General features: G+C 41.3%; 3 protein-coding genes and 1 long non-coding RNA gene across 10 annotated transcripts in view; 3 read left to right on the top strand and 1 right to left on the bottom strand.

Annotated features, from left to right (window-relative positions):
• xirp1 (xin actin binding repeat containing 1) overlaps positions 1–8,531 on the top strand; it is a 23,819-nt gene extending 15,288 nt beyond the window's left edge. For 3 of the 4 annotated variants that reach the window (XM_079647730.1, XM_079647731.1, XM_079647732.1), the window contains 4 exons: positions 2,037–2,188; positions 2,341–2,382; positions 3,505–7,965; positions 8,393–8,531. In XM_079647730.1, the coding sequence (XP_079503856.1) occupies positions 2,037–2,188; positions 2,341–2,382; positions 3,505–7,965; positions 8,393–8,395 (4,658 nt within the window). In that variant the 3' untranslated portion in view covers positions 8,396–8,531. Of the gene's footprint in view, positions 209–2,036; positions 2,189–2,340; positions 2,383–3,504; positions 7,966–8,392 lie in introns of all 4 variants that reach the window. The other variant, XM_079647733.1, reaches the window with a different exon arrangement.
• A 6,762-nt stretch (positions 8,532–15,293) lies between these two features.
• LOC307019504 (solute carrier family 22 member 13-like) lies at positions 15,294–20,441 on the bottom strand. Of its 4 annotated transcripts, none has more exons than XM_079650473.1 (8): positions 20,039–20,441; positions 19,580–19,748; positions 19,378–19,498; positions 18,826–18,920; positions 17,081–17,295; positions 16,880–16,988; positions 16,500–16,706; positions 15,294–16,394 (listed from the first exon to the last, which is right to left on the bottom strand). In XM_079650473.1, exons 2-8 carry the CDS (start codon positions 19,681–19,683, stop codon positions 16,337–16,339), a joined length of 909 nt encoding a protein of 302 aa, XP_079506599.1. In that variant the 5' UTR covers positions 19,684–19,748; positions 20,039–20,441; the 3' UTR covers positions 15,294–16,336. The 4 variants fall into 4 exon arrangements, with proteins under 4 accessions (XP_079506599.1, XP_079506597.1, XP_079506598.1 ...); XM_079650471.1 differs by having other exon boundaries at positions 15,295–16,394; positions 19,999–20,441; XM_079650472.1 differs by having other exon boundaries at positions 15,295–16,394; positions 19,580–20,441.
• A 15,765-nt stretch (positions 20,442–36,206) lies between these two features.
• On the top strand, positions 36,207–41,757 carry LOC307019505 (uncharacterized protein). Its single transcript, XM_079650475.1, has 6 exons — positions 36,207–36,290; positions 36,991–37,062; positions 37,490–37,971; positions 38,506–38,581; positions 38,987–39,115; positions 39,199–41,757. The coding sequence occupies exons 3-6, from the start codon at positions 37,524–37,526 to the stop codon at positions 39,581–39,583; spliced, it is 1,038 nt and encodes a 345-aa protein (XP_079506601.1). The 5' UTR covers positions 36,207–36,290; positions 36,991–37,062; positions 37,490–37,523; the 3' UTR covers positions 39,584–41,757.
• Positions 41,758–66,391: 24,634 nt separating this feature from the next.
• On the top strand, positions 66,392–68,829 carry LOC307019322. The gene is made up of 3 exons (XR_013802632.1): positions 66,392–67,918; positions 68,194–68,241; positions 68,473–68,829. It is a non-coding gene; the product is annotated as an uncharacterized lncRNA (long non-coding RNA).
• The last annotated feature ends 3,260 nt before the right edge of the window (positions 68,830–72,089 follow it).

The raw sequence follows: 72,089 nt of genomic DNA, 5'->3' as shown, positions 1-72,089 counted from the left end.
CCAAAATAGCCCAAGTCTTTCAGTGGGGCAGTGGTCTCTGATAAAAATCAGCTGTCACCTAGACCACAGGACTAGAAAGAGTTTGGTCAGAGTGAAGCGACAAGCAGAGAGGAGACCGGCTGTATCACATTTAACAGGGCCTTAAGAGTTATCCAGCACACCCAGAGATACAGGGAAGAGACAGAGAACCACGCTGGATAGTATTTTAGTGAGTATCATGAGTATTGACTTGATTGAAACTGAGTGATTGTGTTGCTAATGTGAAATATACTGTATAATAGTGACGGAGAAAGCTTTGTTCTTTCGGATGTTGTTGGTCCGGGGAAAAAATATGGAGTGTGATGGATGATCTTTATGTTTTTTCAGTTCATTCACAAGATTAAGTTTAAATTGAATATTGTGTGTTGATGATAAGTCACTGAGAAACATTTACTTTTAACTGATTCACTAAAAGGGTAAAACCTTAGAATTAATTACAGAGTTACCAAATTTGATTTTAAAAACGCCTTTGGCAGCCTGAATACTTATTGTTTATGTTGATTTCCTTATAAGTGATATCAGAGCTAAATAAGGTCACAGATTGGTGTACTGTAAGTGCATTGCTGGCATCTTCATTTAGTCTTGAGTGGCTATAAATCTTCAGCCCTTTATCCTTAGAAATGCATGGAATGGGAGGTCAGACAACAGGAACTTGCAGTTGTCAGCTTTCCTTCTTTCTATCATCAGTCAGGGTGAACTATAAAACGAGAAGCAGCATATCTGCCATAAAAGCAATAAGGAAATTCAATATAATGTTGTATTATCAGGTGTAACACACCTGATAGCACGATGTGCTGTGTGGGGCCCTCCCTTATGAGCCGCCTTTTGGCACGCAGGTTTTCATTACAGTCTGTGAATGTGGCTACAATCGCCAACAGCTGACGGTGGTGAAGGTGGTGGAAGTGAAGAACAAATAGCAACTGCATTTCACCACCATTTGTACAGCTGCCAGCGGCCCAAAACACCCCCTACATTGCTGTGCCGCTAATAGCTCCTCTTCATTCCTGGAGAATCAGATCAAAGAGATGTCAGGTTGGGAATCACAGAGAAAGGTGTTGGACGTCAAAGAATTCACTTTGATTGGTAACAACTGGATGTTGTATTTTTGGCAGATATTGATGCCAGTGTATGAGTAATGATAAGTTGACCTCTCAGCTGATTGGGTTAGGACTTCAACTGGGCACGCATGGCGCTCATTCTGTCTGCTCACCCATCTATGAAAATAGTTTAAGTCCGGACTTGTGAGAGGCGCCAGCTTGCAGTTCCATCCTTTTGTCCTGTTGGGGCTTAGCGTTTGAAAAGGGGAGGTGTGTTCAAATCTGAACATTAGTCACAGCCGGATGGCCTGAGCAGCACTCTGGGCTGACCTCTGGTCATATTGTTTGCAGTGCTGTTGTTGTTGAAATACTTTCTGAATTCAACATACCTACCATATTCTTTACCGCAGAGTAAAACAACCAGGTGAACTAACACATATCAAGCTGAGGTATTTTCCATGTTTTTCATGGGGTCAGGCAGGCACATTCCTTTGGTCAGGTTTTGATGGTTTGATGGCAGAGAGCTCACACAAACAATGTGAAAACAATCCGTGTCACCCCAGCTGAGCTAGCAGTTGCTGTTTTGGCAGGCAGCAGGCTGGCTGTGTGGGCCTATTTGTCATGTCACCTATGGGTTCAAAATCTTCGTAAAAGCATTTGTTTGTTACAATGTCATATTTAACTCATAAGTCCGCCAAGCTACTCAAAATCACTGGATGCTGTTTACTGTTTGCCACAAGTTAACAGTGAGTTGTAACAGTGATAAGAAAGCTCCCTCCATAACTAAAAATACACCCACACATTGTTATCATTAAACTTGTCGCTGGCACTATACACACTTCACACTTTTTCTGGAAAACGTGTCAACACATCTAAACAAGCAGGACAGATACTTTCCCAAGGTTATTTTTACTTAACATGGTATCTTATATTTTAATTATTGGTTTATTTATTTTGCAGATGATAAATATAGTCCATCACTGACTAAAGGAGAGACGCCAACAAGACAAAGCAGACACAGGATATCGACTTCCTCCTCGGTGAGAGACAGATCAGCTCTCTATCTGTCAAGAGCAGCAGCTATCGACTCCACAGGAGGCTCAGCACAGCCAGTGAGTTCCTGAAATGCCTCTCATTCCTCCCCACACACGGAGGTCAAGGGCTTCAATGGAGAATAACCACTATGCTCAGCTCCAAGAAAGCACATGTACATGAACTAACTCATATCATGCTGATCAAAAATACTTTTTTTTCTGTTCAATAGGAAATTGTCAGTACTTCAGGAACAAGTGCTAAAAACAGCAAGGTACTGTATAGTTCACTCACCTTTCTCTACTGCAGTGCTGCTAATATGTGTGCTGTGAAAATGACTCTTATTTTTCTTGAAAATAACCAAAACACAGTTATCCTTTGATTAACATTCAACAACTTAAGAAGCAACATGAAAATATCATATAATGGCATGAGTTAGGAAAAAGCCATTCAATACAACTTAGCTGCTTTTTGTTCAATAAAAATGTATTTCCCCTTAAAAACAGACAATGACAAGTAATGTATTTCTGGTTTTTCTAACTTTTGTTAACACCAATAGCAGACCAACATTAGTATTTATATTTTTTGGATTTCTTCTAAAACTAAATATTCAAAATCTCAACGTGCTACACAAATAAGTGTGAACATTCAATCTTGATAAATTACTATGGAAGAAAACCGTAGTAAAATACCGAAATAATAATTACCATTTTTGGACAGTAACACATTTTCTAATGTTTCCATACTCCAACTCACTGGATTAAAAATAAAACAATAAAACAATACGATTAATTCCCACACAGAATATGAACATTCTTAAAGCTGCTGCTCATGTTGAAAAACCCACAAGTATCTATAACCCAACTCCAAGTGCACCCTATAGCTCATAGTTTGGGTTTTGAAGACCCGATTTACTATTTTGATTCAGTTGCACTCTTCTCGCCAGTGTTATTTTTTTTCGGCAGCCGACGGCACATTTCTGCAAAAAAGCTCTAAAAGCCTCTAAAATACTCTAAAAGAGTATCTGTTTCGCACAGAACAAACAAAATGAGCAACCAGCTAATGAATATGGTGGAGCATTTAGTGGCTAAAATAAATATTATTCACGAATGATATTCGTCAAGGCAGACATTTAGTTACTAATGTAACTTAGTGCCCTTACGGTATAGACTGGGTGCCTGTGTGATGTCCGCTTACTAACAGCTATGAAGTGTTGAAGCCTGGTGTGACAGAGGATGGTTTGCTGTGAAACACATCAAGCGAGCAAGACAAAGGTAAAGTATGGCTTCACTTTGTTAAAATGCATGTCATTCTCATATTTGCACATATCTTACATAATAATCTGTTTGATTACTGAAACCTGACCATTTTACTCCCATCTGTCCGTCATTTAAAGATGGCCGAACCAGCCAGGAAAATCACAGTTTCCCAATCAGCTCATGATGAAGACAACCTGCCTCTACCACCACCTCCTCCCGTACCACCTAGACCCGTTGACTATGAAGGGCCTTCCGCCTTCAGTAATCTCCCTCCGCCTCCACCCAAAGAAAGCTTTTCCTCGATCCAACAACAACGGCAGAAGAGTGAGCTAAAGAGGCTCTTCAAACACATACACCCAGACCTAAGGGCAAGTCTTGATGACGTAGACGATGATGAGATAATGAAGGCAGTGCAGCAAGAAAACACTCAAGCAGCGGATGCAGCTTATCAATGTGAAGTGCAGTCCATGAGGTGGATCTTTGAGAACTGGACTCTGGACAATATTGGGGATCATCCTCATGAAACCAAGAAGCTAATGGATGATGAGGAGTTAACAGGTGGAAACGTCAGGGGCACCTCCTCCATGTTTGAGCACATTGACAGCACCCAACAAATGTCTACTAAAAGACAGACTTCTGTCAGAGGCGATGTTAGAACATCAACGTGGCTGTTTGAGTCCCAATCCTTAGATTCTCTAAATAAATTAAAAAGAGAAGAAGGTGAACTGGTCGAAGCAGTGCTAAAAGATTCAATCCAGCCAGGAGACGTGACAGGGGCACGGCTGCTTTTTGAGTCTAAACCATTGAGTACCCTGGGACGCTGCAACTCCATAGAAGACTATAGCTTCCTAAAATTGAGATCTGAGCTTCAGGAGCAAAAAGGAGATGTCCAGAAGACTGTCAAACTCTTCCAGGCAGAACCTTGCTGTGCCATCAAAGACAACAGAGGCAATATCCATGAGATTAAATCCATCTGCAGGGAGGAGATCAACAGCAGCAACATCAGCACTGCCCGCTGGCTTTTTGAAACCCAGCCATTGGGCCTCATTAATAAGGGAACTGATGGGGTTAAAATAATTCGGGGTATATCTCTGGAAGAGGGGAATCGAGGAGGAGTTGATCAGAAGAGGTGGATGTTTGAAACTCAGTCATTTGACACAATACAAGAGGTCATTGGAGAAGACATGTTTGAAGGAACGGTTGATGAAAGCACAGGAGAGGCCGATGTCCTAAACAAGAGAAAGCTCTTTGAGATGCAGCCCTTGGCAGCGCTGAAAGGAGATTCTGAAGAAAAGCCTTTGGAAAAAGAAGAAATTATTGCAGGTGATGTCAAGACTTCTATGTGGCTGTTTGAAACTCAACCCATGGAGACCCTTAATGATAGCTACGAAGTTGGCCGTTTGAAGAAAGTTATTCTTTCAGCTGAAGAACAAGGTGAAGTCAAAGGCAAAAAACAGATGTTTGAGAGATGTAGTACTCAAAAGAACACCCAATCCAAGGAACAAGAGATTGAAAAGGGTGATGTGAAGGGATTCAAAAATCTTTTTGAAACAATTCCTCTGAGCAAAATTGCTCATTCTGATGAAGAAATAATTGAGGAGGAAAAGTCTATTGCAGCAGGAAACGTAAAAGATAACAAAGCAATGTTGGAGACAACTCCTTTGTATGCAATAAAGGACAGCTCTGGAAACCTCCATACAGTCACAACAGTAAGCAGAGAAGAATTAATCAAAGGGAAGGTCCAAAACTATAAATGGATGTTTGAGACCAAGCCTTTAGACAAGCTTGCAGAGGGAAAAGGAAATGTAGAGGTGATAAAAGGCATCACCAGACAGGAAGATATGATGGCCGATGTCAATATGGCGAAGTGGCTTTTTGAAACCCAAACAATAGATGGGATCCATTCTAAGTTCAACCAGAAAGAGCAGGATGCATCTGTAGAAGAGGAACCTCGAAAAGGTGATGTCAAGAAATGTACTTGGTTATTTGAGACCCAACCAATGGACATTTTGTATGACAAATCTGAACAAGTAAATGCTAAAGAAGCCATTGACAAAACCAACGTCAAGTCCATTACTTGGCTTTTTGAATCACAGCCTCTAGAAAGCATTAAAGATGGCGAAGAGTACAACTTGAAACTATGCAACACCATAAAGGATTCTGTTCAATCTGAAGTTGGTGTTCAAACAGTCAAACATGTGTTTGAAACTGAACCGTTGGATAGCATTAGAAAGGATGCAAATTCTGAGCACAATGAGAGACGTGTCAGCCAGGTCAACTTTCAGTCTGGAGATGTCTCACGAGTCAAAGAACTGTTTGAATCCCAGTCCATTGATGAAATAGGATCAGTAATGGTGACATCGAATGAACAGAACCAAGATGAACACCTCAAAAAAGGTTCTGTACACAAATGTACTTGGATGTTTGAAAACTGTCCAATGAACCAGATGAATGAGGACAATGAGGATGGAACAATCCGGAGAGTCAGCACTGTAGAAGGTGGGGATGTACAGAACAAAAGGTTTATATTTGAAACCTCCTCACTGGACAAAATCCACAACCAACCCCTTGAACTGATGTCCGACTCTGTGGAAGAGCCTCCAAGCAATGTTGATGTGAAGTCAAGCACCATGCTGTTTGAGTCCCTGCCACTGTATGCGATCAGGGACAAAGAAGGCCAGTTTCATGAAGTAACAACTGTGAAAAAAGAGGAGGTAATGAGTGGTGATGTAAGAGGAGCAAGGTGGATGTTTGAGACAAAACCCCTTGACGCTATCAAGGCAGAGAAGGAGGTTTACGTGATCCGAGCTGTTACACAAGAAGATGTCAAGAAAGGAGATGTCAAATCCGCAAGATGGAAGTTTGAGACACAACCTTTGGACTCACTTACCAGCCGAGATGAGCCCTCTGTGAGGGTTATTGAAGACTTTGGGAGCAATAATGTGCAGCTAAATAAACAGATATTTGAATCTGAGGAGTCATGCCAGAAGTTCACGCGAATGGTTAGTGTCACTGACGTCCAGCAGGGCGATGTCAGAACCTCCACCTGGCTCTTTGAGAATCAAACCATTGACAGTCTGAAAGGAGAACTTCAGGAGCAAGGTCCAGTACAAGCAGTACACAGGGAAGACAGTCAGAAAGGGGATGTTAAACGCTGCACGTGGCTGTTTGAATCACAGCCACTGGACAAGATCAAGGAGCCTGAGGATACTTCAGTGCAAGGTACTGAGGAGGAAATGCCAAAATCTGATGTGAAGTGCACAACCTGGCTCTTCGAGACAACTCCACTGGACAAAATCACTGCCAACAGTATTGCTGACACCCTGTCCTATCTTTACCAAATGACTTTTGTTCATTCAAGTGGCATCATAATAGAAGCAAATGAAAGCAGAAATGTTAACATGGCAAAATATCAGCTTGAAAGCAATAAAGGTGTGCAAATCCAGAAAGAAGAGGTTGTTGGTGGTAACATCAGGAACATCATGTCACAGCTTCTGCTCAAACCAACTCTGAAGCCCCAAGTTAGTCTTCTTAGAGAAGTGGAGAAGGGTAAAGTGAACACCACAGTCGTAGAACTTCCAGTCTACCACTCATCCACAACTATCAACCTCGAGAGGGATACAAGAATACAAAACATTGTCCAGATGATCGATGAATTCCTTTCCGAAGATAAGGATTTAAAAAATGGAATCATCATGCAAGAGACTGCAGGGGGGCAAGCAGAGATGTCAGTTTATTCACTCATCTGCAATTCTGAAACCAAAACTGAGAGTCACGTTATTGAGAAGGGAGACGTTAGGTCTACGATCGGAAATCTATTAGCTACGGCCAATAGTCAGAGGACTGCAGTGTCGTGTAGGGTGGATGAAAATGAAAAGGGAAATGTCAATCTGTACAAAAGTTGCATTGAAAAAGGAAATCTGAACTATCTGAAAAGTCTTCACACTGAGGCAATAGGAGATGAAGTTGATCACTGCCATCTGTCTGAGGAGCCCCTTGAAATAGTTCAGGGGGATGTAAAGGAAGCAATGAGAAACCTCTGTCAACAAAAAGAGCAGGTGGAGCGAACCATTTCTGATGTTTTGCCAGGGGATGTAAAGAACACCAAAAAAGTGTTTTTGAGGGAGTGCCCTCTTGGTGTTGAAAACTACCATCCAAAAGAAGAAATAATCGCTGGGGATATCTTATCAGCAAAGCAACAACTTGCTTTGATGCAACATGCCGTGGTGGAAAAAGAGGACATTGTGGCTGGCGACATCAAGGCAACAATGCAGTCATTAGAACGTGCAAAGAAACAGAGCATGTGTGTGGAGCGGGAGATTGTTAAACCTGGAACTATCTATGACATGAACTTGTCAGGTCCTGAAATAGAAGGAAGTCAAGCCCAAAAAGAAGTTATTCTAGCCGGAGATGTGAAAGCAGCCAAAAAGTCTCTTGAGTTCGCTAAGCAGCAAAGCCTGCATCTGGAGCGTGAAGTCGTTGTCCCTGGAAAAATATACAACCTGAATGTCACAGCACAAGAGGAAAGCTCCTCCACAGTGATGCAATCTGCATGTTCGTCTACCTCCAGAAGCCAGCAAACCAAGACTTATCCAAAGGTCAGTGTTGAGAAAGATCAGGAAAGCCATGTTTCCTTTGAGGCTTTTCAACAAAGTGCAGATATAATCAGTAAATGTGCACCAGAATCACTGCCACCTTTTGTAGGTTGTGAGCCTAATGTTCAGACAACAGAAAATGAGACAGAAGAAGTCAGAGGAGATGTGAGGGCAGCTATTAGGTCTCTGCAGTGTGCAGCAACAGAGCAGAAGCTCCTAGATAAAGAAGATATTGTAAGAGGTAATGTCCAATTGGCTCTGCAATCTCTTGAGAAGTCTAGTGTAAATGTATCCAAAGGAGACTATAAAGCTGCAATGATATACAGGAATTCAGGAAAGGCTTGTTCAGGGAGGAGCAAGACTGTTCACCAGCAGTGTGTTGTGGTGTCTGTGCCTCCATCTGACACAAAACTGTCTCCTTCAATTTCAGTAACCTGTGAAGGAAAACCATCGCTAACAACACAGAATTCAACGACCCACCCTGTAGCAAATGGAAACTCTAGATCCTCCAGCTCTGTGTGTGAAGCTCCATCTCCACTCCCTCAAAAGACAAGTGAGAAACTGCAGGAGCAGAAGCCAGCTTTACCACCAAAGCCACAATGGATCAAATCTGTAGTTGTAGAAGATGAGAATATTTTAGCTGCTCCCAACGTCCCTTGCACCATTACAGACAACATAGAACGCGCAGACATCTTTCCAAAACCAAAGAAAAGCTTTCCCAAGCCTTGTCCAGATAAACTTTCGGAAAACATAACACATGGCCAAACCAGTAAAGAGGCCTTACATGAAACATCGCACCAAAACTGTATTGAAGCATTCCATGACTCAAATAAAGCGCAAGAAAGTCTACCAACCCACTCAAAGGTTCAGGAAAATAAGAAGCAAAAGAAAATACTTACTGGAAGCAAATCAGAAGGCCTCGTCATGAGGTTGAACAGCACTGAAATGGAGATGGACAGAAATGTAATACAGAAAATCAATGCAGCTGAGGAGATACAAATGTGCATGAAGAATTATGCAGAAGAAGGTAAACATGAAATGAACATGAGCTTGCAGGCTGCTCTACATAACTTCGAAAGAAAAAAGAGTGAGACTCAAGAGAATAGAGTCCCTTTGTTGTCCAAGAGGGTAAGAGTGATAAATGATAGTGATAGTGACCATAAGCAAACCAACAATACCTCAGCTCAGCAACACCAATCACATCCCAAAGATGAACGCAACACTGATGACGCACAGCACGTACAGCAAAACGAAAAGCCACACAAAATTGAAGATAAAGTTGTTTTAAGACAAAAGAAAGGAAGAGAGACAGACGACCAAAGAAGACAAAGGCTTTCTGTCCACAAGGAAGAGATCATGAAGGGAAATGAGAAAGCGGCCAGTGAAATCTTTGAAAATTTGAGGAAACGAGAGGAACTCAAAGGAATCCTTTCTCAAGTGCAAGAGATGGAGGGAGAGACGTTATATGAGACTGTCCCTGTGTGGATGGTTACTCAAGGTGGAAATGCAAAGCAAAGTAAAACTGGAGAAAAGAAGGTTGAAGTAGAGACACAGGATGATGATCTCGAAAGCATCTCCTCAGTTGAGACAGCATTTGAAGATCTGGAAAAGGCAAGCAAGGAAATAATGAATCTGAAGGAAGAAACATTAGCAAAACTTCTTGACATTGAAGAGACCATTAAAAAAGCTTTGTACTCCGTTTCCAACCTGAAATCTGAGGCTGACATCGCAGGGTTGTCGGGACTATTTGATGAATCTTTAAAAACTGAGCAAAGCTTTCAACCCGCCAACAACATCAGGAAGATCAGCATTGGCTCAAGCAAGGTCAAATCAAGTCAAATCAAAGAGGCATCTGCGGGGAATATGCAAACTTATTCGGACTCAAATCGTTCCAAACAAGAAGTGCGCAGACAAGTCCACAACAGGCCACTCATCAGACAGTCCTCATCCCAGTCTTCCCCATCATTCATCTCAATTCACTCAGCTGCCAGAAAGCCTGTCGAACAACCAAAGCCACCCATGTCAACATTTAAACCAAAGGGTGATTCTGAAAGTTGTCATGACGCAAATAGCGACCGTGGACATGAGTTTGCTTTACCGTTAAAAAATGGTCACAGCCCGGCACAACGCAAGGTCAGTGTGCTCGAGGTGAAAACTGTTCCAGAGCAACCCGCAGGAATAGTTGGTACAAAGACAGTCAGTGAAACATACGAAGAGACCGATGGCTTTGGCAATGTATTTGTTTCTTCTGTGACTTCCACATTTGTCACCAAACAGTCTGAAAGCAAACCATCGGCACTGTTTGAAGTAGTGGGGAATCCAACAAAATGCGAAGTCATGACATCCCCATTAATTCGAAGATCTGCTCGCCCTTTTGAAGAGAAAGTGTTGAGCACTGCCAACAATGAAGGGACTGTGTTTGTAACATTTAGCCAACCAAAAGACAACTTCTAATTAGGACAAGAAGAGTTTCCTGAATTTAATTTTAGGAAAGCATTTGATTCATTTGTGTATTTATTACAATTTCTGAAAAGGTTTTGTCGGTCATAAAATTGATATTATTAAATTATGGAAATGTTGACATTTAATACAAATTTGTTTTATAGATGTTATACTGTAACCACATGATAAAGTGTTAAGTTCTTGTATTGAAGCTAAGCATAGTTGATGCTGTATATTCTGTTGTGTAAATTGTCAAATAAAAACAATTTTAAGAGATGTGATTGTGAAAATGACTGGTCTCTAATTATTGTTCTTTAAAACTCAAAGTTTATTAGATATAGAAAATCATCATATCACAAAATGTTTACTTCCTTATACATCTTAATGACGCTAGCTTTAGAAATAATTAAGTTTACTTAAAAGAAAAGTTCAAAATGTTGGGAAATACACTTTGCTTTTTGGCAGAGTTAGAAAATAAGATTCATACTGCCCTCATATTTCGCCGCTTAACAACAAATATGTTTAAACGACAATAAATCATTACAATAGAAGGAAAGGCTTTAATGAAATGTTTTACATACCTTGAACTGAATTTGTTTTATCACCATAGTTCGGGTCACCTGCCAAGGATACATGCTCTGCCTGTTTGACACCTGTCTATCCAATGGAAAAAATGGTGGCCAATAAACTTATCCTACACAACAACTGTTTCTGCTGTAAACACTGTAAGAAGAAGCTCAGGTGAGAGATTTAAAAGGACTCAAATTAAAAAAGACATTCACCACAATCAATAATATAAATCACTAGAATGTAAATTCTAATGTTAATGAAAAAACACATTTTAAGAGGATTTAGAAATGACATTTTGATTATTGCAAATCTCCAATGAATTGAAATAATTCACAGCTGATTAACAGATATGATGAATAACAAATCATGACAAATAAAACAATATCTAAATTAAAGTTTAGTTTTATATTAAAAATGCTTTGTTTTACTTTATTGCAGCATCCACAACTATTCTTCTCTTTATGGGGAGTTCTACTGCATTGCTCACTACCAACAGCTTTTTAGAAGATCAGGAAATTATGATGAGGGATTTGGGCATAAGCAACACAAAGACCGCTGGCTTCAGAAAAATAAAGAAATAGAAGAGACAGACAATCGGCCCACTCCCAAAATAAATAAAAACAGTTCAAACACGTCCAATGACTCCAGAGAATCCACTGATAGTGTGAGAAGGTCTGCAAGAGACATAGGATGTAACAGCAGTGCTGACGTTAATGGCAAACTGAAAAGAAGCTGGCCACCAGAGAAGAAGAGACCCGTAGTTAATCCAGCACAGTTATCATATGTAAAAAATAAGACATCTGACATTGGCAAAGCACTTACTTCAGAGCATCAGAAAAGTGACAACAGCCAATTAAAGATCAACCATGGTGGGGAAATACATGACAAAGTAAAGGCACTGTCAAGTTCCATCATTTCGGGAGTCAAGGAACGATCTAAAACAACCGGTCATAACTCAGCTGAGAAGTTTCCTCCAGGGGAAACAAAATCCAGGAGTGATCAAACCAATGACAGCATCTCTCAGAGAGTGCTCAACTTTTCTTCACCCCACAAAGAAAAGGGTAGCACTGTGACAAACATGAAAACTGCACAGAAAAATGTGGCACTGACCCCCAAAACAAACTTCAATACAACGTCTTCCAGACCAGATGCTTATCCAAATAAAGCTAAGAAGTCTGTACGGTTTGCTTCAAATGTTGATGTTGCTCAGTATGACATGTCCTTGCAACTGACCACTGGAGACAAATGTGAAGGCCATAGTATGCATCTTCCAGACCAAACAGAACAGAACAAAGTGGATGAATATGAGGATATCCAAGATGTAGGGGATAATAATAACTTACATCATTTGTCATTTGAGTTGAGCAAAGAACAGAGCCACAGTGAGGTGTACTTTGAAAGCCATGAATATAACAGCCATGGAATAACACAGAGTACATCAAACCAAGAGCCTGATGTTAAAGTGGAGAGCAGTGAAGAGATCCCAGAGACTGATACAACTATTTTGAATGGAGTTGTAGACAAGGTTGAGGAACCACTTGACTCTCAGAGTTTCACTGACACTTTTAATTCAGTTCAAGAAGTTTTGAAACACAAAGAACCATCTGAGATGTGCCAAGTCAATCCAGAAAACCCATGTGATTCAGAAAGTCCAATGACTCTGCAAAGCCCAGCAGGACTTATGAGTGGACAGGAGGCCAGCCTTAAGGGGAATACAGAACAAATTCAAAAGATGGAGTCAGGCAATGACCAAGAAACTGGAAGTATTCCAAAGACGCCTGTTGCAAGAACACATTCTCTGAAAGGTTTTTCAAAACAGACTGAAAAGACTAAATTGAGACTGGGATCCTGGTCGAAAGGAAAGAGTCCTATGTCAAAGCTCTTCACCTCAGGTGGAAGTGACAAAACAAACAAAGTTGAACCAAAAGAGGCCAAAAAAACAGATGTCAAACCTAGTGGTGGACTCTTAGGAAGACTTTTTCAGTCATCCTCTGAGAAAGCTGAGGATCCCACAAAATTAGCTGTGCGAAATGAAAGAAATGACAAAACTACTGATGATGACAAAAAGAGAGAGGAGTTAAGGGAAGTCCTTACAGAGGAAAAGCAAAAGGAGGGCGACATGTCTGAAGAACCACTTCAAGAACAAGAGCCTGGAGATCTTTTGAAGGAAAGGTCAGATTTTCCCGAGCAAAACACAACGGAGAGTAACCTAAATGAGGCTGGAAGCAAATCAATAGAGCCGTCGACTTCAACAAGTGAAACAGTAGAGGACCTAACAGCTCCAGAGCAAACGAATGATCAGGAATTACATTTACAAAGCATGTTTGTAACCTACCCTGAAACTGAGTCTAAAGCTCTCCATCATACAGTAGAATCAGTAAGCCTAGCATCGGAGGAGTCAATCAAACAGTCATTACCAGGGGAAAAAGGTGATGGTCCATTCAATGATGACTTTTTTGGGGACAGTATCAGTTCAGCACCGGTTGATGCATTGGTAATTCTGGTAAATACTGAGGAATCTGTTCAAAGATCAAATGAACTGCTAGACGAAGGCGTAAGAGACCTCTGCGATGGAGTGATCCTTGATCTCAACCAGGAACTTTCGACCGATTCCCCTAATCTTTTTGATCACGTCAACATCACCAGTAATGCCTTTGTATCTTCTTTGAGTGACACAGCTTTGCCGGAAGTTGCTCCCACTGATACTTTCAGCCTGCTTGACAATCACCCAATACTGCCTCAGAATGACCTGATCCTTGGCCTTACAGATCCAGCACCTGTGAACCAAGAAGAGGATCAAAGTCATTTCCCTACAAACAGCCAGAGAGATGATCAGGACGCAGACTTTGACATGTTCAGTTCAAACAACGCTCTGTTCACTCAGCCACCTACTGTTAATGTGCCTCATCAAGGAGGAGCGGATAGTTCTTCAAACCAACCGACTGCCTTTCCAGATGACATATTTGGAAGCAGTGATGTGTTGACATTGCTGCCATCCACCCCAGCTACTTCTAACTCACTTTACGATTGGTTTGGTTCAGATTCAGCTTCTGTCACCCCTCCTTCAGCTCCTACAGGTCTTTTTGCTGATGACATCTTCGCATCAGAACCAAAGCTGCTGGCAGTGTCTGAGCCCAGTGATGTGAATTTATTTGTGGACAGTCTCTTAGACAACAGCAGCACTGAGCAAACAGCAGAAAGCACTGTCACAAATAGTAACTGGATGGATGATTTGCTCGGGTAAAGCGTGAATGCGTTACATGATGTAACACACAAAGTTGGAATGTGTAATAAATTAATGTATGTACACTTTTTGATTGCATGCATATGATAACCACACAAAACAGCTTATATTGGGTTTGTTTACAATTTAATTTAGACATTTGTATCAAAGTAGATATGCAACATACATGTAATTGTTAATACAGTATGTGTCTTTACACTACAGCTGCCAATTCAATATATTTTATGACATGGATATGATTAATTTTTTCCAAAGTTAACTTTCAAGGAAACAAAGGATGTACATTTTGCTGAATAAATATATTTCAAATGAATGAATAGTTTATAAAATAAAGTTAGTAAAGAAGTATAAATTGATAGGAAAATGTCTGTATACACTCAAGAAAGTCAAACTGAAATGCTGTGTTCTGAATGTATCTTTAAATGATTCATCCGTAATAAAATTCTCCAACTCCAAGGGTGTTTGGTTTGTTGACCTCTTGAACAGCATGTCATAGTTCATAATAAACTCCTTGGCAACATTTCTTTTATGAGGCTTTAAAAGCAGTAATTCTTTGCTTTTTGGAAAATATGCTTGCATTCTAGCAGTTAGTTGGCACTCCAAACGGTGGTGTTTGTGCTGTCAAAGTAAATGGACCAATCATAGTATTTTTGTATAAGTTTCCATAAGCTAAACTTAAAATATGTTGATTGTGAACTGTGTTAGAAGGGATTGTACGATGAATCCGTACGATCAATGTAAATCATTTACCACTCTATCTACATAACTTTCTTTCAAATGGGTGACACACGTTGCCTTACTCTGCCTAAAGGTAACACGTTCCAAGCACCAGCACTTTATAAATGTAACTTTTTAACACATTATAGAATTGTAGATTTTACCAGCAATTTTACTTGATATCTGCACTGGAGAAAATAGTATTTTTAAGATTAAACAAACAAGATAAAAAATGTGAATAAGCAATATTTAGAGGGTGCTGTTACCTTTTGATATTCAGCATATATTGCATCACTTTTTATAGATTATTCTTGGCAGGATATACGCTATATCTTTAACCTATTCATTTCCTTCAAATAACAAGGAAAAAATGATATTGCATTTATTTTGTACAATTGTCGCTCACACCACAAACAATATATTTTTTAATCTGTAATTTTAATGAGAAGGCACTGTGACGTTTAATAAAAGATGATTGTGATGTTTGATCTTATGATCAAATGTGTAAAATACCGTAGAAATGAATGTAATTGTAACCTTTCACAATGTTTATATGTAAAGTTTAGACTCCAAATAAAAAATAAGCATGTTCTAAATACCCCCAGTTTTTAGAGATGTGGGTATGAGGAAAAAGAGAGAGGGTTTTATTTTCTGACACTTTGTCGAGTTCCCTGACACACCGGGGACACATATTTATGTATAAAAGACATCAAAAAGTGCTCTTTTTGCATGATAGGTCCCCTTTAATGTCGGTTATATGAGTTTGTGTAAGCTAAAACAGCTTAGAAACAATGTACATGAATATTGTAGCCTAACTGCACAATAAGAACCACTCTAAAGTACACTCTAAAACAAACAAACATTTGGGGGACATATGTTTCTGTGAAATCATTGGTGTAACTAATGTGTTTGAATTGAAACACAAAGACATCGTAAAGCTTATGAATGAATTATTTGATGTACTGAGTGAAACATATGTGAAAAATAAAGAAACAAGCATTTTCCAAATAAATGCTATTCTTTTGAGCACTAAAACATCTTGAACTGTCTCTAAAGAGGTTAATCAAATGAGGCTTAAGCTCACAAAGGTTAACCAACACCAAAAAACACTTTAAATAAATGAACAATCATTCAATCCTCGCAGCTTAATTTAAAGGGTTTTCAACAAAGGCAACATGTTTCAATGATTGCAAAAAGTGACTTGATAATACCTTTTTCTCAAACAACAAGACAGATTGACCTTTTTAAGAAATTACAGTTCTTTCAATATTTCAATATCACAATACATTTTTCCAGTTACATCTTGAAATGAATATGTTTTCATACCATCCCTTGACTAGTAAGTAATGAGAGGTTTAGTTTTTAGAGAAAATGTGAAATGCTTTTAAAGAACGCACAGGTCTACATCTTTGTTGATTCTTGATTGAGACTGGAGGATGTTCTTCTGGAAGTAACATTTCTGAAAGAAGCAGGACAGATATAGATGCATGACTATGAGTTATCCGCGGTAAAATTAGGAAACGTAACAGATATCATCTTGTCTAATACCGATGGAACATATTACCTATTGTTCTCGACCTCATCGGCTGAATCAGGAAGTTCTTTATTCCTGGTCTCAGGGAGCAGGAAGCCGAGCGCTCCAGCGACCAGCGTAAAGCTGCTAAAGACAGCAGGGGGTATGGACCAGTGGAACACGGCCAACATGTTGAGCAGTGGAGCCATCATCCCTCCTGCTCTTGCTGACATGGCTCCTAAAGCTGTTGCTGTTTGTCTGAAAGAGGGGTGGGAGTTATAACAGTAATATACTTCCCAATCAAATGAACAGATCAATTGATTTCCCTCAGGTTCACAAAGTTATTATTCCATATTTACCTGTTTCTTTACCCTGGTCTAGAAAGTTTGCACACAAAAACAAAAGGCTAAATATAAACTTTGAACACCTACCTAACAGATGTTGGAAACAACTCCTGCAAATAAACGGTACATACAGCACCAGCCCAGATCATAAAGAAACGAGATGCGACAGATAAAGATGTAACAGCAATGGGATATCCTGAAAACATAAACAAAAAACGGTTAAAGACAGATAATAAGGACAAACAGTATGATACCATAATTTGGCTAACTAAACTAATTGGTTTATACCTTGAGGAACAGCCAGGATAAACATGCTGGATATTCCTCCAATCACAAATGTTGATACGAGTGAAATTCTTCGCCCAAAAACCTCCATTAGCCACATGGAGAGTATATTAGCTGCCACTTCAAAGGCACCAAACATAAGCTGTGTCAAGAAGACGTTGGAGCCAATGTTTCCCATGTCGAAGTACAGGGAGAACAAGGTTAGGTTCAATGAAAAACTTAAAAACAAGAAGAAAACAGATCATGCATTATTAAACATTCATAACAAGCACATTCATTTTTTAACAGTTGCTTCTTCATTCAAGATTAATGATTTGTTCTGCAGCATTAATAGAGTAGGGCAGTGATGACGGTTTTTTGTCTGTTGACAAAAAGCAATGACATTTTACAAATGTTCACATTGCTTACACTTTTTGTTCAGCAAGATAATCTCCACATATTAACACAACTTTTGTGCTTTTTGAAGTGTAACAGCAATCACTAGAAGTAAAAAGCTGCCGTTGTAAACAAACTACATAGCAGTCGAATGTCTGTAACACCACTGCTGAGCTTAAAGATCTACTATCATGCTATGTTTAGGCCTATATTATGTGTATCAAATATATACAAATATATTTAAAAAATATAGTGTTATGCTCAAAATACCAAACAGATCATGCATTTTAGAAATCCCTCATATCCTTCATCCATGTTAGAGATTAGAATGGCTGATTCTCTGCTGGCCCCGCCCCCTTCTGAGTATGCAGGCACACAGTGAATTCTGTGACGAGCTGTCTGCTCTACCAAGATACAGCTAAATGCTGCCGTGATTAAACACCACATCATGTTCCAAACAACTTCAAGGATTATTTATTGCGGGTTTACTACAAGGTGAGTTCCCTTTTTTATTTCCTGCTTTTTCTACACATACTCTCTCCAGTAGCCTACAGGTTAGCTCTGAGTGTTAGTGATGCTTGCTAATGTAAACATAACCATATCACGCTAAAAACACGTCGCGCATTGTTTCTGATAGCGACGTTTCTGATAGGGCCGTGGGTGTAAAGCCAGCCCACATTTCAGATATTACGTCATATCGGACGCAAATCTGGATCAGCTCCGTTGTTCCCCCGTTTTTAGAGATGTGGGTGCAGAGGAAAAGAGAGAGGGTTTTATTTCCTGCCACTTTGTGAGTTCCCTGACACACCTGGGACACATATTTATGTATAAAAGACATAAAAAAAGTGCATTTAGCATGATAGGACACCTTTAAGGCGGACTCATTTGTCTCTTGTGAGCAATGACCATTTGTATGACTCATAGAACCTTTGGATGTACATGATTTGGAAAAATATTATTACTATTTTATGTTGCACAAATAAACATGAATATCTCTGATGCTTGTGTTAACCACAGATCTTCATCTAACCAAACACACGCTAAAAAGCCATTGATTTCGAGATAAGGGAACAAAAGTATTGGTAAAATGCTAACTCATTTCTGGGTTTTAGGACTGCACCACTCCATTTATATTGTAATATTTATATTTTAACATGAACAATTCCAATAATGTCCAATGTAATTTATTTTATTGGAAAATTACATAAATATTAGGTTATAGCCGTTTTTCTTTTCTTTTTTAGTTATAATAAAGAACTGTCATAATTTGAATATTTCGTATTTGGTCCATTGAAGACTTTATTAAGTACCATATACAGTCTATGTTAAGTACATAGTAAATAAATAAAAGATTAAATGAAATTTGAACTTACTATCCCCATGCTACAATGAAGAAATATCTGGTCAGTTGAGGTGATCTGAAAATAGTTGTGATGCCTCCTTTGTTCTCAGGGTCTTTTATTGCAATCTATGGCAGAAATATTATTTACGTAACTCTGAAACTGTTACCTACACACAAGCTATTTACATTTACATATCAGGTCATTAATATTTCACTGAAAACAGGTCTGCTAAAAGCTTTACCTACATTTTCGCAATAGGTATTTCGGTATTATTCTTTTGTTATAAGAAAAATATTATGACTTTCAAAGACTAATTTGTATTAATATTAATAATATGAATAAGTTAATGATTAAATATTGTAATTAATAAGAAAGGAATTTAATAATGAATAATATCAAATAAATCAATCAATATAAAGTAAAAAGTAGGAACTACATTTCATTAATTGGCATGAATAAACAATGAACTGTAAGCTCATTTAATTTGTACTCAAAGTGTATGTCTTTATGTGTGAAATAGGAAAATTATCATTTACATTAATACTATTGCGTTAGAATTGCAGACTCTTTAATTTTCAATACCTTTTCCAACAGAGAGTCTGAAACTGCGCGTTTGTTGATGGCTGCTGCCTTGATAATCAGCTGTTTAGCCTCCTCTGTCCTTCCTCTGCTTAACAACCACCTGGCTGACTCTGGTATAAACCTCAAAGAAACAAGGAAAGTGCCAGTTAAATAGTGTACATCGTATACAAATAAAACAATGAAAGGTTATACAAATGCTCACCATATGTAGATAACAACGACTGCAAAATTAGCTGCTGTAATAAATTGAGCCAGTCTCCAGTGACGTATGGCGTAGATTACACCAGCCAGGGCGCACTGTCCCATTGCAGCAAAAAGCTGTGTTACACATGCTCCCCATGATCTTTTGGATGCCCCAATCCACTCAGTTGCTGCAATTAGGAAAATAAAAAATTGTCATACTACCATTTAAAAAGGCCCATCCTGTTAAACTTCTGGCATTGCAATGTTCATCTGGCTGAAAACGCAACCTGACATTAATACGAGACCCCTTTGAATATGCAGCCGATGGCTACATTGATTTGAAGCTAGCACAATTCTGGGCAGAAAGCCACACTGAAAGAGCCTGTGACACGAGTTTCCCCCATCATCCAAACCCATCAATTTGAGTAAATATTGTACCCCTAAAAAACGTTGCTGAACTGATTTTGGATATTTGTACTTTGATAACCATTAATCTGCCCTTCAATGTTGACAATTTTCTAGATCTTCTCGGGGATTCTTCAAGTCCCGCCAAATTATGTGTGACGTCATTGCGGGCACAGCGCTCCAGCTGCACCGTTCAGGATCCCAGCATCTGCATGTAAACGCACGATGGGGCACACAGCAGCAAGCTCAGACAGCGATGACAGTTTAATTTTGAACGTGTCTGAGAGCTCATATGAGGCTGAAGGATCGGTTTATTTTGTATCTGTTAGAAGTTTAGGAATTAGGTGCGTCAATATGGGCGATCATACGGTCATGTAGCCAGTGGTGGACTGGGACTAAAAATCAGCCCGGGACTCTCGACCGGCCCACTTCGGTACCACTAGTAAATTGTCAACGGGGGGAGTGGGGGATGTGCTAGTGAGTTATCCGACCGGCCCACTTCGGTACCGGCCCATCGGGATTCGTCCCGATGGCCAGTCCGCCACTGCACCCAGCCCAGCCCACGTAAACTGTCAACGGGGGAAGCCTCGCTGCGGGGAAACGGTGGACGGACCTAGTGTCCCGATCGGAGTGGGAATAATAATAATAATACGTGCATTTTATCCATTAATTTCCCCAACATTGTGGTAAAAAAAAAACACACGTTTAATCCATGTTGGTGTACTACTACAACCAGTGGTGTAGTGGGGATGTTTTTACTGGGTGGACGGGGTGGTGGGTGGACGGGAGACACTATGGACGCGCTCGTGAACTGTCAACGGGGCGGGGGGGGGGGGCTTGGGTACCTCTGTGTCGCCTGTCAGCGCAATTTACATTATGCCGTTTAGACAATATAATAATAAAGGGCGGTGCCGGCTGTCAGCGAACCGATCCGGCCTTTCTGCGCGACTATCACTCAAATGCGGGACATAGTCTCAATGTGTGGGACACGGGACAAATAATAAAAATGCTGTGTGTGCAGTCCCGCACATTGCGGGACACCTGGTCACCCTACACACACAGTTCTGCCCCTCACACACACACGCTTCAAATCAAGTTGCATAAATGCTTGAGCTACGTTTTTATTATAATTACTGTGAAATCTGCCTATTATGTTTTCGTCATTATTACAACAAACACACACTTGCAACTGATAACACTGGCAATGATTTTAGATGTATTAGACTATTAAAAAAAGAAATCATGCTTCAAATAAGTGGGGGTACGGCGTACCCCCGCGTCCAACGCCCACTACACCACTGACTGCAACTACAAAAAGCTAAGGTTTTTTTTCTCATCAGGAAATGCAGACCGGCTCAAACAAAAGATTTTTAAATCATCATCCTCACGATAATTTAATGTATCATATGTTCGCCGAATTGACATGAAAGCACTAATAAATGTAGTTTCATCCACTTGAGTTTACAACTACAAAAATAATCGATTTGTTTTTATATCACATCCGACGGGAGGAAATTCAGCAGCTCTCACTACCGATTTTTAATCCTAATTTAATCATCATCTTCACCACGATCATTTATGTTTATGTTCGCCGAATTGACATGAAAGCACTGACATATATGAATATACTGTAGTCAACTTCATTAAAACGTTATTAACGTGCCTAAACTCAGTAATTCACCATTTTTACGCATGACAACACACTTTGTCCTTGTTTGGCTCTCTCACCGCACAGTGAAGCGTTCCCGCATTGACGTCACTTCCGGCTTCCCCCAAAACCTCAAAACGAGTCGAAGGAATTTTCCCGCGATGTTCGAAATTATTGATATTTATCGGAACGGTATCGCTTCTTTTTTTTTTAAACTGACGGTTCGAGATTACTAGTAGCCCACTATTTCATTGCACAACAGTTGTTGGGTTCGTGTCACAGGCTTTTTAAGTAAAAAGTCAGACTAATAGTCCATGTAGAAAAAGTCCTTGTGGGTTGCAGGGTTAAGTAAATCATTATACTATGTTTTTTACATACAATGTAACCCCACAAACGTATGCAACCTACATTGTCAATGGTAATGCTAATGCACTGTTACTGATGTAAGCCGGACATGCTTACGCTGATAGCTTCACAGAAGACAAACCATGTTAATTCCTGTAACTTTTGTGTTTGAAGGTAGACTTAGAAGGTAGTACAGTTGGTATTTCGTCCTTATCGTAAATATGTATGAACTCAGTAGGCTATACATACACAGCACAGTACAGTTGACTCGATATCCTCCATTTCCAACTCCAATAAAGAAATGGCACCCTAAATACAAGTAAATATTGGGGCAAAGTGTTGAGGCTCCAACAAATATCAACAACATAACTGTTAAAATTTGAGTTGCTCGTTTGCGTCCAAACCTGCAAAGGAAAAGATGAATATGAGGATAGAAAGTAAATCCTCTTTATGTACTGTAAAGAACAGTCAGCACACATTTTATCATTTATCATAGAGCAGAAATACAATGCTTTTCTGTATGAAATACTTACGATTCAGCAAAAGGTCCAAATATGAGGCAACCAAAAATAAGGCCGGCCATGAACACTGCTTGTATCAATATCAAGTTTGCTCTGTCACAAACTAGATCAAACTGTTAAAAAGAAATACATAAATGTTTTTAGATAAAATGTCTCATGAAGTTAATTTGTTATTTCCGCTTTAAAGGTCACCTATTATGCAAAAGGCACTTTTTGATGTCTTTTATACATAAATAAGTGTCAGAAAATACAACCTTCTCCTTTTCCTCTTTACCCACATCTATAAAAACGGGGTTACAACGGAGCTGATCCTGATTTGCTGCGGTCTTGAAGTCATTACTAAAATGTGGGCAGGCTTTACATTGAACTCCTGGCAACGTTCCACCCACGTCCCTATCGTCCCCATACAATCGCTAGCTGAATCCCCTCCCGCAGCTATGTACGACCAACAGCAAAAAATATGTGAGGTTATTATATACAAACACTGCATTTGCACTTTTTCACAAAACGAAAACCACACCATTGGGAAAGCTTAATGTTTTGTTTAATACAAAAAAACAGGGAAAGGCTTGAAAAACACTGAGAGTTGAGACTCAGGGTGCAGGGTGAGGGTCTCAGTGCAGGTATTCAGGCTCCAATGAATCCCCCTCTGGTTCTTGTGCTGAAAGAGGGAGTAACGGACAGGAGAAAGGGTTATACACACCTATATAGCACACCTATTGGATGGGAAATTGCCTTGGGGAGATAAGGTGTGGTCTTTGTTCCCAACTGAAGTTATGGAACTTTATTATTTGTGAGTTTAACAAAGTATGACAAATGGCATCAGTAACAGATGTGATATGAATTTCTATAAAGTTGTCTCACATTCTTGGTCATATTTTATATACAGTATGTAATGAGTATAACATGTCCAGTAAGTATAAAGTGTTTCCTAATACTGTGTATTCAACCACTATGGTATAGTATGGTATTATGGTATGGTATCCTAGCTTAATCTGTTATCTGTAAACATTCCCTAAATCTACTAATTTAGGGATAATCCACTGACATCCTTTAATACACATGTTAATTTGAATCAGATGTACTGATAATATCCGCAATATAAATCTTTAAACTTCTTCTTACCTTTAAAAGTCCGTCACGAACGGGCTATTATGCTGCAACTCTACAGCTCTGTTAGCCTTGGCGCTAACTTCCGGGGAACGATTGAGAGGCTCCACGATCCGCCATTGCTGTAAAAAAGTGGTCCATTGGAGTGGACGGAGATGACATAACTCTCAGTCTATATGGCGCTGATAACCTCATATGTTTTTAACTTAGGATCATACCTGTGTTTAGTCTAGAAAAAGGTAAATGTGTGCATTTTATTATAAAGTTGTGTATATTTACAGACTGTTGCAAAAACTAAGAAGCTTATAAACATCAGGCTTAAAACTAAAAGAGCTTTGAAACACAATGAAAGATGTTCGGAGTTTTTTTTGAGTTATTCATTTAAACTTTTTGTCTAAGAGATTCTGATTTGAAACCGTTGTTACATACAGTTACGGCATTTCCCGTTTCTGCCGGAGATATATATATCTATATCTAGATATAGATATAGAGATATATATATATAGATAGATAGATAGATAGAGATATAGATAGATATATAGATAGATAGAGATATATAGATAGAGATATATAGATAGATAGATATATATATATATAGAGCCAGATAGATAGATAGATACATAGATAGATATAGATATATATAGATATATATCTATATATATATATACAATGACAAAACAGAACACTCACCGCAGAACTAGTCATGGAACAAGACGAACCGAAAACCCAGAACTTAAATACACACAAGACTAATCACACAACAAGACACAGGTGAGGAGGGAGGAGAAAACACAGGGGCCCAGGTGAACATAATCAGACAATTACCCAAAGGAAAACATGACATGGAAAACAGCAAAAACACCCAAACCTACAAAACTATAAACGTGACATAACATGAGAATTGTGACATGATTAGGAGAATGGGGGGAATTCGAAAGAATTATGAGTTGCCAGTTTTGAGCAGAGGGGACAAAATGGCTGTCACAAACTTAGGAAAGGCGGAACTTCTAGCTCAAACATTTAGGAAAGTTCATAGTTCAGATAACCTTACAGAGGAAGCCAGGCAGTGCAGAAATAATACACTCATGGAAAACCCGAGAATATTGGATAAAGTAGAAGTGTTAGGGGATCAGTTGGACCTGCATTTTAGTAGGTTTGAGTTGAGAAGAGCAATTATTAGTGCTCGTCAAACCACTCCTGGGAAAGATGGTGTTTGTTACAAAATGTTGGAACACATGACAGATAACACTCTAGTCATTGTGTTAAGGTTGTTTAATAGGGTGTGGGATTCTGGCCAACTTCCTTCAGTGTGGAAACGAGCGATAATAGTGCCCATCCTAAAGCCAAGGAAAGACCCTTCAGATCCATCTAGCTACAGGCCTATTGCCATGACATCTCATGTATGCAAAATCATGGAAAGAATGGTTACAGAAAGGTTAACATATATCTTAGACAGTAAAGCTCTGTTGTCCCCATGTCAAAGTGGGTTCCGTAGGGGTCGGAATACAATGGATTCTATATTGTGCTGAGAATCAGACATCAGGAAAGCACAGACCAACAAGGAAGTAGTGATTGCAGTCTTCTTTGATATTGAAAAGGCTTATGACATGCTCTGGAAGGAAGGACTACTAATCAAGTTAAAATCATTGGGAATTGGTGGTAAAGCATATAATTGGGTTATGAATTTTTACTGGACAGAAAAATACAAGTAAGAGTAGGTGCAGAATATTCAAGTGTTTATGCTGTGGAAAATGGTACTCCGCAAGGTAGTGTGTGTAGTCCGTTGCTGTTCAATATAATGATACATGACATTTTTAATCAAGTTAATCCAAGTATGGGAAAATCTTTGTATGCAGAGGATGGGGCTTTGTGGGCAAAAGGCCGCAATGTAGCACATGTTGGAAAGAAAATACAAGCTGCAATAGTTGAAGTGGAGAAATGGAAAAATAAATGGGGATTCAAACTGTCAGTAGCTAAGACGCAGGTCATTTGTTTTACAAAACGGCATAACATTGCTCCGATATCGTTAAAATTGTATGAGCAACCTCTTGAACAGGTTAATACAATAAGATTTCTTGGTGTTTGGTTTGACAGAAAGCGAACATGGAGCAATCATATAGGAAAAGTTCAAAATGAATGTAAAAAAGTCAACAATGTACTTCGGTGTTTGGCGGGACAGGAGTGGGGAGCAAGTAGTAGGTCATCACTTCTGAATATATATTGGGCACTGTTGACAGAGTCACATGTATAGCAATAAACTGATCATGACGACGAGGTATTCTTTAGCCTTAACTGGCGTGGTTTATTTTCATATGTGCATTGCACCACTTGACCTGCTCTCCATGAGAGCTAGAGAGAGAGAGATAGAAGGGGAGGGAACAATCCCTTATATCTGATATCTGACGTCAGCTACAATAGCTGCGCCTTCTTACGCCTATAGCGCCCTCTTACTGTGGAACAGTTATAGTGCAGTTACATGCAGACATATTAATACTTACACTTAACACTCCCACTTATGAATGACGTGTATACTGTACAACTTTTCCAAGAAAAATAACAATTCAAAACATCAAAAGAACATGGCAGTCAATATTACATAGTAGGCAATATTTTACACACCGAACATGACCCCTGCACATTTTTTCCATTTCAGTTTGGAGACAGGCTTGGTTATAGCGTCTGCAACCATGTCATCTGTAGGACAGTAAACCAGTGTCATCTTTCCTTCTCTGATGACAGATCTAATGAAGTGATATTCAATTAGACATGTATGAAGCATCTCGTTCCAATTTCGCCCAGACTGTTTCAGGCCGTAAATGGATTTTTCTAGCTTGCACACTAGCTTCTCTCCTTTCTTCTCGTAACCTTCAGGTTGTTCCATATGTCCCTATCAATGGGTGCGTGCAGGTAGGCTGTCTTCATATCCATCTGGTGTAAAATCAAGTCGTCTTCGGCTGCCTTCTGCATAACTACTCGTACACTGGTCAGATTAGCTGTAGGGGAGAATGTCTCACCGTAGTCTATTCCTTCCCTCTGACTGTAGCCTTTGGCTACAAACCTGGCCTTGTACCTGTCGTGCCCTTCAATACCCTCCTTGATTGAGTACACCCACTTGCCTCCCACTGTCTGTCTACCCTCGGGTAATTTTGTTAGAGTAAAAGTATGATTGTCCTCCAGGGACCTCATCTCCTCATCCATCGCTCTCTCCCATTTTCCTGATTCAGGGGATATCATGGCCTCTTTAAAGGTCTTAGGTACACCACTCACTACTCTGTAGCAGTAATCTATGCTGGTAAGTGTACTGTCATCCTCGTCACTTTCTCTCTGGGCATAGTCTTTCAGATACTTTGGGGGTTTATGTTCCCGGGGGGGATATCTCCCACTGCATGAGGCACGTCTCGTCACCCTAGGGTGCTTCTCGCCATCATCCTCCGTTAGCTGTTGACCGTCTGTCTGCATGTCTGTGCTCAGTACACTAGGCTGTGTCGTCTCTCTTTTCTCACACCCTACTCTGGAGTCCAGCTCTGGCTCCTGTGTCTGTGTCTGTGTCTCGTTCTCACATGTTGTCTTTGTGACAAACTTTACTAACCTGTGCTTTTGCACTTTCCCCTAACCGGGATAATAGACTAGAAAAGCGGGGCTGCCCTTGTCATGCCCTACAAAAAGTCCTTTCTCACACCTGGACTCGAGTTTTCCTCTGTCCTGTTGGTAAGCATAACACACTGACCCAAACTTGTGCATCCTGGCTAGATCACACCTTTTTCCTGTCAGTGCTGTATATGGGGTGGTGCCCGTGTGCTTGTTAAAACACCGATTTCTGGCGTAAGCTGCTTCTTGGACTGCATAATGCCATAGACTCTTAGGTAAGTTACCGTCTATTAGCTTACACCCAGTACTTGAATTGGGCCGGTACTCACCGGTACGCAGTACCGGCACTTCTGATTTTTACCCATGTGGTACCGGCACTTCTTACTGAGTACCGGCAAGGTGCCGGTACTCAGTAAAATGCCGGTACTCAGCCGCCGGCAATATACGTATATATTGTAAACGCAACGCAACGCAAATGTGGGTCTGACTCTGCCTCACAGAGGGTGACTGGCTGTCTACATGACGTGGCCTGCCGACATTGCCACTTTCATACAGATCATACTAATGCCCTCGATTGGTCTCTGTGTGTCATTCAAGCTCGGGAGGGTGTGTATTGGTGTATGTGTGGCGCGAGCGAGCGAGAAAGCGCGCGCACCGGTTACGTGTATTGTTGTTAGCATCTGGTGCTAGCTAGCTGCGCTAACGGATATAAGGAGCTGTTTCAACAACAAGGTGGAGGGATTGTCCTTTGCTGTCAGACTGAGAGGCTGATAACTACAGCTCTGGTGAGGTAAATTACTCTCTGAGTCTTTAGATAGTTAACTTAGTTTAAGTTATCTCAGTGGGTCTCAAACGGTTCGGTCACCATTTATGTAAACACATTATTTCCATTTGAGGGGCTAGTGATTAGTAAAATATGCATGAATAATACAACAAAATGTTAACTAGGTGAAAAAAGGTAAGATAAACTTGTTGAGAGACAAAACTAGTCTTTGCTGTTGCCTCAAAGAGGAGCAGGGGGGAGAGGAGGGAGACAGGAGAGGCCGATTCAGGAGCCCAGACACACTCACAACTATAAATGAACCAAAAACAAATAAATAAACAAGTTTCAATGTTTTTTCATATTGGATATTGTATGTTATTGGTTATAGCCATGTACTTAAGATTTTATGATTATTTAAATGTATACATTTTTGTTTCATATGGGTGTAGTCTCTTTATTTCCCCCTCAAAATGCACCAGATTGATGCATTTAACTCCAACATTCAAAAACAAATCTTACCGGGGGAGCATGCCCCCGGACCCCCCTATAGGATTTGAATCCCGTCCCCACTGTTCCCAAATAGATTTGCAATTTTTTTTAAATAGTAACCCATCTCAATATGTTTCTTTTTGGGTAGTAGATTTAAACTAGAGGGCTATCACTTTGTGCAGCAACGCTATTGACAAATAAATCCAGCAAAATGGCACAAAAAACTGGTAGTGGCCTCAGGGACGAGGAGTCATTTAACCAGCCAGTAGGAGTCAAGCTTTACTTTCTTTTATATCCATAAAGAAAAAGTAAATCTGTTTACAGTTGTTTCATTATGGATGTTGAGAGGTATCCATATATCTCTTCATTTTGCTCTCAAAGTGCACCAGATTGATGCATCTAACTTCAATATTTAAAAAAAAAAATGTTGCACCCTGAGTCATTTTGTTTAAGTATAGTGAGCCTTTCTAAAATATACAGTAAAGAGAAAAACCCACCAGCATTATAGGATATACTATGACTTTGTGCCAAATACTTGTTGCTGATTTAGAGTACTGGCACCTTTTTTATTCCAATTCAAGCACTGCTTACACCTAGCCATTTCGAAAAGAGTGCGCCCTTCCCTCTCAGCTATCCCGTTCTGGTGCGGGGAGTAAGGACAGGACGTTTCGTGTCTGATCTTGTTCCCTCTCAGCAGTGACTGAAACTCTCTATTTGTAAACTCTGTTCCGTTGTCGGACCTCAGGCATTTTACGCTGCCATACGGAGCTACATCTGCAAGGAATTTCTCTGTGGCCTGAAGTGCGTCACTCTTTGCTTTGAGAAAGTAAACAAACACTGCCCCTGTACACACATCTGTGAAAGACTGCATATATTTAAAGCCACCTATGGACTCATTAGTTACTGGATCGGCTAGATCTGTGTTAACTAGCTCAAGTGGTGTCTTTACTTTTTCTGTGGGACCTCTGTTCCTTGTTTGAGTGAACTTTCCCTTTATACACACATCACATTCTTTGTTAGGTCTATGCTTTTCACCGTTAATGTGCATGCCTACAGTTACCGCCTGCAGCTTCAGTATATCCTCGTAATTACAATGACCCATGATCTCATGCCATGTCTCAATATCATGAGTGACATTACACACACAGGGGCGCCGTAAGGCGGTGAAAAGTTAGGACGATTCTAAGGGCCCGTGACTGACGGGGCCCCCAAAATGTTTAGAACATTAAGAAAAAAAAATGTAAGTAACCTTTCATCAATCCTCAATAATTGACATTAATAGAACGTTATATTGATAAAGTACTCACTAAACTTATGATTAATTTAACTTATTTTCTTCCAAAAGTTAATTATCCAAAGCCTCTCTACACCCCCTTCTATTTACATGTAATGGTTTGGTCCTGCCTCCAAACGCGGTGCAGCACCGGCACTTGTAGAGAGTGAAAACATGTGAGGAGGGATGCTAGTACTTAGCCTACACTTGTGTTGTACCATGTCTCAACGACTCAAAAAGTCAGGCTCTAAGAAAAGAAGAGAAAGGAGAGAAAGACAAGAGAGAGGGACTAAAGGGCGACAGTATGTCACCCAGTTTTTAACAAGAAAAGGTGTGGTCCATGAGTGGTGGAAATTATTCTGTTAGCTAATGTTTTGTTTTTACTAAGCTGACATTAAGTAGACTACTGTTAATATATTTACAGAAAATTCAGAGGTTTTTCATTTCACTGATCTTTTAGCTGACATTTAAAGGTAGGGTAGGTAATTCACTTCAGAAACACTTTTTGTTATATTTCATGAGATGCTCTTAACATCCCGATAGCAATGAATATATTAAATGCTTTGAAAATAAATACATACAAACATTTCATCTGTGGAAGCCTTGGCGCTGTAAAAAGCACGACCAATCATCTGAGCCGGCCCGGCTAAAATAATTGGATGGCCTACCTGCCTTTCAGCCTTCCAACTGTGCACAAACTTATATCGTGCCCTCATTGGTCATGTGCGCGTTTGTGTGTCTTGGAGGAGTGTCTCTGTAAGGAAGTCTGAAGGAAGGGGCAGATTTTTTTTAGTTGTGTACTTTCAGATTCTAGCGCACTCGAGCTGGTTTTTTCCATTCTTACCTCCTTACCTTTAATAAATGCAGGCACATTTTTAGCGCCTATTCATACTAAATCAGTTATCCCTCCCAGGTGCCAGGACCAACAGATCCATCTCTAAGCTCAGCAGCCCTGTCCCCCCATAATGCTGAACCGGAACCAGCTTTTCTCCCAACTGAAGGAGGTGAGCAGCATTGTGTTGAATGACATGCCACTTAACATATTTGAAGGGAGACTGGAAGACAATATATATATATATATATATATATATATATATATATATATATATATATATATCAAAATAAAAAGCTAACATCTAATTTTAATTATACATTTCAAACACAGTATTTTCCCACATAGCCAATGATCTATATAAAACAAAAAACTGCTTTTAGTCTATTTGGATGATGGACAGTTTGAAGCGTTGAGTGAGTCTGTATTAGGTAAACTAAATGTTAATCACTGACATTTTGGTTATGATATTAATACTTATGTTATTATATTAAAGCAGGGGTGGGGAAACTCCGGCCCCCGATCCGTATACGGATCGCTAGACTATTTGGTACGGCCCTCGAGGTAATATATAAACAAAGTGGCCTGTGCCTGGTGGTGAGGCCCAATGTGATATATTTTCATGGGGCCCAAAATCCCTGGCGGCACCCCTGTACACACATCATTTTCATTACATTCTGTTTGTAGATAATACATTCTCTTGTACACCTCAATGTTAAATCTCGTACCGTCAGGCTCCCCAAGAACATCGTTACCTTCATTGAAGAACACCTTGGCACCATTTGCAGTAGCAGATTTGACAGAAAATAGTTATTGGGGGAACGAGGGTATGTAGAGGGCGTTCTTCAACGTCACTGTACACCGGCGCCCTTCACTGTCTATGAGGCATACCTCTGCGTCTCCTCTCCCGTGCGCCAACCCGAAAGTGCGCTTCCCATCTGCCAGCTCCATGCTGTGTCTCTCCGGCTCGAAGGTGCTGTCAAAGTTCTTGAATCGTTTCCTGTCGTTGATAAGGTGGGAGACGCACCTGTGTCCACGATCAGTCCCTTCCTTTTGGCCTGCTGCTGCTGCGCTGACCAGCTGGCGTATGCTGTCTGCGCCCCGAAGGTGAAGTCCTCTCTTCCCGCTGCTTTCCGGGCGTCATCTCGACTCGCCCCACGTCCACCACTGCCGCCATCTTGTCCCCAGCCGCCATCTTGCACGCGCGCATACCGAGCGCTCTGTTCGCGCTTATTTCTACACACTCTGTCTGCGTGTCCCGAAGTTTTACAGAAACTGCACCAAACAGTTTTTGTGCAATTATCTTTTCGGTGACCCTTTTCTCCACATCGCCAACACGCCATCTCCATCGGGGGTCCGGTCTTTTTCTTTGGCGCTGCCCGGGCCTTCATTACCCTTTCTCCCGCCTCCTCGGCGACCGGGTCTGAGTCTTCTGAGGCCTCGTAGTTCCGCAACTTGGCCTTGAACTCCCCCAGCGACATGTCTGCTGAACCGCGCGTCACCAACAGTGTGAACGGTTTATACATCTCCGATAGTTCCCTCATAACCAACTGGTCATGACGACGAGGTATTCTTTAGCCTTAACTGGCGTGGTTTATTTTCATATGTGCATTGCACCACTTGACCTGCTCTCCATGAGAGCTAGAGAGAGAGAGAGATAGAAGTGGAGGGAACAATCCCTTATATCTGATATCTGACGTCAGCTACAATAGCTGCGCCTCCTTACGCCTATAGCGCCCTCTTACTGTGGAACAGTTATAGTGCAGTTACATGCAGACATATTAATACTTACACTTAACAGGCACTCATGAGACCTGTATTCGATTATGGGTGTATAGCGTTCATGGCAGCAGCAGAATCAAACCTTAAAAAACTGGATGTCCTACAAGCTCAGGCCCTGAGAATTTGTAGTGGATCTTTTAAAACATCTCCAGTATCAGCAATACAGGTGGAAATGGGAGAAATGCCTTTAAGGATAAGAAGAGTGAAGTTAATGTTGGCATACTGGGTAAACCTTCTGGGGCACAGTGATAGTCATCCTGCGAAAAGTATTTTTGAAAGACTGCTGGGAGCACAATGAGTCACATTTAACAAGTTTTGGATGGATTGGCGATGTTAAAGCAGCAAGTATAGGTTTGAATCAAATACAGTATTGCCCCACAGTTCCAATCTCGTCCATTCCACCCTGGTTATTCCCATTGCCAAGTGTAGACCTCAATATACAAAAGGAGTTAAAGGAAAAGAAAGAACTACCAGTATTGCGCATAGTCCAGAATTATTTTGCAAGATATCACTCAGACTCAACAATCATATTTACAGATGGTTCCAAAGACCCAGAGACAGGGCGTGCAGGGGCAGCAGTATATATCCCAGTGAGTAATACACATATAAAGGAAAGGGTAACAGACCATGTGTCAGTATACACCACAGAGTTGTTGGCATTGGTACTGTCATTGAAATGGATAGAGGAGAAAGAAATACATAATAGTGTAATAGCATCTGACAGCTTTTCAGCATTATCGAGTATACGATCAGGTAGATCTTCATCATTCATTTGATATAAAATGCAAATCAAAGCCATAGCAACTCGTTTCATCTGGGTTCATGCTAATGTTGGTGTGGAGGGTAATGAACAGGTGGATATTCTGGCCAAACAAACACTCAGAAGTATGAACATAGACATAGAAGTTCCACTCAGTAAAGCGGAGGTTAAAACATTCATACAGAAATATGCACAAACAACATGGCAAGATCATTGGGACCTTAGTGATACAGGAAGACATCTTTATAAAATTCAAAGGTATATGGGGGATGGAAGGAAGGTGGGGTTTAAAAGAATGGAGGAAAATGTCATTTCTCAGATGAGAATAGGTCATACAGGTCTCAATCATACATTAAGTATAATAGGAAAGCATCCAACCGGAAAGTGTATACACTGTAGCCAGCCAGAAACTGTTGAGCATGTTTTACTGCTTTGCATGAAATATAGTACTCAGAGAAATGTGCTTTTCCAGACACTGAAGAAAGCAAAATTCCATGACTTGTCGCTATCAGGACTGTTAGGGAAAACATCAGGCAATATATATTGTGAGATTATTAAATTTCTAAGAGAAATTGATACATTTAAAATAATCTAGAGTTTTGGTTCTCTGTTTTGTTTCTTTTGTCTATTGTTTTCTGCTTAGTCTCTTGTCCACACTCCAGTGCAGTTGGTGGCGTTAATGCACCTACAAGTTGGTTTGCCAACCGCCAATAAACACGAAAGAAGAAGAAGAAGAACACTAGGTGGGTTATGGCTAGAAAGGATCCGTCTTGTGTAAAACTCGCGAGAGATGGAGCTATTTGGAAAAGGGGCAGAAATGTAAAATATATTGTAGCTAAGATTCAGGAAGCCATTACGGAAATTGAAAGCTGGTCTCTGACATGGGGGTTTAGATTGTCGGTAGAAAAAACTGAAACTTTATTTTTTACGAGGAAAAGGATAGGTGAGGAGGTTAGGTTAAAACTTTCTGGACAAGATCTAAAGAAAGTGAAGACATTTAAATTTCTGGGAATATGGTTGGACGAGAGAGTCACATGGAGAACTCACATTGATAAAGTAGTAGATAAATGTAAAAGGGTTTTAAATGTTATGAGGTGCTTGGCAGGCACTAAGTGGGGGGCTGATAAAAATGCTTTGAGGAACGTATACACGGCCTTAATAAGATCAGCCATAGAATATGGACTAATAGTGTATGGGTCAGCTGCATATTCTTCTCTTCAAAAATTAGATAGAGTCCAGGCACAAGCACTAAGGATATGCTGTGGGGCAGTAAGATCTACACCAGTGTCGGCACTTCAGGTAGAGGTCGGAGAAGTACCTATTTCTTTGAGGAGAAAGCAGTTAATTGTTCATTACTGGGCAAATCTACAGGGTCATAAAGGTACTCACCCTACTAAACAAACTGTACAAACAAGTTGGGAAAGTAACAAAATAAAAAAAGAAAGTTTTTGTTTTTGTGTTTCGGAAATATGTAAGGAATTCAAAGTTAAAGAATGGAATATTAGTCCGACGGTGTTGTTATCAGCTGTTCCACCATGGTTGCTACCTCAACCTATAGTAGATTTGTCACTAGTGAAACGGGTACATTCAATGAAAAACAAATTCAATGTACAGGCTTATGTGAACACTGTTCTACATGAACATTATGGGCAGTTTATAAAAATATTTACTGATGGATCCAAAAATCCAGAAAATGGTCTAACTAGTTGTGCATTTTATGTTCCTGAGTTAAAAGTCAAAGTGGGAAAGCGTACAAGTGATCACATTGCAGTATATACAGTAGAGATGATGGCTATCTCTCTAGCACTTCAGTGGGTAGAGGAAATACAGCCAATGCGAGTGGTCATTTGCTCTGACTCCAGTGCAGCTCTGGAGAGTATAAACAACTTCTCTTCAGAATGTCGTCAGGATATTTTACATGAAATTTTACAAAGCATGTTTAGGTTAGTTCATCTGGGAATTGTTATTCAATTTGTGTGGGTTCCAGCGCATGTGGGTATTAAAGGGAATGAAGTAGTGGATCAACTGGCAAAATGTGGTTTGAAAGCAAACCAGATTGATATTATGGTACCCATCAGTAGAGCAGAAGTCAAATCTTTTACAAAAGTGGTTATCAAGCAACAATGGCAAAAACTATGGGACAGTAACACCAAAGGAAGACATCTATACCAGATACAAAGGGAAGTAGGAACAGGAAGCACTTGGGGGAGTAGTAGAAGAGAACAGAGCATTAACAGCAGGATAAAATTTGGACACTCTGGACTAAACTCATCACTGCATCTGATTGGAAAACATCCAAATGGCAATTGTGATGGTTGCCAACAACCAGAGACAATACATCATGTATTTTTTAGATGCCCGGATTATAACAGACAAAGATTCATTCTGAAAACTGCACTGGAACAACTCAACATCAAGGACATGGATTTCAAGGCAATATATGAAAGTAAATCAAGAAATGAAGCAAACAAGCTGTTTTCAAATTCCTCAAAAGCACAGGTCTGAGGATAAGGATTTAATATGAACATGTAATAACTCAACAGTAGGTAGCGATATATGCTCCAAGTGGAAGCGATTCGCCATTAAATAAAAGAAGAAGAAGAAGAAGAACTCGCGAGAGTTTGCAAGTCACGTGGCTGAATGTTTACGTTTGGCAGGCAGCCTTTCAGTTAAGATCGTTAACTAACATCGGTGGGCCACAGCAAATGATGGTGAGAAGCTAAACTATCTATTAATTATGTCAATTACAGGGAGTGTGATTGTTGAAATAGGGTGTTAGCGGTCTTGCTGTTCAAAGAAGAATGACAACACTGTAGATCACCAACACTATGGTTTATTTTTTATTCACAGGCAAGTCAACGTTGTCACAGTAAAAGTACCAAGATAGCTCCTGGTGCAATAAAATGTTCCGTTTCAGTGTTTCACTATTATGTCTAATGTTTCTCTATTAATATTGCTGCTGAATTAATGTGTATGTAGCATGTTACTGCTGTAGATGTGTTACCGAGCCGCTCCGATTACAACGAGAGTTACAACAAGAACGTGACGTCATATTTACACAAGACGGATCCTTTCTAGCCATAACCCACTAGGTGGCGCCATTTCTCTCTTTGTCCACACAGCCGTAGAAGAAGAAATCAACCGGCGCGACTTTTCTGCCCACCGCGCGCATCTTCAGACCGTCCAAGCTCAACAAAACTCGAGTCCTAGTTAAGTAAGCGTCTGGCTTCCTTTAGTCATGTTTGATCACGTAGACTTTGAGTGATCTGAGGAGCAGTAAGTTTTAGAGTCATAGTTTCAGTGCTGACGATCCCGGTGCTAATGTTGTTCATTCTGTTCTTGTTTACGGTAGTACCATAGACTGTATATATAAAGGGTAGTACACATGACCTGGACCGTGACCCACCAGACTGTTCAGTGTGTGTCACAGGGACTTCATGAGATAAAAACAAAGCGAAAGCTGTGTAAGGAACTTTCTAGAACATTTAAAGTGTATGTGACACCCGTGTCACGGTGGGTCCTTATGGGTTAATAATATGGATCATGGACATTTTTGAGTTGTGATCGTAAAGCAAGCTCTTGCTCTTGATATCCTGTTCAGACCTAGTTTCAGACCACATATTACTACATATAGTTGTGTTTAATTAGCTGTTTGTGTGTTCTCAGTCGATGGGGGATAAGCTGTGAAAACAACACCTACTACATGTACAAGAGGTGGTGTGTTACATAACAAACATGTCCGGATGCTCTTCTGATTTAAAAAAAAAAAACCTTTATGCCAATCTTTGATTTTGAATCATATGAAACAGTGACTTGACAATTGAGATCCAGCAGAATGTTATTTCTAACATTGTGCCTTTGTTATTCTTCTACCCAATCGTCATCATCATTCAATTGTTTTGTTGTCTTTGTAGGCTGGCCTCTGATAGCGAGTATGAGGCAGATGGCGTGGAGTCGTCACTGTCCACACGAGTAGAATATCATTGGTAGGACCACATGAAAACTTTTTTCTAAAAGCCAACACAGAAGTTAGCATCACACTGGTTTCCTTGTCAAAAAGCCAATAGGGTTTTTTATTTGGCATATCAACATTAGGTAGTTTAATTTAGCCCTATGTTAGCCAGCATTATTTTAAAGATGTGTATATGCTACAAAATTAATACATTTGGGTATTTTATGTTTCAAAACAAAACCTATAAAATCACCTAAGCTTGAGTCAACCACAGATCTTATTTCGTGCAACATCAAAAAAACATTCACTTGGAGACGAGGGAATGAAAGCGTACAAATGTCTGTGTTTTAGGACTTATTTGAAGAACTTGTTGAATAAGATACAGGTTTGCATCTTGGTGATCATGTACAAATGTATAACCCCTCATGGGCTCTTTATCACAGGTTTGTTCTCTATCACAGGTCATTTGAGTATCGTCTGAAGTGGAAAACATCCATGTTGACACAACGCTCCTCAAGCCTAACAAAGGCCTCCAAGAAGATCGCCCAGAGAGACCCCAGCCCGGATGAAGAAGTTATCCAGCGCAAGCTGAGGAGTAGGACAAAGAGGAATGGGCTGAAGAAAATAGAAACTAGTGACAGTAGAGTCCATGCCGAGGAGAGGAGGGACCGCGACATCCTTGACGTCATTAACAGCACACTTGAGGCTAAAGGTGTCGGAGAAGAGGATGAAGAGAGGTTTGTAGAGGTAACTGATGAAGAAGTGGATTATTCAGATGCAGACCGTGTCTCTGTAAGCAGCATAGTGTCTGGTCCTTCCCTCCCCCATAATGCATCTCGAAGGAAACAGCTTCTCTCACAGGGCTTGTGCACAGCCTGTAGGAGCCTCTACGAGAAGGCAAAGAAGTTGAAAAGACCTATGAAAGACAAACTCCTGGACGATGGTGAGTTATTCTTTGTTTAAGCAACAGTGGATACAGTAATGTATGTGTTGGGAAATGTGCACGTGGTACCCTCAAATATTAGTACAACAAAGTATCGTCACAGTGAAAAACACAAAGTCCTTCCTGGCATGCTATCAGCCAGCCTTGTATATAGTGAAATGGTGATCTCCAAATATTTGCGACTTCAATAAAAGTTATGATGCAATTGCTGTAAATGAAGGCTCAGCGTAAACATTTTATATAATAATTCTCTGGACATAGTTTTCTATTGATACCTGCATCTTTTTATTGATTCAACTTGTCCAATGAAGTCGATTCTGAACCATGTGCTTGCATTGAATTATGAATAGTATAACTACCTCTGTAAGCATTTCTGTTTTTCAAAGCCAGTTTCATTACTAGTTTTGCACTATTGTTTTTATATCTTCCACATTTACACGGGACACACTCATCTGCCACAGGAGGTGCATCTCTGCAGCGTTTACTCTCAGGATGCATGATAACATGTTGAACCTCTCTCCGTTTGTACTTAAGATCCCAAGTCCCTGACATGTGACGAGTGGGTCCTGATCAAGAGCTGGAGACCGAGGAAGCTGCATAATGAAAGACGGTGTGTGTGTGTGTGTGTGTGTGTGTGTGTGTGTGTGTGTGTGTGTGTGTGTGTGTGTGTGTGTGTGTGTGTGTGTGTGTGTGTGTGTGTGTGTGTGTGTGTGTGTTCAAATCTTTCAACATTTTAAATATACAGCAATAAAACAACTATGCTAAAACATGCTCAAGGGGGATATTTTTGCCACTTCATATGCCTGAATAATATGGTCCATTACCTTGTTTTAAAATTGCCGATTTCCCTAGGTTTAAAAGTTGTTGGAAACATTTGGGATAATATTACAGGTCTTGTCGGTTTCACTGATGTTAATGTATGAATGTTACATCGTATAACTTTTTACAAAAGTAACACCTGTAGCTATGCAAATACAAATGTTCTCAGCTCTTTATAACTGCTGTATTTCAACAGGAAGCTTCTGATCCAGGTACAACTGGTTAAGAAAAGACTTAAGGCCACAAATGGTGCAAAGCGGAACTCTCAATGTGGGAGAAAGTTGGAATCTTCAGCCTGCACAAGACCGCACAGCTTCCTCCAGAGGTAACGTCTAACACATCACCTTTAAAGCAGTAAAGCCTCAATGAGCTTGTTAGCATGAAAAATGACTTCATCATTTGTATCAGAAACCTTAGACGGTGTCTCAGAACGCCAATGAAACAAATGAAGAAGAGCAGGGGGAAGAGGAGAAGAGTTGGTTCACAGGGTCCTTGTTTGGCGAAGCAGCAGCGTCTCCACAGCAACCATCACCTCCAAAACATCCGTGTAAGCAGCACCGATAAGAGCAGCATTCTCAGCGCTGGTTTGGAAGGTGAGATCAATCAAGAAGTCAGCGATGATTCGAACAAACATCTGACTGTTGAGTTGATCCCCGCCAACGTTTCCCTGGAACTCACCGAGTCCAGAGAGCTCCCATCCAATCAGAAAGCAGCGAAAAAGGCGAGTGGATTCAGAGACTTGCTTGCCCAGTTGCGCTGCAACAGCAACGTGGTCGTGAAAGAAAGTCGTTAGCTAAGTGACTGTTTTATTTAATAAAACTTCAGGAAGGTATTCAAGCCCTGATGTAGCTTTTACTTGTTGAGTTTGCGCTTTAGCCCTCCTATTTTCTCTGTTGTTCTTGATGTTTCTGAGTTGAGTAGACCACTGATACAGTTCCACATACCTGCATGTTATTTATTTATTGTTAGCAAGTAGTTTAATTCAACACACAACGTGAGTGTTGCTTCTTTTTTTTTGTACATGTATATTTTACCCAATCCCTAGAATAGACTGATCAAACCAGTAGACATACATGACAGACTAATCCAATGCTGTTTTGAGTTTGTATGTGGGAAAGTATAACGTGACAAAACAGTCAGTATTCTAAAGAAGAATCTATTTTTATTGTTGTACCACAATGCAGATATAAGGATTATTGATTCTTACATATTTTCTTATAATTGCAAAACTATATGTTTACATTTAGTACGCAGTATACATTTGGGACACATTATATCCTTGACCTGTCTGTATAAAAAAAAAAAGCCTGTTTACTAAGTATATCAAATGAAAGACAGTTCCAAGTGGTGGGTGTGTAAACATGGACTATTTTCAGGTGTCGGGCAGTGTTGTTAGACCCTCTCTGTTAAAGCCCACATGGTGGCGCCACTTAATAAAGGAATCAGCACTGTATATCAGCCCTGTGGGATTAATTGTGTTGACATTACATTTTTTCCTTTTTCAGAAAAATATATACCGTATGTTAATACTATACATTACATACCAATATATATGTTTATATATATGTTTTTAAAATCAGTCATTTGAATTAATAACAGCAAAAAAAAGAAAGAACGTTTTATTCTCTACTTTTTGTTTACTGTAATGACACCTCAAATTTTATTTAATTATAATTAGGAATTTAAAAGCCACCTTTTGGGGCCCTATTAGCTAATTTAAGATTTCTTATTTGTATTTTCTGCCTCTACTTTGACATGTTTATATGCTTCAATGTTCAAAACGCTCTTTATTTATTTATTTTTTTTCTTGGCTTTTTGACAGACATCAGTTGCAATACATTAGGTACACACGTAGAGAAGATGGTCTGTAGGAAGACTAAATAGTTACCCCACCCCCCCACCCTCACCCCTATGGGCTATGATCACATTATAAACAAGACATCAATCAAAAAGTTACAAAACACCAACATAAAAAAAATAATAAAAAAAATAAAAGGGGATAAAAATGACATGAAATACGAAGACCAATAACTGAAAATTACATAAAAATACAGATGCTTCTTCATGTTTTTAGTCAGTAAAAATAAATACCAGGAAAATAATGGTACTGCAAGTTACATGAGGAAACAGAGAAGACAAACAAAGCAATGGTCGAGATATTAGGGAGATAAGGAAAGGGGGAAGTGAAGGTCTCTTTCTCCCCCCCCCCCCCCCCCCCCACCGGGTTCATTCACAACTCATCAGCATCAGGGTTGATTGTCAGGTCATTGATTAGCAGTAGTAAGGGAGTCCAGGTCTTATGAAAGAGTGTCAGGGATCCTTGAAGTGAAAATCGTATCTTTTCGAGATTAATACACTGTAATAGTTCCTGTATCCACCTGTCATGTGTGGGCGGGGAAACGTGCTTCCACTTCAGAAGAATGGAACGCCTGGCCAGCAGGGTTGTGAAGGCGATGACCCGCTGGGTCGTGGTGGGAATGTTCTGTGTTGGGGGGATGCCGAACAAGGCAGTTAGAGGGTTAAGGGGTATGGGTGTGTTAAGGGCCTGTTCAAGGGTTTTGAAAATACTAGACCAGAATGCATTCAGGCTGGGGCATGACCAAAACATATGCGTGTGATTGGCAGGAGATTGCTTGCATCTGTTACAGGCATCGCTTCTAAGAGGAAATATTTTGGCTAGTTTAGCATTGGTAAAGTGAGCCCTGTGGAGCACCTTACACTGCATTAGACCGTGTCTAGCACAGATAGATGAGGTTTGCACCAAACGAAGAATGTCCCTCCACTTACTGTCAGATATGTCTACACCCAACTCACCCTCCCAGGACTCTTTTACAGATGTAGTAGAGGCTTGGTCAAAGGAGGCAAGTTTTCCATAAATAGTAGATACCAGCCTTTTTTGGTCACAATCAAGGGTGAGAAACTGGTCAATTCCTGACTCAGGGGGGCGGTTGGGAAAATGGGGAAATTGCTTTTGAGCAAAATGTCTAATTTGGAAGAAGCGGAAAAGATGACTATTTGGTAGGTGATATTTGGCTGACAAGGATGCAAAGTCAGAGAAAACCCCATCCTTGTAAAGATTACTGATTGTGACAAGCCCGTTACCAGCCCACATACGGAAGGTGGGGTCCGAGCAGGATGGGGAGAATGAGTGATTATTTAGTATTGGAGCTAGGATTGAGGCTCTGTGTAAGCCATGTTGCCTTCTGAATTGAAGCCAAATCTTAATAGTACTGGTAACAATTGGGTTGACTGAGATTTTGTGCGTCATTACGGGAAGTTGGGAGCAAATCACAGAGTGTAAGGAGCTAGAGGAGGAGGAGATCTCCATGTGAACCCATGGTGGGCTGGAGTTAGGAGTCTTGGGGCCAATCCAGTAAAGGAGTCGGTTAATATTAGAGGCCCAGTAGTAGTGACGGAAGTTCGGGAGTGCCAAGCCACCCTCCGACTTGGGGAGCTGAAGAATTGATTTTTTAAGACGGGCGGGTTTATCATCCCAAATGAACGCATTTAGTTGACTGTCAAGACTGGTGAAAAAAGATTTATTGATGTAAATTGGGATATGCTGGAAGAGATATAAGAATTTCGGCAGAATTACCATTTTAATAAGATTGACACGGCCGATAAGGGAAGGGAAGACCACCTAGATAGATCCGATTTGCATTTAGCTAAGAGTGGTTGAACATTTTTGGGAAACAGATCTTTAAAGGAGCTGGTGATGGACACCCCCAAGTATCTGAAGCCATCTGATGCAATATTAAAGGGAAAAGCGGTTGGGGGGAGTGTTTTCGCCAGTTGGTTTACAAAAAATAGTTCGCTCTTTTGGAGATTTAATTTGTAGCCTGATAAACGACCAAACTGCTCAAGGATTGACAATATAGGAGGGAGAGAGGACACAGGATTGGAGACATATAGGAGAAGGTCATCCGCGTAAAGGGAAAGTTTGTGAACTATACCATGACGAGTGATGCCCTCAAACCCATTATGGCCTCTGAGCCATATAGCTAGAGGCTCGATGGCTAAATTAAACAATAGGGGAGAAAGCGGGCAGCCCTGGCGTGTCCCACGTTGGAGAGGGAAAGCAGACGATTGAATGCGATTTGTGTTTACCGATGCAGAAGGTGAGGCATATAAAAGCTTAATCCAAGAAATAAATTTTGAGTCAAAGCCAAATTTTTCTAAAATGAAGAACAAGTAGCTCCACTCCACCCTATCAAAAGCTTTTTCCGCATCGAGTGAAACTATGACTTCGGGGACATTGGACGGGGGCGAGAAAATAACATTAAGTAGCCTCCTGGTGTTGAAGAAAGAGTGTCTCCCTATCATAAAACCTGTTTGGTCAAGCGGAACTATAGAAGGTATCACGAGTTGGAGGCGGAGGGACAAAATCTTAGCCAGTATTTTACAATCAACATTTAGGAGAGAAATTGGTCTGTAGCTGCCACAGAGAGTAGGATCTTTATCCTTCTTCAATAGTAGAGAGATGGATGCCATGGACAGGGTTTGAGGTAATCTGCCTTCTTTAAGGGAATCATTATACATCCTTGCTAGAATTGGTGCCAAAAGAGACGAATATGCTTTGTAGAATTCGACTGTGAAGCCGTCCGGACCAGGCGATTTCCCATTTTGCATAGATTTGATGGCTTCCTGTATCTCTAAAGTGGAAATGGGGTCCCCCATTCCGCCTGCGTTAACTACGTCAATTTGGGGGAAAGTTAAGGAGTCAAGAGGATTTGGGTTTATTGTGCCAATTGTGGGGCATTCAGAAGTGTACAAATTATTATAAAATTCAAAGAAAGACTTGTTTATTTCAATCGGGTCAGAGACTAAATTGCCTTCGGGCGACTTTACTTTGGGGATTAATCTGGAAGCGTTAACTGCCCGAGCCTGTTGAGCCAGAAGCCTCCCAGCCTTGTCCCCCTGTTCAAAAAAGCGCTGCTTAGTTTGCCTCAGTTGTCTCTCCACTACGCTCGTCATTAAAAGGTCATGTTCCAAATGTAATAATATGCGTTCTTTATATAAGGTTGGTGAGGGGGAGAAGGAATACGTTTCATCAATTCGGAGAAGTTCTTCCAAAATTGCCGACAGCCGAACCCTTTCATCCTTTCTTAGTTTGGAAACATACGATATAACCTGCCCACGAACATAGGCTTTGAGAGCCTCCCACACTGTTCCACAACTTACGTCAGCAGTGTCATTAATTTCGATATATAAACGAATCTGAGAGTTAACAAAGTCCTTAAACTTGTCATCTGACAGCAGGTGGGAACTGAACCTCCACAACTTAGCGGGAGTAACACTAAGAGGGAAGTGGATGTCAATTGATACAGGGGCGTGATCTGAGGTGGCTATAGGATGGTATTGACACGCGCTGGCAAGGTGTAGCAAGCTGTCATCAAGCAGAAAAAAATCTATTCGCGAGAATGTGTGGTGGACGTGTGAGAAAAAAGAGAAAGCTTTACTTTGAGGGTTTTTAAATCTCCAAGGGTCTGAGATTCCTAATTGTGCTGCATAATTTGAGACTACATTGGCGGATTTTGAGAGAGTGCCAAGTTTAAGGGATGACCTGTCGAGATGCACATCTTGAATCAAGTTGAAATCTCCACCCACGATTATGCGGTGATTGTCTGCGTTCGGGATTTTAGCAAAAAGGTTCATAAAGAATTGGTCGTCATCCCAGTTGGGTGCGTAAACAGAAACCAAAATTACAGGCATACCCTGCAAGACACCTGAAACTATGACGTAGCGGCCATTATTGTCGAGAATAGTATTTGTTGGTACGAACATCACACTCTTGTGAATAATAATGGCAGCACCTCTGGCTTTACTAGAAAATCTTGAGTGGAAGTAATGGCCCATCCACGCCCGCTTGATGCGAAGGGTGTCAGACGTTTTAAGGTGTGTTTCTTGTAAAAATATAATGTCCCCTTTAAGATGTTGCAATCGAGTCAAGACCTTACCAATTTTAATAGCTTTGTTCATTCCTCTGGTGTTCCAGGAGATCAGGCGCACACTTCTGCCAGCAGTCGTCATACTGTTAGTCATATGGGGAGTCTAATGAAGGTGGTCTGAAAACGTTGTGCTTCCCGAGGACTGAGGGGAGAGGAGTGGTGGGGGGGAAGAAGAAGACCGGGGAAGGGGAAAAAACAGTACAAAAAAAACAAGCGAAGGCAAAAATAGACAAACCATAAACAAAACACAACCCATAAACCCAAATGTGACCATACCCGGAGCATCGCAAATACAAACCCTGACTGAGCGCTATAGCTCAAAGCTCAACAGCAGAACTTATCTTCCGGGGTCCCGTTCCCTATACTAAAAGCGGGAAGCCCATTGTAACACGGAAAAGTATCAAGTGAACAAACAAAAAAACAAAAAACTCAAGTGTATATATATATATGCATAAAATAGCAATTATACTAACATCCATAGATAGGTAAACAGCCTACCAATATAAGCATAGCAGGGGGCAACAAGGCACTGACATAGATCTCAAGTAACATACATAAATAAAATAAGGCCCAGAGATCAAGTAAAACAAAATAGAATTGCACTTTAAGGGTTAAAACCCATAGAAGGAATCAGTTCAAACAGCATTCAGAACAGTCCAAGTACCTGGGTCCCATGTAGTGTAAACAGTAGCAGGTACATTCATGTTCATTGCAATATCAGCACTAGGCTCAAACTATCAGTGCAAATACCAGAGCGGCCAAAGTGCATGTACAAAAAGTGTCCATGAAAGCAGAATACAAAAAAAAGTAATAATAGTCTCTTACTAAACGTCACATCAGACGCGTGAGACTGATTCAGCTTCAGGAAGAATGGATGCTATGTAGCATTTAGCCTCTGCCACCGAGGAGAATCTCTTCTTACCTCCCTCCTTCGATACGATGGAAAGCCTCGCAGGGAACAGCAGGGCTGGCTTGAGCCCTAGGTTGTAAAGCTCCGCCATCACCTCTCGGTATTTGTAGCGCTGTTCCATCACTTCGGGTGCGTAGTCCTCGTAGATGGCGATTGGCGTACCTTGGTATTGTAGCTTGCCTCTCCTGGCCCGGGCCTCACGGATAATATTCTCCTTCTGCTGGTACCTGTGGACGCGGATGATGACCGGCCGTGGCCTCTGTCCCGGCTTGGGCTTGTCGGTGAGTGAGCGGTGGGCCCTGTCGCACTCCGGCGGCGAATCAAAGACGCCCTCACCAAGGACCTCCATCAGCAGCTTCGGGAAGAATGTCGAGGGATGAGGGCCCTCAATGGATTCTGGCAAACCGACAATTCTTATATTGTTGCGCCGGCTGCGGGACTCGAGATCAGTGACCTTGGCCACCAGTTTAGCATTGCTGTCCGTTAGCGCAGCACAAGTAGCCTCCAGGGCTAACATGCGTTCGTCCTGCAAGTTAGCATTGGACTCGAGTGAAGCAATTGTCTGCCCGTGGTCTGACACAGTCGCTTGGATTCGGTCTAGTTTGGCTTCAAGAGTTGAGATGGCAGACTTAAAGTCGGCAGAGAGAGCTCTACGGTGGTCTTCAAGGAGGCTAGCCATGTCCGCCATGTTGAGATCGTTGCTAGCTAGCTCGGGGCTATCGGTCCCGGCGGTTTTTTCTTTTTTGTTGCTTTTCGCCAATTTGGACGGCATACTATGGTGGCGTTGTGAGCGGAATAATATTAATGTTCACTTGAATGTAAGTTAAAGAAAAGTTATGGGCTTCAGAAAAGTTACAGCACAAAAGTTTGCGGGAGCAGAACTACGCACGTCTCTACTCCGTCATGCCCAACCGGAAGTCCCCGCTCTTTATTTTTCACCTCTTTTCACCCTCTGTCTGAAACCAGAGCCCAGTCTGCTATTGTTGGTTAGCTGGCCGGCTCTGTTGTGATTGGTCAACTGCTTAAAGTTTTTGAGTGTGGGAGAGACACATCCTCTTGAATGAACAATATACATGCATATAACACACTTAAGGTAAAGGGGGAAAAAACAAAGAACATAACAATAGGGCCTCCATTTTTAAAATGTTAGTTATGTTACTTTCCTCGCTTGGCTTTGGTTAACATGCAGCAGCAGGTTGTTATGGACAACCAGTATGGAATTTATTTCCAATAACACGAGTAACAGTTCACATCAGGTGCTCGCTCTTGTGTTCCATTATGTTTCCAACCATGTCAATTTATAGTTCATACATTCCAAGTCCAAGTTATATCATTTATATATAAATGGAAGGAGCATGGCGCATGTCTGATAACATCATTTTTTTCTATATTGAAAATGATGAGATTTAAAACTAGTTTACTATTCAGCAGGCCCTCTGTTACAAGAAATCATGTTTAAATTGTCTAAATCATTTGATGAGTATAAGTTGTTTTTGTAACTCATCAAAGTTGTTTTCCAGAGATCTGTGCTGATACCAGTGAGTGTGGAGGAAGGGTGTGGAGAAGGAGCGAGAGATAAGGGACTGAGAGTTGGGTCGGAGTTTGTTTTGGGACGTGTTGCTGTTTACTCATGGGATTATATTGTACTGTTGGAGGTTTAGGATTTCAAATCAAAATAGCGAGTGCCAAGACAGGAAATGTGTCTGCTGACCAACACCAAGGATGTAGAATATTGAGTTTCATTGTAAACAAATAAAACATGAATTATAATTAAATGCCTTTAATTATGAATTAAGTCACTTTGACTTTATTAAACTTGTTGTCAATAAGAGCAGCAGCTGTTTCTCTGAGCTGCCTATTTACATTTAAAATGTTCTTTAAACCAAACGATCATGAAATGCTGAAGCAAATTAATTGGGAGGTACAACTTAATTCAATATTTTACTTATTTAAAGACATGAGGTAAAATAGATATTGCCAATTGTAATTCCTTATTTTACTTATGGTTTTAATAATGCATTTAAAATAGTTTATTCGAAACCATTTTTTATTTCATAATCATAGTATTGAGCAGGATGTCTAAGAGAGGGACTTGTTGTTATATATAAAATACATACAATGGCACTGTTCTAGCGGTAAACACTGAAGAAAGAACATATCAAGCTATGTGCTGTATCAGAAACAATGTGCGACGTGTTTTGGAAGTAATATGGTCCGCGTTTACGTTAGCAAGCATCGCTAACACTCAGAGCTAACGCTGTACTGGAGAGAAAATGTGTAAAGAAGCCGGATATAAAAAGTACTTTCCTTGCGGCAAACCCGCGAGAGAGAAAGCGTTTTGAGCTCCATACTGTTTCAGAAATAATGCTTGATGTTGTTTGGAACATAATAAGGGGTTTTCATCGCGGCAGCGTTTAGCTGATTTTCTGCCGGTAGACAGCCTTCTCGTCACAGAGCTCACTGCTTGCATGAGGGCGCTCCAAAGGGGCGTGGCCAGCAGCAGCTCTGTTACATTTAAAGGGCCAGACCCAGACCCAGAATCAGCACTTCTGTAACAGGGCTCAAATAGAGGGGAATGAGGCATGGCTACAATCGGTGATCTGTTTGGTATTTTGAGCAAAACACTTTAGAGACATGTTTGTATAGATATGGCCCTATAATATATTGTTCAAATATAGCATAATAGGTGAGCTTTAATACATGTATTAGTTACTTACATCAGTGACTATGGTGGCTTCGTACAGCATGTTGGAGTAAACCCATCCATTCTGGCACCCTGTGGTCTCATTGAGTCCGTACTCCCTGATGGCACCAACAGACCAGTTCACAGGGACAAACATCTGACACTTGCTGAAGGTCCCGTCATCCTCTCGGGGCAGAGTCAGGTTCAGCTGCTCATCTGTGGCCAGGTTAGAGTCTGCCCGAAGGATCCAGTCTGTGTTACAGTATCTCTCTGGATCTGACTCAATAAATACAAAGCTTGCCATGAGAAAAGATTGCAGAAGATTTGGAAAGCAAAGTGCGATCAAAGTGAGCTGCTGGAATAAACCAAATTCTCCAATGCTCCTTAAGATTTCTCCAAAATCTGCCATGTTGATGACCTTTCTAGTTCTCAGGGGTGCGACTGCAGGACAGTTCCCCTTAATAAGATATGAGCCTCTTTGTGTTTGTTCAAAAGTACTGCACGACAAGTTTCTAAAAACATCCATTAATGTTTAACTAGACAAAGTATATTCAAGCACACAGCACACTGCCCCCCATATTGTTGCTGTGCCAGCCATAGACCGGGGCCTGCACACATCTCCTTTCAAGATCTCCTTTCTAAAAGCCTTTTCATTTAATAACGAGATGCTGCATCACAATAATGTTTTAATTCTCAATATACACATATACACATACACACCACTCATGTGTCAAAGATATCCAGTAATTTCCCAACTATTGCAAAGAAGGCCAACATTAAACAAGATTAGATGTTCCATATGGCCAAACAGTCAGTTTATATTTCACAATCAACTCTAAAAACTAAAACAACTTATTCCATGCTTAAACTGAGAGGGAAGTTCCACCTGTTATTTTGGTTTTCCCTAATGCACAGAATATCTAGTGTGACCAGATGATGATGGGTAAAGCTTGTGTCTTGGGAGTTCTGGGGGTTCTTGCGGCCTCCAGTCCCTTATATTATATTGAGTGGTGGTGGTGAAGTCCATAGGGACTTGGCTTGCGGACCGGAAGGTCACCTGTTCAAATCCCCGAAACACCAAGGCCCTTTCTCATTTCGTCAAATCCCTCTCCTCGACTCCTCGACTCCTCTGTCCTCCGGTAGTGACCCGGAAATGCATTTCAGCGCGCCATGTTGAAGGACATCTCATTTCTCTAAATGCACTTCGAGGACCGAGGATCGAGTGTCGAGGAGGCTCTCTGGAGGAGCTATAACCGAGGATACACTGATGGGTCCTTCGCGGCTCCTTCGTGGATGCATTTCCGGGAACGTTGGGTATAATATAGGCGTGACACACCGCTGGAATCATTTCAAAACCATGGCGGGATCAATGCACAAATGTAAGTGTTGACAATGATACGTTGTATTAGTTATTTAAGAAGTGAAATGCGCGATCCAACTCGGCCCGTCTGTATGCAGTTAGAGCCCTCTAACCGCATTCCTTATTGACATTTCACCTGGTATTCTTTATGTTTTTATCCACATTTTAACTACACCCAATCCTGCTACAGCATGCCATGATGTTTAAAAGTGCAAACGTAAAAAAATGTGTAAGAGTGTTAAATCAAACAGAACTTTGTTTAGCATTCAGCACCATCATTTGGTTTGGGCTATGTTGTACACTAGAATCCATCACTCATTACAGTCTGTAAATCTTCCAACAGTTTTAAGCTACACCTTTTACTTTGTCTTTTCACAGGGACAGAGCAAGACACTCTGACCCTCATCAAAGTGAGGGTCGAGAACGATAACCTTTTTACTGGCCGAAGGCACACTGCCAAGAAAGCCTGGGAGTGAGTGACATTTTCCTGGATTGGGAACATAATAGATCCGTATTTTACGGCCATGCATGAGGCCATCGGTGGGAGGCCATCCATCGACCCTCCCACCCTGATGGACTCGGCCACTGCTGCTGTGGCTTCTGGCTGTGGCTTAACATCCACTGAGGCTGTCCAGAGCCAGGCCACAGAGGATGAGGAGGCCACAGAGTCTGGCTCGGACAGCCAGGAGTGTGTTGAGCCATCCACCTCTGCCGGTCCCCCTCTCCGAAAAAAAAGAAAAAGCGCTTTGCTACAGTTCCTGGAGGCAGAGGCGGACAAGGAGGATGACCGCTTCAACCGCCAGCAGGCAGCCTCGGAGCAAGCCTCCGCCAAATTCCTCAAGCTCTTCGAGGAACTTGTTAGGAAGGAATAGTGTCTTTTTTCCCCTTCTTTTTTCTGTACTTTGGATGTATTAATTTATTCTTTATTTATATATGTTACAACATTTAGTAAACATATTTAAGTTTGACCTTAACTGGTGGTGTGTTCATATTTCTGTTATTCAGCCAGTGTTCGTGGGTCTGGTGGCCCCGAACACCCTGTGTGCGGGGTACAGTGGGTGGTCACTGAAAATGTGTTCTGATATCTGTTCTTCACAGAAAATTCAATTAAAATCCTTTATTTATCCAGGTGAAATCCCATTGAGATCATTAATCTCTTTTTCAAGGGAGACATGCATCCTGAGACTCAGAACAGTTGCGAGGGTTGCAAGTTTTTGCCACCGCTCGCGAAGTTTCCAGAAACTCCACCGGCGGTCATACGGTCGTGAAAGAACAGTAAGACACACAAAGTAGAACACGTCTGCTCGTTGAAAGATTAAGATTAACGCCATTGATCTGTGGAGGATCTGCCGCGGTTTGAGGGCCTGCCGTCCACCCATTTCTGCTTCTGCTGGTGGTGGTTCCCACGGCTGAAGGCTGCTATCCACCTGCTGTTAGAGGCCTACTCCCACCTGTTGGGTGCTACTGTGCGGGGGAGGCCTGGTCTGGAGATACCGCGGAGAAACCGGAGTGTTGCCACACTGCTGCTTGCCTATTTCCTTGCTGCTGTCCTGACGTGGTTTTGCTTCGGGAACATCGTGGATGCTGTTGAGCTGGACTGGGAAAATGGCAAATGTCGTGTTTCTGCTGTGCCTTTTTTTGACTGTGCTGGACAAGGAGAAGTTCGCTAGTCATCCTGAAAATTCTGCTGGATTCGGGTCCGTTCTGCCGCTCGCAGTGGACATCCCCTGTACAGGTTCGGATGGGTTGCACAAACAATTGCTAGTTGCACTGTCGCGGACATTCATTTCGTCAAATGTCTGTCTTTCTCACATGCCTGCCACAATGGTCCTTCAGAATTGTTTTTTGAACTCTAATCTCACTTTTGTGAAGTTTGCTGGTGACTCTAGAACAGCTGAAAATGTATGTGTGTTGATTAAGAGGAAAAGGTGCTTGGTATTTTTATTGTTGTTACTATCAGGAAATGTACAGCCAAATCCGGGTCCACCTGGTAGTTTTAGTCAAATAGCTACTCCTGCTGATTTTATTTCTAGATCGGGGTTAGGTTTAATTCATTTAAATGTGCGCAGTCTGCTACCTAAATTAGATTTTGTCCGTATTTGGGCGAGTTCAACTGATGCTGATGTCATTGTCTTATCAGAAACGTGGCTAGACAAATCGATCTTGGCCTCTGACATTTACATAAATGGTTACAATGTATATCGCACTGACCGTCCTAAAAAAGGTGGTGGCGTTGCCATTTATGTGAAAAATAAGTTTTGTGTAACAAAAATGGTTTCCAAATCTGTTAGTAAACAACTAGAATTTTTAGCTGTGAATGTCGAAGTAACAAAGGGTCAACAGGTCATGGTGGTGGGTTGCTACAGGGCCCCCTCGGCTGTCAAGGACTCCTTATCTTCATTGGCAAAACTGTTATCTCAACTTTCCTACAAGGAAATAGTGCTGCTTGGTGATTTTAATTGGGACTGGTTAACTTCTGTGTCAGAGGATTTTAAAAACCTGTGTACCTCTTTGAACATTACTCAGATTATAGACAGTCCTACTCGCCCAAATATTAAGTCCCCAAATAAATCCTCCTTAATTGATCTCATTTTAACAAATGTTCCATATAAATACTCATCTGTGGGAGTATTTGCTAATGATGTGAGTGACCACTGTGTTGTAGCCACAATTAGGGACACTAAGGTCCAAAAAGTTAAACCACGCATCATCACAAAGAGAGATAAAAAACACTTAGTGGAGCAGGGTTTTTTACATGATCTGTTTGATTTTGATTGGGGAAAAATCGATCTGTGTGCTGATGTAGAAACTGCATGGTCTTATTTTTATCTTGGTTTTATAAAAATTATAGATAAACATGCACCTCTGCGTAAATTTAGAGTGAAGGGACGAAAAAATCCCTGGTTTTCTGCTGAACTGTCCAGTCTCCTTCATGAGAGAAACAATGCCTGGGCAAAGGCTAGGAAATCAGGCTCAGAGGTAGAATGGCTACGCTTTAGGCAGCTAAGGAATAGCTTTACTTCACATGTCAAAAGTGCTAAGTCAAAGTACTATTTGTCAGTTACCACAGAAAACCTGAATAATCCTAGGAAATTTTGGAAAGCCATAAAATCGATTTCCACTGGTGATATCCCAAATGAGCTACCTCCGTACCTCACCACAGCATCTGGCATTATATCAGACAGGGCCACCATGCTAAATTGCTTTAATAAGCATTTTGTCTCTTGTGGCTCTCTGTTTGATTCTGTCACTGACTGTGCTTCTGCTTCTGTGAACGCTCCAGTCCTTGACTCTGAACAATGTGGTCTGGAAAACCCTTTCAGTTTTACTCCTTTAACTGTTGGTATTGTCCATGAAGCTTTATCCAAGTTAGATCCTAGGAAACCGGCTGGCCCGGACAACGTAGAACCTTTCTTTTTAAAGATAGCTGCAGATTTTATTGCTCCACCTCTTACTTCTCTTTTTAACCTCTCCCTCAGCACAAATGCAATTCCTAAAGTATGGAAGTCTGCTTATGTCCTGCCTCTACTGAAAGGAGGGGAGGCAACTATTTTAAATAACTATAGGCCAATCTCTAAATTGTCAGTTTTGGCTAAGGTGCTCGAACGACTTGTGAGTGAACAAGTAAAGGAGTTTTTATGTATAAATGATATCCTGTCTAAACATCAGTCAGGCTTCAGGAAGAAACATAGCACCATCACTGCAACAATGAAAGTGGTAAATGATATTACTAGTATGCTAGATAATAAACAGAGTTGTGCAGCTCTGTTTATTGACCTTTCCAAAGCGTTTGACACCGTTGATCATCGCGTCTTAAAACAGAGGCTACTCAGTACTGGCATATCCAGCCATGCAGTGGGGTGGTTTGTGAACTACCTCTCTGAAAGGTCCCAATGTGTTCACTTTGATGGGCTGTCTTCTGAGTGGTTAAACATTGCTAATGGTGTTCCTCAAGGTTCTGTTTAGGTCCACTTTTATTCTCCATATATATCAACAGTTTAGGTGAAAATGTGGATGAAGCTACTTTACATTTTTATGCGGACGATACCGTGATGTATTGTGCAGGTCCCTCCATTCAGGAGGCGGTTGTTAAATTACAGGCTGTTTTTAACATTATTCAGACTCAGCTCTCTGAACTAAAGCTTCTTTTAAATGTGGATAAAACCAAGATAATGCTCTTTTCAAAAGCTAAAAAGACACCAGAGCCTGTTTTAGATATTGTATCAACGCAAGGAACAAAACTTGAAGTTGTTGCCTGTTACAAATACCTTGGTATCTTGCTTGATGACTGTCTCTCTTTTAAACTTCATGTCAATAACCTGCTTAAAAAACTGAGGGTTAGGCTAGGTTTCTTTTTCAGGAATAAGTCCTGTTTCTCACTTGAGGCCAGGAAAAGGCTAGTCACTGTGACCTTTTTACCTGTGCTGGACTATGGTGATCTGCTGTATATGAATGCACCTGCCAACTACCTGAGCAAACTAGATGCTGCGTATCATAGTGCTCTGAGATTTGTCACAAACTGTAAAGCACTTACTCATCACTGTACATTGTATACCAAGGCAGGTTTACCATCACTCACTGTACGGAGGCTCAGTCACTGGTACACTTTTATCTATAAAGCTATGTTGGGCAAACTCCCGTATTATATCTGTTCATTGATAAAGCAGAAAGTTGCAAGCAGCTATTGTCTGCGATCACAGGATATAGTCTTGTTAGATGTGCCAAGAGTAAGGACTGTCTTAGGTAAGACAGCTTTTATGTGCGCAGCTCCACTTGCTTGGAACAGTCTACAGGCAAAATTGAAATTGAGCATTTTTATTTCTCTGAATGTATTTAAGGCATGTCTAAATGAAATGCTTTCTGACACTCTGGGTATTTGTAAATGTTGAATATGTAAATATGATATCCTCTGTTGTTTGTATGTTGTTTTTATGTTTCATGTGGAACTAAATGATGCAGGTCTCCCTTGTAAATGAGATCGATGATCTCAAGGGACCAATCTGTCTAAATAAAGGTTTGAAATGAAATTGAAAATGCAGAGCCCAGGCCATTGAGTGAGTTAGAGAAAAGAAATGATCAATTGTCTTTAGAAAAATAATAAACGGGTCCCACAGACCCGAACACCATACAAGGGTTACATCAAGTATGAAGCCTTCTTTACAATTAGACATACAGAAACACACATGTTTACTGAAGATACAAGGAGATATTTATTTTATACAAAGCTGAATATACATTTTATGATTGTGACCTGACTGAAAAGCCAACGTTTTTAAAGTCTTTTTGCAACCCAAGGCATAACTGTCTATAGTCATACAGAAAGTCATGGCCACTGATTTCCACTTTTTAAATCTCCACCTCAAATAATTCTGCGCATAAACCAACCGTGTGTAAAGTATCCAAATGCAATATCAGGGATGTTTTATTATAAATAATATATACATTAACATTGAGGCAAGTTACTGCATGTAGCTCAAACCCTACATAAGTAAAATTGCTAACACATGTCTCTTCTTTCTTTTCAAGTTCAGTCAAAGCATAACAATATTTTATCACTGAACATGACTCAATTTCAACACTAAACGTAACACTTTCAAGAGATTGTGTGATGGCCTATTTCACATACAATTTGTAATAAAGATATGGGTCTGTAAAGTCCTTTGCTCTAAATAAACTTGAGCAAGGTGAAATTGGAAATAAGGCATATAAATGGACGAACAAAAGAACTGAGTAATGCATCTGGCCAGTAAATGCATTTTTCATCGGTGAAGAAAACAAAAGGGTAACTAAAAAACTGGCCATAAATAAAAATCCTCTCAACAATAATCGTGGTCGTTCAGCTGGACCGGGTTGTGGTCAGGAGCCGAGATTTGGTCTGCCAGTCTGTCTCTCCGGCCCAGGGGCGTCAGCTGACCCAATACTATACAGGGGCACAACAGGGGCACAGAAAAAAAAAATGTTTTGCAGTTATTTCTTTGAAAAAAGCATGGGCACAGATAATTAATGCAAGCACGCGAGCAAACATTTTTTTGCACTTATTTATTATAATAAAGTGTCATAAATAAATAGTACAATCAGATTGTTATTTTCTGCATCATTAAATATCTAGCCTACTTGAACCAAACTGAATTGAATTGGCCTACTTGTGAACTTAACTGTATACAGTATCTCTAAATCACTAACTGATGAAGGCAAAAGAGGCACAATGAATCTTCATGAAATATCTGTCAGCAAACATGGACTTGAAAACTGAAAACTGAAAGAGAACCCCCCATCCTATGATGGTGTGATGGTGACTATCCTATGAGGTGTGTACATGGTCAGAGAGATGGGAGAGGTCTATGTTCATTTTTTTAAAAGTAAACTGTAACGTCTCGGTTTCAGTTTTGCAAAGCTATCAATCAATTGACAGTGGCTTAACTTGGAGAGTGCTCCTCTCTCAATAGACATGATGGCAAGATGGTGGAGTCTGTCTTGCCCCATTGTGCTTCTTAACCACGTGTGGAGGCGTCTCAGCACGCTGAATGTACGTTCACAAGTGCAGCTGGACACTGGAATGGTCAGAGATATCTGAATGACCTGTGTCAATGTTGGGAACATGACATGATCCAGCAAACTGAAAAGACATTGCATGTCAGTGATTGGAAGGCTTTCCTGCTTTCTGGCCAGATAGTTTTTAGCCACCAGCACTTCCTCTTGCTTTAGATCCACATTATAATGATCTGCCAGACCTCTGAGGTCCTCCTCACAGAGAAAGTTGCTAGATCCTGGATTACAGGCCTGAACACCTTTTAGAACTGTGCTGTTGAGAGATGAAAAACGCTGCTCCATCTCAGCAACCATCCTGTCAAGGCAAGGTAGATACACTGCGGTTCTCAACTTCTCGGCATTCCCTAGGTCACTCGCTGCCCCACAACTAGACTCGACTACATACTCCTCCATGCGTCTCTGCTTCTGCCTTTGTCTTGGTACAGCACATGACTCAGGGATTTGGTGTGTTTCGCACAAGGCCTTTGCGCGGTCATAAACCTCAGCTGCTTTGTCATCAGTGCGCATTTCTTGTAGAGTGGCGCACACAGCGCATTTGAACTCCTCAGCTTTTGCCAGGTCCACAGTTTCACTTTGTAGGTATTTGTGTAGACTTTCTGTCACAGACAAAAAAGTCTTGAACATCATCAATAGATAAACTGTGGAGAACCTTGCAAGGTTGGCATGCAGACCCACAGCCGTAGGGTTGCTGATATTGGACAGGCACGTGAGAACTGCTGGGAAATTCTCTATCATAGCGTTGATAGACCTCAGCTGGCAAGACCATCGGGTCTTGGACAGCTGTACAAGCTCAGAAGCTTGTAAGCCAAGCTGTTTCTGAGTCTCCTTAAACTTGTCATGGTTCACAAGGGAGCCAGAAAAGAATGTATAGACATTCTGCAGGAGGTCAAATAACTTCCTGGCCTCTGGTATGGCCAGACATGTGGAACAGAGCACTAAATTCAATTGATGTGCATAGCAGTGCACATAAATGGCCATGGGATGGTTCTCTCGGAACTTTGCTTGGACCCCTCCAACAGCCCCACTCATGACTGAGGCGCCATCATAAGCCTGTGCAACCACCTTCACATGGTCTATGCCATTCAACCTTAGCTGTTGTTCAATGGCAGTTGTAATGGACTCCGCGTCAAAACCCTTCAAATCTACCATAGCTAGTAAATGTTCTTGCACACTCCCCCCAGCAACATATCGGACACACACAGCTAGCTGCTCAGTGCTGCCATCTCTTGCTTCGTCAGCCATCACTGAAAACATTCCAGCCTCCTTAATGTCTTTACTGATAGCTTTTGTTATCTCCTGGGCACAGCACTGAATTACTTCATTTTGTGATGAAGGTGACAAGTATGTAGTGTGTGATGGTGCTGAATATGTCTGAAGGAAAGGGTCGAACTCTTTCAAGAGGTTCATGCATTCCAGAAAGTTCCCCTGGTTGTCGCTGGACATGCCCTCATCATGGCCACGGAATGGGATATTTTGTTTTCCCAAAAACTTGGTAACAGCCACAACCCGGCTGAGGTACTCCCGTCTCTCTTTTATTTCATGCTCACTGGCAGAATCCAAATGGTCGACAACACTGCCATGAGCCTCACTGGCTTTATAACTACACCAAGACTGCATGCTTGCCTTATGTGCTGGTGATTTCTCATGCTCTCTATAGACATCCAGAGCTTTTTTCCAATTTTGAAAGCCAGTGTTTACAAAGGTGTCATTCTTCAAATGTTTCCCAAATATTCTACAGGGAAAACAAAGCGCTGCATCTTTAGCCTTGGAATATTCCAGCCATGTAAAGCTTTCAAACCAGTTGGCGTTAAATGATCGATTCTTTGCACCAAAGTTGTGCTGGGGATATTTTGACAACTTAACTTGGTTTGGGCCAGACTCCTTTCCCCCAAGATCACTTGTATGTCCCTCAAGATTGTGGACACTGCTTTTTTCTCTTGCCCCCAGTCTAATGTTCTCTGCCACTGTGGCAACTGTTTTCTCAGTCTCATCTCTGGGGTGTGATCTCTCCGGCCTGTCTGTCTCTTGTTGTCCTTCCTTCTCTCTCTGCCTTTCCCCTGCCTCAACCAGCTCAATCTCTTCTGCCCTCTGACTCTCCTGTCTGGTGCAACGTACAAAAAAATCATATGCTCAATAGTTACCTCAGATAACCATTAAAAGTTCAAATAACATTCATCACATCTATAAGTAGGGACATTTACAGTAGCTAACTACATTGTCAGCTGAGTCTCACTCTCACCTGTCAGTGTCATCTCTCAGTGTCATCCCTTCCTGTGTCCCTTCAATCTCCTCCTCTCCTCCTCTGCACTCTGCTGCACTGAGTCTTGAAACAACATGAACATATTACAGTCTAATGTCTGCATTTTCATTATCTACATTTTTACATATGCAGATGTAAGGTTACTTGTGTATAACCTGTTTGCAGTTATTCCTAATTAATATTAAATTAATAGCCATATCACTTCTGCTCGTGCTCATCAACATCCCTCTCTCCTTCACCTCCTCCGACACTCTGCTGCTCCTCTTTGTCTGGACAGATATGTAACTGTTAGGCTAGTGACCAGTGGTGAACTCAACTTGTGGGTTGTTACCTAAAAGTGGTTTGGGTTGCCTTGTTACCTAGCTTACCTCTCTCATTTCTCCTTGCTGCTTTATCCCTGCTCCGAGCGAATAACTTTCTGATGTCCATTTACAAGATACTAAATACTAAAATACAGAATACTATCAAATCAATCAAATCGTGAAGTGATAAATAATGGGAAACCAACGCCGGAGCTAAAAGGTATGTTTCAAAAGACGGTTAGGATAACTCCATCGACTACTCACGTTCAAAGCCACATTTCTTTGAAAATGTTTCACCTCAATAATAGATTTCGTGATTTAAGATACTTGGGTTTATATATTTCTAAATCTGACACTGAAACTGTCAGTGCCTCACCAGCCACGAACCTCAGCGCATGTCACTGCTATTCACATCTCCATCCATTTAGCCTAGTCTATTATGTTTTATAAATTATTAAAAAGTGCTATTTATACAAATCACATAACATTTAACAGTGTAGCCTATACGATTAGCTTCCAGGCAAACTCATTAAAATATATAGCCTACTCCTGTGTGACCTTCACTTCTAAAACTAAGATTATGTTCATCGTAAAATTACGTTGCTTACCAGATTGACCGCAAGCTTTATTTCATGGTATCCTGAACTACCAAGGCAAAACACGCATCAACACTACGGGTTATCAGAAGGGACAAAAAACATTCGAATAAACAAATGAAAGCAGCGTGTGCTGAATAGGACTAGTCTTATGCTGTGCAAGAGAGGTTTACAGTAGCAAAATTGAGTTCGCATTGTTAGAAATTAAAATCAATGTTTTGATGGTATAATGTAGCTTAAACATACCGTCAGTTTAAACGCTCTTTTATACTGAAAAACCAGAAATTCTTGTGCACAAGCAGTTAAGCTTTTATTCTGAAAATCCTTCATCTACGGTTAGCATGTAGCATGTGGCTAATATACGATTTCCTAGAGATGAATTGAGAAGCGAAATGACTTGGTGTGGTGAAAACCGAAACCTACTGATTTAACACTACAACGATAGATGTCGAGATACTACCATGTTGAATATCAAATGAAAGTACAGTTTATTTGAATACATTATTGTTTACAGACGAGAGTAGCATGTGGCAACATCCGGAATGACCGGAAACCAAACGAGCCGAGAAGTATTGTTTAGAGTATTGATTACAGCGTTTAGAATGTGTTAAATGAAAAGTGATGAAAGAGAATATGAGGAGAAACGGCGTGTTAAGCATATATTGAATGTGAAAAGAACCTATCCTCTGTTTAAATGCAATAACGGACATTGGAGACGAGGTGAGCCGGCTGGCGGGGAGGAGCCAGCAGAGGATATATATAGCAGCGCCGGAGGAGAGATCCGCTGTCTTCTTCTTGCTCAGGAGAACCAGATCACAGCTGTTTTCTGCCGGAACAATATTCTGTCTGTAACACTACCGCGCCTTTTTTAATTAAAGTATCCCATTTGAATCTTTTCAGAGACTCCATTTAGTCTCATTTTAAAGCTTCTCTCCTGGACGCGAGAATAAAGAACATATTTAACAGCATTGACGGCCACAATGCTTGTAAAAGACGCTCCGTGCAAAGGGGTTATAAAGTTACCAGACACACGGGCAGGCAAGTGCATAGAGTTACTAGTCCGATAGGAAAGTTACTAGACCCGGGCGTGCGGGCGTGTCGCCATTTCGAACCCTGAATAAATTAATAAATTAATAAAAAAATCAGTGACCCAGGCATACCGGGGCACCTCAGATCTACAGGGGGGCACGTGCCCCCGTGAAAAGGGTCTCGCGACGCCGATGCGTCCGGCCCTGTCCACCTCGCTCCTCCCTCACAGGACGAGGTGGAGACCCCTCCTCCTCCTCCTCCTCCTCCTCCTCCTCCTCCTCCTCCTCCTCCTCCAACAGTTCAGTCATGTCTGCAGTAATGCTGAGATTGTGCAGTACACAGCAGGCAGTTACCACAGCAGGGAGAAAGGTGTGGTTCACCTCCAAGGCCTTCGACAGGAGGCACCTCCATTGCCCCTTCAGTATCCCAAAAGCGCGCTCAATGATGCTGCGCGCTTTGGCATGGCAGCCGTTGAAGCGGCTCTGTACCCTCCCCTGTAGTGGCTCCCGATACGGGGTTACGACCGTTATGGGGTGTACAATGCATGGATAGCCACCATCTCCCACAATAAAGTACCCTGGTGGAGGGTACAGAGCCTCTTTGTATAAGATACTGTTTTTTTAGGACACGGGTGTCGTGCACTGAGCCCGGAAATCCTACGAATGTTTGTAGGAATTTACCCTTCACATCGCATACAGCCTGCAGCTGTATGGAAGGAAAGAGCTTCCGATTGATGTAGTCCTGGCCACTGGGTCCGGGTGGGGTCTTTATTCTAATGTTGCACCCATCAATGGCACCCACAAATGAACTAAATGCCGGGCTATCGGCCAACTGCTGGAAGCCCTGCCCGAAGAATAAAATGTAAAGGTCAATACCTTTATCCATCAAACTAAACTGCACATACATATTCTGTCATAACAAATTAATCCATTGTTGTATTCCAATGAAAAAAGCCAGCTATTTTTCAACTATTTAAAACAATTGTAATCGAACACTCAAATACCTCAAGATGAAGCAGAATGGCTTTGCGCATTCTCGCTTTCCAGCGCTGGGATCGGCGTCTCTCCTGATTCCTGTTGTTGGTCATAAGTTTTTGCCACTGCCGTAAGGCACATGCTACAGCGGGTTTCATGACTCAATTTGTTTCATGTGGTTACTGAATATGTTTTTCGTTGTTGAGATTTAAATCACAGGTGTGCCTGCACCCATAGGCGGATTTTGCGGGGGGGCAGGGGGGGCATTGCCCCCCCTGGTGGCTGAAATATGTTATAGCATTACTAAGTCTAAAACTGTTCCAATACAAATATTTTGTATATATAAATATTTTAATAGATGTAATAAAATGATTGTTACAATACAAATCTGAATAATATCATGTTTTGTTTGAAATAATTTCATTTTTGAGCAGTCGCATGTTGTGACCATAGACTGTATATATAAAGGGTTGTGACGTGTGTGTGTGTGTGTGACGTGTGAGGTTAAAGACAAAAGTTCCCTCGCTTTTTTTGTATCCAAGTGATTCAGCTATTGTATTAGCAGTAATGGATATTCGGCGATTTTTAAAACGTCCAATTTCGTCTTCAGCTTCAACAACAGAAGAGCCACCGACTGAGCCTAACTTTACCAACCAGCAGCCGTCACAATGTCAAGTGGCAGACACGCAAATGAGCAGCTCTGGATTAGCTAACGTTAGCCCCACAGCGGAGAGCTCTGGATTAGCAGGACCAGCCAACATTAACCCCACAGCAGGGAGACCACCGGCACCGGGGCCGTCAGTGGGTCATGATGATCTTGGGGAAAAGCACAGCTGTCCCAAGCAGCCTACTTTATCCGATTTCCCCTAAAAAATGTTTGGGAAAACGAAACGATCATTTTCCACGTACTATTACAAGAACTATCCCTGGCTGGAATATTCAGTACGAATTGATGCCGTCTTCTGTTTTTCATGCCGCCACTTCCAGACTGACAGCGGTGTGGAGGATTCCTTTAGAAAGGGCCTGAGTGACTGGAAAAAACTAAGCAGCAAACTGGAGAAACATGCACAATCCCAGGCCCATCTGAACTGCATGGTTAAATGGGATAACTATAAAGTGACTGCATCTTCTGGATCTATTGCAGCGAAACTTTCCCGAAGCCACAAAGATTCTGTTGAGAAGAACAGATCTTATTTGTGCAAAATTGTTGATATTGTGAGGCTGTTGTCCAAACTCGGATTGCCTTTTCGTGGGCATCGGGAGGGAAGCGAGTCAGAGTCGCGTGGGAATTTTCTTGAGGTTTGTGGATTTTTCTCCAAGTATGATTCTGCTTTTAAAAACATGCAGTCCAACTATTTCAATGCTACTAGCCCGGATTTCCAGAACGAAGTCATTGACATATGCGCTAACTTAGTTCGTGCAGAAATTGAAGAGAAAGTGCAGGATACTGGATTTTTTTCTATAATTGCAGATGAGGCCAGGTCTTGCAAAACGGAACAATTATCAGTATGTATCAGATATGCAGAGCAGCTTGAAATCAAGGAGCGTTTTTTGTGTTTTATTGATTGCTCAGCATCTCGCAACGCGGCTAGGATTGTGGAAGCAATAAACAAAGGACTTGAGATGTGTGGACTGAAACATATCCCAATTGTTGCCCAGAGTTACGATGGTGCCTCCGTCATGTCTGGTCACGTTTCTGGTGTGCAGCAGCGCATCAAAGAGACCCACCCATACGCAGTGTACGTGCACTGCATGGCACACAAACTAAATCTGGTGCTTGTGGAGTGTTGTGCTGTCAACCGCAGCGTGAAAACATTCCTGAACGTCATTGACAAACTCTACTCTGTATTTGCAGAGCCGTCAAACCATCATCGATTCATTGAAATGCAGAAATCACTGAATCTGAAACAAACTGAAATAATACAGCCAAGTGAGACAAGATGGGCGTACAAGTGGCGATCTGTGAATTCCGTTAAAACTCACTACTCTGCAATTATAGGGTGCCTGAGAGAAATGAGTGACGAGGGAGACAAGTGGTCTGTGGAGGCCAGTGGCCTTTATGCCCACATGACCAGAATGTCTTTCATTACATGTGTTATTGTATTGGAAGACATACTGCGTGTGATTCATGTTACGCACAAGGCCCTACAGTCCTCCAGCAGCACACTCTCCGAAGCTGCAGCGCTTACCGACAACCTGAAGGCGCACTTCAAATCTCAGAGACAAGCAGATACGTGGAGCAATATGTGGGGATCAGTGAAACAGTTCTGCCGGGACAACAACGTGCCAGTACCTGGGGATGCAGATGTTGAGTGTCAGACTCCGGGTCCCCTTGCACCCAAAAGAAAACGGGTTACAAAACCCCCGACCTCCCTCGACAGTTTCCTGGTTACAACTACTTTGGGCCAAAGAGAAACTGATGAAAGTGGCGCACAAATGTCACAGAGTGATACAGCTGGATATCAGCAGCACCTCAATCTCCCTGTGCTGGACACCCTCATCAACGAACTAGACAGACGATTCACGGGAGAGTCCATAGAGCTGGCACGAGCATGTGGAGCAGTGTTTAAATGTGAGAAAAAAGGAATTGAACCTCTCGTACAAAAATACGCACAGCTGCTCAAAATTCACCCTCTCCTTCTTGGATCAGAGATGGACCTTGTTAAAGCCTCTGCTGTCGCACCTGTTGCACTTGAGCATCTCCGAAAGACTGTTAAAAAGGAGAGCTATCCAAATCTATACAAGATGCTCCAGTTGGCACTGACTCTGCCTATCGGATCTGCCACCTCTGAGAGAAGTTTTTCTGCAATGAGGAGAATTCGGAACTGGCTGCGGTCAACGATGAGAGGAAGAAGATTTTCCTCACTTGCGGTTCTTCACATTGAGGACGACATAACCGCACAGCTGTCACCTGAGGGGATAGTGGACGTATATGCGGAACGTAAAAAACGGCGTCTACTTCTGAACTAAGGTAGGACACCAAGGGATATAGTAGTTATCAAATAAGTATAAGATATGCACAGTTTTGATACGTTTTTTACAGTTATGTAATGCACTGTTGTTGGGGGGAGAGACCGCCCCTTCCATATGAGTGTGTGTGTACGGCGGGCATGAGGCGTGCATGACGGAACGAGTTGTGTTCGTATGTGGAAAAATCATACTCAGTGCGGTGAGCACGAAATGGTTGGGACTGTGTACTGAGTGACGTCAGTAAAAAAGGTTTGCCCCCCCAAGCGCAAATGTCAAACTCCGCCTATGCCTGCACCTTATATAGCCTGTCAGGTCCCTCATGATTAGTTAATTACTTGGATTAGAAATTTGTTGCAGGTGTTTTGTGAAAGAGGTGTGAGTTGATGATTTATCATGTCATTTAGCCTACTAGTTTAAAAAGGTTAACATAGCCTATAGTATGGTGTATAGACAGTCATTGGTCTTTCTTGTGTGTTTGTATGTGTGCATGTGGGCAGGGCCGGCCCAACCCATTAAGCGACATAAGCGGCCGCTTAGGGCCCCGCAGCCACTGAGGGGCCCCCTAGCAAAAAAAAAAAAAAGAATTTAATTTTTTTTTTTTTTTAATCTCAGTACACCGTTGCTCTACTCTAAAGTCGCATCTAAAACGCGATCTGATCTAGCTGTGTATATTTTGTTATTTTTGATTGTTATATTCAATCCAGTGTTCGAAGAGGGAGGGAGCTCCCCTGAAGGCCGACTTTGAGATAAATAGGGGGAGCTGCATATTTGTGTCACACAGATTAGAAATGTTGAGTTTCTGTAAATAAAAGTTCTTGAAATAAATAATAGTCATTGTTCATTACAGTTTCTGAATATTTGTTTTATATTTGTGAATATTTCTGGGTGTTGCCATCTGTACGTGGCGGCGCTGCATTCTTTACGCTACTTACGTTGCTATGGTTACGGCGGCGATGCCGGCGGCGTATTTGAAATGTTCATAAAAAATATGGCGAAACGAAATCAGCCAAGCCTCGCAGCTTTTGGATTCACAAGCAAAGAAGCGAAGGATTCTAAAAATGACAACGTGAACGGAACAACTTTTAGCTAGCCGGCTGTAAGCGGCGTTAGGGTCGCGTTTGACAGCTCCACACCGAGGGAGAGGCTTGCCGATGCGGAGCCTGAAGAGGCTTCAAAAACGGCCACAGCCGCCGGCGCCACCTGCACTAGCAAACCTGACGATGCCCATGACCTGCCTTTTAACTGGACACAGAAAAGATGGAGTGAGTGGAATGAAAGCTATCCATGGCCATTCCACTCACTCCATCTTTTCTGATGAATGTGGATATGAGATTTGCAAAGAGGCAAAAAGTATATTGATCTCTCTGCCGCTCGCAGAAAAATCCACCGGAGTGCACCTTTCACAAGAAAGGATTCAGGGAAAAGTCAGCAGTGATTAAAAGAATAACCTGCGGAAAAAGATTTATAATCACCATAAGGGCCAGGCAAACGAAAAAGCGATCGAGATTTCGGAGAGGAGAAAAAAAGATGTCCTACCAAACAAGCTATTGGCGATCAATGTTGACCTAATGCAGGAAACATATAGATCTTTCAGGTCTGCCTATATGATTAGCAATAAAATAAATAAATAGGGCTCCCCCGAAAGCAAATGGGTAATTCGAACACTGATTCAATCTCATTAGCTACAGGCATTTGAAGCTTGTAAAGGGAGGATGACAGCTCTCACTCGCCACTCTGCTGTTCCGCAGCGCCGCTTCCCCTCCCTCCGCTGAAATGATGAATGTAAGGTGTATAGTAATCATAGATAACACGGCAGGGTCCGTTACAGTTTGTTTTCATCTGATTTCAAATAAACAAAGTATTGGCTTTCAGAATATTAAACTTGTTTCGGCAAATTCAGATGATAAATACAACTTTGAAGCTTGTAACGGCATAATTAAAAGCGGAGAACGGAGTAACTTGACGTCACAGCAGGCATAACAACAGCCGGTGTTTCTCGAGTGTTTCCCCACAATACACACAAATGCAAAAATACACAAACACACACAGACACACACACACACACACACACACACACACACACACACACACACACACACACACACACACACACACACACACACACACACACACACACACACACACACACACACACACACACACACACACACACACACACACACACACACACACACACACACACACACACACACACACACACACACACACACACACACACACACTCGCGGGCTTCCCCCAGACCAGTAATCCAAACGAAAATATCTTCCCTCCGTACTATTTTGATAATTTGCTCCGCTAATAATCAATCAGATCGATCCAGAGAAGAGGAAACTTTGAAGGCCTTTTTCTCAAAATGATGACTCTGTAACAGTCATTATATAATGTGACATATTTTGCTTAATATTTGGAGTACAAAAACAATCGTCGTGGCGTAGGTGTTACTCTCATCTATCTCAGATAGAAGATATGATTGGAGACGACCAGCCAATCAGAATTGACCTTCTCGAGTTCTCCGATTGGTTGGTTTTGTGGCACATTTGTAACGCTGTGACAACTTGAGCGAGCATGCAGGCAAAGCTGAGCGCTCAACTGTGGTGCCTTCAGTTTGCATGATGTCTGGCAAAAAAAGGACATACGCCTCTGGTGATCAAAAACGAAAAAATAGAAAACTTAATGAAGAAAAAAGGCAAGACAATAAAGGTATGTAACTTCATATTATGGCTCTGTCTCCTGTCCTGTGTCCCACTAACAATAGTTGGATAACTTGGATTTGGGAGTATTCTAACTTACTTACTACTACTACTTACTTTCTAGCTAACGTTACAGCTAGCTAACTAGCCAAGTTATCATTATTATCTCAGCCTTTCTGTAGAATAATGCGATGCTATTAACGTTACTGATTAATTTACTTTAGAAAAGTTTAGCTCAGGCAGCAAGTCACACTCGTAGCTAATGTTAGCTAGGTATACAGTATGTGCTTGTTTCATATTTTGACCAAGTAAACCAATTTCCCCTGGGATTAATAAAGTACTATCTATCTATCTATCTATCTATCTATCTATCTATCTATCTATCTATCTATCTATCTATCTATCGAACTATCCAAACATCATTGTGTGGGTTCTAAGTTCATGTAAATGCAAGTATTCATTGGCTGAATATTGAATTAGCTATATAAAGCTAGTATGTTCCATTTGATGTTCCATTTCAAGTCTGTTTCCATAAAGCTTAACTCTGTAACATACTCTCCTCAGGAGCACTCCTGAAGTACTTTGGAAGCCCACAGCAGGTGCCAGCACACACCACAACGTCCACTGAGGACACTGTTGGTGAGTTCAAATGGGCCCAAAGTGAGAGCTTTCTGAATTTGGAATATTAAGTCATTACATTACGAATCATATATTTCTTTATTCCATAGCAGGTCAATCAACCTCCACCGCTGCTGTTGGTGAATGTGAAACCACAAGGTCAGCTGTTGGCACCAGTGACTCCGATGTCATCCAAGAAACCGCCTCAGACAATGCTGGTAAATGATGTGTTAAGTGTATAGATTAAGCCCATAGAGCTAGCTACAATTGCCATTTGTCGAAGTTCTATTGAGCAAGCTCGCTGTTCATTGCTTATAATAAATATCTGTCATGCATGGGGCAGGAGTTTGATGATACCTGTTTTTAAGGACTGATTCTGGATCAGCACTTTGGAGCTATCTCAAAAGCAGCGCCATAGTGGTGAAAAGACAGCTGATCTAGAGACAGTCCTATAGTCATATATTAAACAATGATATACTTCTTTATTCCATAGCAGTTCCATCAACTTCCATCACTGAAGAAACCACCTCTGACAATGCTGGTAAGTTTAGGCCTACATCAAAGAGACCTTAACTTTGTTTGTCAAGAAAAGCAAAGCACTATATGTCCAATCAATCATGGTATTATTATTATTATTATTATTATTATTATTATGAATATTATTATTACTATTGTGTTCAATCATTCAACTGTGTTGTTCATTGCCAGGAACATCAACTTGTAAACATGTCAAGTAACAAAAACTTATTTTTTAAAATTAATTTCCCTATAGGTATTTCTGTACCCATTGAAGTTGAGAGCAGTACCATTACGCCTACTACACCTACCTCTGTAACTTCTACTCCTTTTCTCTCTGGTTCACCAATGGATCCAACTGGGTGGCCATCAGTACTTAACGATCACGTACGTACAGATCTGGTGATTAGGGGGCCAGTACAGGTGGACAGAGATTTTGTATTCCCGAAAACACCAAACAACAGAAGCTTTCATTATCATTACATGTTTAGAACACTTGTAAATGGTGAGAAAGTTAAGCGAAGCTGGTTAATATACTCCAAGAACAATGATTCAGTCTACTGCTTTTGCTGCAAGTTGTTTTCCAAGAAATCATTAAAGCTCATAACAGAGGGACAACAGGCTGGGTGAATATTGGCGCATTACTGAAGCTACACGACAACAGCCCAGATCATGTGAAAAGTGTGTTGACTTGGAAGGAACTAGAGCTCCGTCTTAGAAAAGGGAAGACAATAGACAAAACAGAGTTGTACCTCCTGGAGGCAGAGAAGAAGAGGTGGAGAGAGGTGCTCATTCGGTTGGTTTCCATCATCCAATCTCTAGCAGAGAGGAACCTGGGACTTAGAGGGACTGTTGACACCCTGCATAACCACAACAACGGGAATTTCCTCAAAGAAGTTGAGCTAATTGCCAAGTTTGACCCTGTTCTGAAAGAACACATCAGACGCATTGACAGTGGAGGAAATTACACTACATACTTGGGTAAAACAATCCAAAATGAACTCATGTCCTGTATCAGTGACACAATACTTGCAGCAATGGTGGCTGAAATCAAAGAGTCCAAGTATTTTGCCATCATTTTGGATTGCACCCCAGACGTCAGCCACCAGGAGCAGATGACTGTTGTGATTCGAACAGTGAGTGTGAAGAAAAGGACTGAGATCAGGGAGCACTTTCTGGGGTTCATCATAGCCCCTGCATCCACAGGGCTTGGTTTGTCTACACTCATTTTGAACAGGCTGGAGGAGCTGAAGATCCCCTTTGAGGACTGCAGAGGACAATCCTATGACAATGGTGCAAACATGAAGGGCAGAAATAAAGGGGTGCAGGCCAGGCTGTTGGAGAAGAATCCTCGAGCTCTGTATGTTCCTTGTGCAGCCCACACACTGAATTTGATGGTGGCGGATTCAGCCAAAGGATCAATAGATGCTACTTGCTTCTTTGGTAATGTTCAGAAGCTGTACACCTTGTTTTCAGGTTCTCCCCAGAGGTGGACCATCCTGAAAAAACATGTGGACATCACTCTCAAGTCCTGGAGTGTCTACGCGGTGGTAGAGCAGAGTGAATAGCATCGAGCCGTTGCGCTACCAAACGGATAAGGTCAGTGAGGCTTTGCTAGAGGTGAGGGAAAACGCAAATGATCTCATGGTCAGAATTGAGGCCCAATCCCTGGCAGAAGAAATTGGATCATTTAGATTCCAAATCTGCACTGTTGTCTGGTATGATATTCTGTCAAAGATCAATACAGTTAGCAAGCTCCTTCAGTCTGTCAACATGCAGCTGGATGTTGCGGTCAGTCTCTTAGACAAAACCAAAGCATCGCTGGTAACCTACAGGGCCACTGGGTTCACAGATGCTCAGGCCACAGCAAAAGAGCTCTGTGGAAATATGAATGTTGAGGCAGTGCTGAAAGAAAAGAGGCTGCGGAGCAAAAAGAGGCATTTTGCCTACGAGGCAGCTGACGAGGCAGTGGCTGATGCCATGACGAGACTGGAAACAGGATTCTTTAATGTTGTGGTGGACTGTGGCATCCAGTCTTTGGAGGACAGGTTCAAGTCCCTGGGGGAAGTAAGAGACAAGTTTGGAGTGCTTCACAACTTCCATAATCTGGATGATGAGTCACTTACAGACCAATGTGCCCTGCTGGGAAAAACATTGACCTGTGGCGAAGAGGCAGACGTTGACTGGAGAGAGCTAGCCATGGAGATGCAAAGCCTTCCAGAGCTTCCCAAAGAAGATATGACCACATTGGAGATGCTCACCTTCTTAAATGAAAACGAGCTGTGTGAGATCTATCCAAATCTTTGGATAGCGCTGAGAATAGCCTGTACCCTTCCAGTGACAGTGGCGTCCGCAGAGAGATGCTTCTCGAAGCTCAAACTGATAAAAACATACTTGATGTCCTCCATGGCCCAGGATCGCCTGAGTGGAATGGCAATAATCAGCATAAACCACCAGATTGGCAGCCAGATCTCCTATGATCAGGTCATCAATGACTTTGCCTCCAGGAAAGCAAGAAGAGAACAATTCTGACTGTACGTACGAGAGGAACATTTGTATTTGCATTTGTTTTTTTACATTTCATTTCATTGTTAAGCAGTTTGTTTTGCACATATTATTTAATCCTTTAAAGGTATTTTTGGATCTATTTATATATTCTATTTAGTGTTGAGTGTTTTTTATTAAAAATATCTATCTTTGAACAGTGATGGTCACTTTGTCAGTCTTTTTATTCTGTACTGTCAGTTCATCAGTGCTATCTGATATGACTACTTTATTCAAGTTTATGTTCATTTGTCAGAGTACTTTTGATCCCCTAAAATGGGGGATCAAATGTAATATTGGACAAATTAACATACACTTCAACAAAGTAGTCATATTTAATACTTGGTCACAGTATGCACTTTAACCTCATAGTCCTTGTTTCATTTCAAATCTAATGTGCTGGAGTACAGACTCAGAGCCACAACAACAAAACATATGTCACTGAGGACTGAGGAGTTTCTATATTTCTGTTCACTGAGTTTATATAGTCATTAGTTATAGCCTAGGTAGTTATTTGTAGTCAATTTAAAGACTGTGCTGCTCTTCTCAGGTCCCACTTTAGTGTTTACATGCTTATTTGTACAATATGTGTGCTCATACTAACATCATAAGACAAAAGTTGGTTCCGTGTTGTGTGTAGTGAGAACGCGCTAGAGTGAGGGGGGCCCCCAAACAAAATCTTGCTTAGGGCCCCCAAAAGTCTAGGGCCGGCCCTGCATGTGGGAATATATGAAACGTACATAAGCCTCATGTAGCCTATATGTCTCCCTTTACTGTATTTGTAGGGTACTTTTTATAATAATGTTTTAGTGCTGCCCAATACGTAAGAGATGCTAGTATGTGTCGAAAATACTCATACATTCGTGTCATACTTGTTGCAAATGGAATTAAAATAAAATATGTGGGGGAACAATGTTCAGCTGATCTAACAGAGATTACAAAATACAGCGCTCTAACAAAACACTCTCAGCTGATGCAGCTGTTGCCACGTCATAATTAACGGACATCGCTTTAATATGACCGCGCAGAGGAGAGGAGTTCTCATTTCTTTAACCGCCTGCTGCTTCCCCTCCTCTCTCCTCGGTTCCCCTCCTCGGCTCCTCGGCTCGCATCTCCTGTGGGCGGGACTAAGTATCGAGGATAGGAGTCGAGGAGGGGAGTCGAGGAGGGGAGTTGGAGAAATGAGAAAGGGCCCAAGTGCTACCGAGGTGTCCCAGAGCAAGGATCCGTTCTCTACACTGTGCTGTACTTAATGGCAGCCTAATGCTCCTAACACTGGGATGGGTAAAATGCAGAATGTAAATGTCCCCTCTGTGGGACGATTAAGGG

The sequence above is a fragment of the Notothenia rossii genome, assembly GCF_949606895.1.
Source record: "Notothenia rossii genome assembly, chromosome: 9".
NCBI classification, from domain to species: Eukaryota; Metazoa; Chordata; class Actinopteri; order Perciformes; family Nototheniidae; genus Notothenia; species Notothenia rossii.
This window is presented reverse-complemented; position numbering and strand designations above follow the sequence as displayed.

What these genes read in the sequence shown, in the direction of transcription:
- LOC307019504 (XM_079650471.1), bottom strand. Translation starts at nt 20,050, where the DNA reads ATGGTTATCAAAGTACAAATATCCAAAATCAGTTCAGCAACGTTTTTT. An exon ending in GTCGTTGTTATCTACATATG is followed by an intron (nt 19,499 to 19,579) that starts GTGAGCATTTGT and finishes TGTTTCTTTGAG; the next exon opens with GTTTATACCAGAGTCAGCCA. An exon ending in TTGTTTCCAACATCTGTTAG is followed by an intron (nt 16,707 to 16,879) that starts GTAGGTGTTCAA and finishes CCCCTCTTTCAG; the next exon opens with ACAAACAGCAACAGCTTTAG.
- LOC307019505 (XM_079650475.1), top strand. Translation starts at nt 37,524, where the DNA reads ATGTTGACACAACGCTCCTCAAGCCTAACAAAGGCCTCCAAGAAGATC. An exon ending in AGACAAACTCCTGGACGATG is followed by an intron (nt 37,972 to 38,505) that starts GTGAGTTATTCT and finishes TTTGTACTTAAG; the next exon opens with ATCCCAAGTCCCTGACATGT. An exon ending in CCGCACAGCTTCCTCCAGAG is followed by an intron (nt 39,116 to 39,198) that starts GTAACGTCTAAC and finishes CATTTGTATCAG; the next exon opens with AAACCTTAGACGGTGTCTCA.